Here is a 72,089-nt window from a genome sequence, read left to right on the forward strand (position 1 = left end):
AATCCATAAACACGCATACAAACTAGTAGTTATGCATCAATAAAATATCCAAGCCCAGTCTGGATCAAGTCCATACGTCAAGACTAGTACCTAAATCCCTCTACAGACTGACTCAGCCCCAACAATGATACAGAATGCAAGAAGATCACAGGGCGGAGGGTGCAGAAGTTGTGTTGATCCAATGGCAGTGGCCTCATCCCAGGGCTGTGCAGATCTCAGTGTGGTTCCTTAACCAGGAAGGTGAACGCAGAGAGAGAGGGCATGGACGGCCTCCATAGGCAATTTATTTTGGTTGCACCTCCAAAGGAAAGGTTATAAAGCTGTGACCTGATGATAGGCTAAATTTCACCGATATCTTCATAAGGGTGCCAAGCTGACTCAAAAAATCCAATTTCAGAGTCTAATCTGATAGATCCATTCTAACAGGATGATATCCCTAAACATTTGAATACCTTCTTCTACAGAATATCAATTCAAACCTGGTACTTCTGCTGTATTTCTTGTAGGCCATCACATAATCCATACTGCATTGAACCAACTGAAGATCCTTTCATGACCTCTCAAGCTGAAACTTTGAAAGAAGAATTTATGCTTAGTGGACCTATAATAATATATTCAAATTGATCTAACATTATGTTCCTTCCACCATTAGCCCACACCCTACTCAAACTGGAAGTCAACAGCACATCATCTGTTTCTGTCGTACTAAACCTACTGTTTTCCCAAAAGCTTTGATATTGCACCTACCAGTGGGTTTCTTTCCTGTTATTTCTTCCCAATTAATTACTGGTGAATTTTCAAATATGTAATAAAAAATGCATGCAAGTCACCATCTATGTATTATCAAGGATAATATCTTCAATATTCAGTCAAGCTCCAAACTACCATTTTAGAATCTACTTCCTAAGGACCACTTTTGGTTATAACTCTTATGGGTTTAGTTCCCAGGAAACAGACTGACATACGTGTACAAGGCATCATCAGAAGTAATTTCAGTAATGACATCATTGGGGGTACAAAGTTTAGGGCTTGCTTGAAGGATTCAGTGAACTGAAGTTCTATTGCAAAGGAGGCTCAGGTTTTCTCGAGCAGAACTTTGGAATTGACACTGTCCATCTATGTCTTCCAAATTGTGACAAGAAGGAGGCAAATTCACCACAGCATCTATCATGAAAAGGCCACTTCTATGGGTCTTGATTGAGAAGTTATAAAATCTAACCATCATTATCAAGTCCTTGCTGAACTCACACCTGTACACATGTCTTTAGTCATACATAATTTCTGAACAAAGACAACAATAAAATTATAATTGAGCCTAACAGGGTATAACTGACACACAGGCAAACAAAAATTCACCAGCCCCTTTAAATCTTATATTTTTAATATAAAACAAACATTTGATGCCTAACAGTTGCAGTTATGTGAACAATCACTTACACCTGAATCCTACAAACTTATCACATTCATCTTCATGATCTCTTACTTAGACCCATTAGGAGAAGAGAAAACGATTCCATTAGGATCCTACCTTATTCCACTTATTTGTGACTAAAGACAGTCATGAATGTTTATAAGCCAGCCATTTCATTCCTTTTATTTTGCATCCTCCCAAATTGTGTACACTTTTAAATTTCCCAGTTCTAGCAATTCAATGTCCTGAAACATGTATTTTCTTTGATGTGAAGAATCTTCATTCTTGTTGGAACTTTGTATGTCTGTATCCATAAGGAAAGTCAAATCTCAGACAGGCCATCTATCAAGACTATAAACAGTGTGCTCTGGATCACGGGGTCAAACATATTTCTCTTCATCTGGTTAGATTCTGATCAATTCAGTCCTAGCTATTCCAAGCTAAATAATAACTCCTTGTAGCAAGCTTGGAAGTTCACGTACACTTCAGGTTCTTTTCCTTATTGTCATCAATTCTAACCCCCCAGGCTAGGATGTGCCATAGGCTCAGGTTTGATAGAATTCTTTAAACTTTAGACCAGCTAGCCAGCCCTTCTTCATGTCTCCTCTTAGTTCTTATGAACCAGGTTCCTGGGTGTAAGTGGCCAGACTCAACCTGTCTCTTAATGCTGTAATGACCCCACACTCAACAAGTGAATCTTCATGATCACCTAGTGGGTTTACCAGGTTTACAGGTTTACTTTAACTTTCAATCTTAGGGGGTAGGAGAGGGTACGAAGAGGTTCCTGATGGATCAGATGTGTTCAGCTTTTGTGCACCCCAAAGTAAATTGCTTGCTCAAAATTCAGTCACTCCTTTCCCCTCTTCATTCTCTCAACTGTTCTAAATGAGTCTAAATGTCTATTCAAATGCAAATGTCCTGACACGTTAGGCCTGGATGGGTCACAGCTTTCCATCTAGGCCCCTTACTCTATATTATGGGTTTGCTTGTTTTTCAAAGCCTGTTTTTTCTGGGCAATTTCTAACTCCTCTTTTAGCAAATCTGTTTGTAAAGGCTGAGGGTAGGTGGGCTTTCAAGCACTCTTGAACCGGTTTCCAATATTCACTTCTACCACACATTATGTCTATAATGGTAGATAGGAAAAATCAATACAACCCTATTACAAGCAGATTCTAAACACAATTATTTAAAAAAACATTCAAGGCCAAAGTACTCTTTCAACGATCTCATTCATACATTTATGAATGATGGATCCAGTGGGCCTTTCTTTCTTTTTAAAAAAATACTTTTATTGGGGGCTTTTACATCTCTTATCACAATCCATACATTCATCCAGTGTGTTGAGCACATTTGCACATATGCTGCCATCATCCTTTTCAAAGCATTCTCTCCCTACTTTAACCCCTGATATCAGCTCCTCAGTTTGTCCCCCTCCTTCCCCTATGAACCCTTGATAAGTTATAGATTATTATTTCCATAGCTTACATTGTCCTCTGTCACCCCTCACCCTCACCCACTTTTCCGTTATTTGTCCCCCCTGAGAGGAGGTTCTAGTTTGATCCTTGGGATTGATTCCCCCTTATCCCCAACCATTACCTAATCATACTGGTATCTCTACTCTCCTTGTTGGTCCTGAGAGGTTTATCTATCCTGGATTCCCTGTGTTGCAGGCTCTTATCTGTAGCAGTGTGCATGTTCTGGTCTAATCCGATTTGTGAAGTAGAACTGAGGTCATGTGAGTGGGGTGAAGAAACCACCAAAATGCTAGAGGAAAGTCGTGTGTTTCAATGGTGCTATACTGTACCCTGGCTGGCTCATTTCTTCCCTCTGACCCATCTGTAAAGGGATGTCCAATTGTCTACAGATGGGCACTGGATCTTCACTCCATATCTCCCCCCAACCCCACCCACCATTCACATTGGTATGATTTTGCTCTGGATCTTAGATGCCTGATACCTGATCCCATGGACAACTCATGATCACACAGGCTGGTGTGCTTCTACCATGTGGGCTTTGTTGCTTCTGAGCTAGATGGCCACTTGTTTATCGTCAAGATTTTAAGACCCCAGATGCTATATCTTTTGCTAGCCAGGCACCATCAGCTTTCTTCACCACATTTGCTTATGCTCCTATTTTGTCTTCAGTGATCATGTTGGGAAGATGAGCATCACAGAATGCCAGATTGTTAGAACAAAGTGTTGTGTGTTAAGGGATATGAGTACATAGCTCTATTCCTCTCTTTATATATGTATTTACATATATACATGCCTGTATTTAGACCTCTATAAATGTCCTTTGCCTCCTGATTCTTTCCTCTATTTCCTTTTACTTTTCTGTTGTCCCACCAGTGTTCAGCTTCATTCGAGTTTAGTAATTCCTCGCTACTACATTGCCCTTGATTAAGCCCCACTAGGCATCCTACAACCTTCCTTCCATTGATTGTAGTTCACTGTTGTTCCATTGTCCCCTGGGTTGGTTACCCACTCCCCCGCTTCCTTTCTCCCACCTCCCCTTCTCCCATATCACCCCAGAAACATTGGTCCCATTCTTTTCCTCTCCAAATTATTTATCCAGCCTATCTTATCTAGATAGACATGTAGATACATTAATAAGTGCAAAAATCTGGCAAAGCCAAACAAAACAACAAAAGAAGCCAAACCAATAAAACAAAAGCAACCCAAAACAAAACAAAATAACAATAAAACCTGGCAAAAATGGAAAAAGCCTATAAATAGTTCAAGGTCTGTTTGTTGGCCTTTACAAGTATTTTCCAGTCCAGTCTGATGGAATGCCACACTCTATCTCCCAAGTCTGTTTTTGGTATTCCCTGGAGGTTTCATCAGTCTGCTCTCCCTGTTGCTCTGCTGCAGCCCTCAGTGCCTCGCCACAGCATGATGGGGCCAGACCATGCGCTATACCCACACTGTGTCTCCAATGCTGTCTCCTGCAGCACCGTGGTTCAGTGAGGGATGCGTGTCCAGTGGTGGGGGGATGTCCGTGTCCTGTGATCCTCCCCGTGCATTGGCTGCTCTAAACAGGAACATCATCCTCCAGGCTTGGTGGCCCAGGATGTCCTCTCCTCCCTCTCCATCCATTTTTGTTTCTCCCGTGTGCTCCAATCAGACACGTCCCTCTCCCCAAATTGTAATCCCAGTGCTGTCCTCTGAAGTGCATTCTTCGGAGGGGTGGGGGGTGTCCACATTGGTGGGGTTGGGGCCAGCCCAGTGGGCCTTGCTTTCCTCAGTCATTTTGCTTACACAGTGCAGCTTTTGTCAAGTGGCACTGCAAACACGGTTGCAGTTTAACCCATGCACAAGTCAAAGAATCACTTCCATACTCTTTCTTTCACACAGCTCCATGGTCCCATTCTGCTCCACATACCAACTGAGTAAACTGTGTGGACTCCTGAACTCCTTGGGCTACACAAAGGAGGAGGCTCCGACTCCACGTGATTGCCACTTCGTTTTTATAGATCTCACTCTTTGGTACCAAATTATGTTAATCTGATTTTCTAGAGAACCAAAAACCAGTCAAGCTCATATATGTATAAAAAATAACTATATATGTGTAAGAAACAACACAGTGCTCTGAGGACACAAGTATTTTCTTTGATGTGAAGATTCTTCATTTTCGTTGGAATTTTATGTCTGTGTCCCTAAACCAAAGTTAAATCTAGAAGAGACCATCCAGCAAGACTGAAAGCAATGTGCACCAGACCACAGAAAAAAAATGTATAAAGGAAGTGGCACAACCTGGTTCAAATTAAGTCCATGGGTTAGCCATCGCCAAAGCCATGCAGCTGCTGGCCGATGAAATAGGAAGGAAAAGCAGGAAACAGGGAGCTCACAGGCTGTGGGTTCAGAGTCATGTTATTCCAAGAAAGGCAGTGAAATGGCAGGGCAGCTGACCACTCTCAAAGCCAGCCAGACTCCAGACATGTGGGAAAGCAAAGAAAAAGTGATGTTTTCACAGCATCTTTTATAAAAAGACCATGCCCCCAAGGAGACACCATTAGACTGTATTTGTTTTTATGAGATTGACTAACTAAATGTCTTTTGAAGTTGGCCATGTCATGAGGTGACTCACAGGTTCTTCACTAATTTTTAGAGACGCATAATGCACCATTGTATATACATACCAGAGCTTATTTATGCATTTATCCACACATGTGAATTTTTGTTATTTCCATCGTTTTGCTATTGTGGATAGTCCTGATGTACACATGGATGCACACATATCTGCTCATGTTTTATCTTTTATTTCTTTGAGGTCTATCTATAATGAGTAGGGAGATCGCTGGGCCATACGCTATTTCTATCCACCATCATTAAGGAAATTCCATAATTTTTTCCCACAGTGGCTGTACAATTCTGCAATCCGTTCAGCAGTGTATGAGTGTCCCAATCTCTCCAATCCTCTCCAGCATTTATTATTTTAGAAGATTTTGTTCAGTACCAAGTGAGGTGATATTTTATCACTGACTTAATTTATATTTCTCTTATAGCTAATAGCCTCAAGCATTTTTCATATACTTGGTGATTGCCTGAATGGCATTGTCTATGTTGTCTATGCAATTTTTAATGGGGTTGTTTGTATTTTACTTATTGAGGTGTTGCAGGTTTCTGTAGATTTTTTTGAGATTGCACCTTTATCCTCTATGTACCATTGGCAACTTCTTTTGCCCAGTGAGTGACTTCTTCATGGAAACTTTTGATATTTGGTTGTCCATAAATGCTGTATTTTTAAGAGGCCCTTTCCTTTATTCTGCCTTATATAAAGTACATGGTTTTTCATAGTTTGGTAGAGTATTTATGCTTTGTATTAGGGCATTGCAGTTTGTTCCTAACTTCTCATAGATGATTTTTATAGTTCTACGGGACTGAGGCTCTGTTGTACATGGGGTTACTCTGAGTCAGCATCAACTCAGTGGTAGTGTGTTTATGTTTGGGGGGATTTTTGGTCCTTTATTTCTTGTAGTAGACCATTGTGGGCTTTTTATAGAAGTTTTTGTTTCTCCGCTTAAGGTTATTCTGAAGCATTTAATATTTTGAGTGGTTTTTTAAAATGGCATTTTTAAAAAGAACACGTTTTCAGAGTTTTCTTCCTTAATACACAAGAACTATACTGATTTCTACATATTGATCTTATAGCCTGCTATGTTATCAAATTTTCCAATTAGTTCCAGCAATTTTTAATGGACTCTTTGCGGTTTTCTATATATAAAATCATATTGTCTGAAAAGAGAAAGTCATTTTTTTTCTTTTTGATGTCTAATAGCTCTGGCTGAGGATTACAATAAATAAGGAAAGTGAGAAAGGGAAACCTTGTGTGTTTCCCATTCACAGGTTGAATCTCTTTAGTTTCTCTCAAATGCAGGAAATGCTGTCCATTGGTTTTGCATATAGTGTCTTTATTTTAAAGCATTTATCTTCTATTCCTATTTTACTGTTTTTATAGAAAATGGATGTTGAATTTTGTCAAAACGTTCTTTTCTGTATCACACAATTATATGATTTGATTTTTTGTTTATTTATTTATATGGCACACTACACTGGTTAGTTTTATAATGTTGAACAATCCTTGCACACCAGGTATAGATCCGACTGGATCATGATGTATTGCTTATTGAATGTTTTATTGAATTCTATAAGCTAGATTGTTGCTGAAGATTTTCACGTATATGTTCTCAAGGGGTATTGGTCTGCAGTTTTCTATTGTGGTAATGCCTGGTCTGGTTTTGATGTAAGGATTATACTGCTTCATAAAATGAACTTGATAGCATATTATTCTTTTATATATTTGGAATAATTCGTGTAGAATGAATTCTGATTCTTTTCTAAGAGTTGAGTAGAATCCCCCACTATTCTTTTCTAAGAGTTGAGTAGAATCCCCCACTAAAACCATGTGGTCCTGTGCTTTTGGTTGTGAGACTTTTAGTGGCCTGATCTATTTTATTTTGCTATAGATCTGATAATATTTTTATAACACTCTGATTTTTTGTTTGTTTTATGTATAATTCTTTTTTTCTTTAAATCATTTTATTGGGGGCTCATACAACTCTTATCACAATCCATACATCCATCTATTGTGTCAAGCGCAATTGTACATTTGTTGCCATCATCATTCTCAAAACATTTTCTTTCTACTTGAGCCCTGGTATCAGCTCCTCATTTTTTTCCCACTCCCTACCCTGACCCTCCCACCTTCACGAACCCATGATAATTTATAAATTATTTTTTTTATGCCTTACACTATCCAATATCTCCCTTTACCCACTTTTCTGCTGTCTGTCCCTCATGGAGGGGATTATATATTGATCATTGTAATTGATTCCCCCCTTTCCGTCTACCTTTCCCTTCCCCTCCTTATATCACTACCCTCATTACTGGTCCTGAGGGGTTTATATGGCCTAAATTCCCTGTTTTCAGTTCCGATCTGTACCAGTGTACAGCCTCTGGTCTAGCCGCATTTGTAAGGTAGAATTGGGATCATGATCGTGGGGGTGCGGGGGAAGAGTAACATTAAAGAACTAGAGGAAAGTTGTACGTTTCATCGTTGTTATACTGCACCCTGACTGGCTCGTCAACTCCCGAAACCCTTTTGTAAGAGGATGTCCAGTTGCCTACAGATGGGCTTTGAGTCCCCACTCTGCACTCCCCCTCATTCACAATATGTTTTTTGTTCTTTGATGCCTGATACCTGGTCCTATTGACACCTTGTAATCACACAGGCTGGTGTGCTTATTCCATGTGGGCTTTGTTGCTTCTGAGCTAGTTGGCCGTTTGTTTATCTTCAAGCCATTAAGACCCTAGAAGCTATATCTTTTGATAGCTGGGCACCATCAACTTTCTTCACCACTTTAGCTTACACACCAGCTTTGTCTTCAGCAATCGTGTTGGGAAGGTGAGCATCATGGAATGTTCAAGTTAATAAAACAAAGTGTTCTTCCATTTGGGTGAGTACTTAAGAAGAGGCCTAATGCTCACCTGCTACCTTAATACTAAACCTATAAATATATGACCATAGATTTATTTTCCCATCATCATATATAAATATATTTACATATGTGTATGCCTATATTTAGACTTCTATAAATGCCATTTGCCTCCTAGTTCTTTCTTCTATTTCCTTTTGTCCCACTATCATGTTCAGCTTTCACTTGGGTTTCAGTAATTCCTCTTGATTACATTGCCCTTGATAAAATCCTACCAGGCCTCCTACCCACTCCTCACCATCAATTTTGGATCGCTTGTTGTTCCCTTGTCCCTGGGTTTATTAACACCCACTACCTTTCCCCTGCCTCCCATTCTCCTATGTATCCCCCAGAACCATGGGTCCCACTGTTTTCGCCTCCAGATTGTTTATTACACCTATTTATCTAGACAGATCCGCGAGATAATAATAAGCACAAAAACAAGACAGCAAAACAAAACAACAAAAGAAAACAAAACAATAACAAAAACTAATGACAAAAGAGAAAGAAAAGTCTATATATAGTACAAGGTCTGTTTCTTGACGTTTAAGAGTGTTTCCTGGTCGAGTTTGATGGGGAGCTATGCCCTGGCCCCCAAGTCTATTTTTGGTACTTCCTGAGGACTTTGTTGTTTTCTTCCCCTTACTGTTCTGTTGCATACCCGTAGTGTTTCGCCTAAGTGTGGTGGGGTCAGATCAGGCACAATTCCCGCACTGTCTTCAGTGTTATCTCCCATAGCATTACGGGTCAGTGAGGGATGTTGTGTCTCATAGTGGGGCCAGCCCTATGGTCCTCTCTGTGCTTTGTCTGCTCTGAGCGGGAATATCCTCCTCAGGGCTTGGTGGGCCAAGATATGTTCAGGAGCTAGATGCAAATTTCCAGAGAAATAAAGAATGCTTCATCTAACTGCCTACAACTGATTACACTATGGAATTGGTCTACCGCTTTATCCTCCTGTGGCTTCACCCTCTCCCTAGTCAACCTGTATTCTGTTATTTGGACTGCAAGTTGGATGGTCCTCTCAGGAGACGGTGTTTGGGTGGTCGTGGACCTGAGAGGATGGTGCTATACTAGGTGGTCTCACAAGAAGCCGTGATGGTGTGGCCCATGGAAGCTTGGGGTGCTTCAGAGGGCATGTGGGGTTACCTGCTGCAACCGGAGTGCCACAGAAGGCAGGTGGGCATGCCCACTTTGTTGTGGAGCACCGTGAATGGTTGGCAGAATTGTCCTTGTCAGCTACATTGTCACGGAGTTTGGAGAGAGGTTCCCACAGCAGCATGGAACATTGGTGAATGTTGGCCAAGCTGCTGCAAGGCAAGCGAGGCACTACGGCATGCAGGAGGAAGTTCCCTCAGCCACGTGGGACCACAGGATATGTGTAGGAGCTCCCCCAGACATGAAGGCAGAATTGCCCCAAGAAGCAGGTGGGCAGGATTTCATCGTCCTTTTGTTAAGTGCTGCAGAAGGCAGGCAGGCAGGATTTCCCCCAATGGAACATGGATGGGATTTTCCCTGCAGAAAGGTGGTGGTCTTTCCCTCGCCTCAGGTTAAGCTGCAGAGGGTAGAGTTCTCCCAGCTGGGTGGGAAGGCAGGTGTGAGTGCCTTTGGCTAAGGGGAGAGGGACTGGGTGTTGGCAGTGTGAGAGAAAAGGGAAGAGAACAAGAAAAAGAGGAAAGGGAAAAATAACTGAGCCCACTGAGACTGTGGGGAAAGAGAGAAGAGAGGGAAACAAAAGTAACAATATAGATGACCCCAATCCCTGAAGGTGGGGTTAAAGTGGTTTAAACCCTGCCCTGAGGCAGCAGCAAGCTGTGGCTGTGTTGAGATAATGCCCATGCACCGACTTAAAAGGATCCCGGCTCCAGCTGAGACAGTGGTAGGGCTAAGCTTGAATCCACCCAGTCTTCACCAAAGCCCCCAGCTAATCAAAACCTAGTGGATCGATGCCTTCTTACATTTATGATGCTCCTCCTGTGACCCAGCAGTGTTGAATTTCCCTCTGAGTAACTGTCCTGTGCTAATTTCCACGGAGTCCCTCTGATATGTGTTAATCAGTCACCATCTTACTGGAAGTTCCCAAATTGAATATATTTCATCCATTCCCATTTATTTCAAGGAATTAAAAATTTTTATTCTGTATATATTCAATTACCTAATGGCTTTTTTAAAAGAAAAGTGTAATCAAATTTCCATGTACTTTTTTCTTGATTTTTCTATTGCTTATTTCTAAATTTATGGCAACATGATATAGAAAGGCGGTTTGGTGAATCTTGTTATTTTTATATTTATTTATGCTTTCTTGTGGCCTAACTTATAATTTATTTTGGAGTACATTCTTGTGCACTGGAGAAGAATGTATGCTGTACTGTTGTTGGGTGAAGTATTCTGTAGTTCTTCTGTGTTTTTGTTGATTTCTTTCCTATGATGTTTTTCCTCAAGACTGGTGTTTTAAAGTCTCCTATTTTATTATTTTCTATTTGTCTCTTTAGCTCTTTAAGAATTTAAATAATGCATTATGAAATTCTTTCAGTGGGTCCATAGATGTTTATTATGGTTATGTCTTCTTATTCATTGTGACTTCTCCTCAAGGATTATTTCTAACCTTTAATAGTCTAATTTTTCTTTGTTCCTGTAAGCAGTATATTAATAGGTTATTACTTCTTTCTTTTCTTCTTTTTTAACCATTTTAATGGGGCACTAATAGAGATAAAATATTATTCCATAGTTCAATCTATCCAGCACTATAGTGTATTTGTTACCACAATCAATTTCAAAACATTCTCTTCCTTCTTGGACTCCTCTATATCAGGTCCCCTTTACCCCCTCTCCCATTGTATGCCCCAGAAACCCTTATTCTACTTGTTATTTCAACAGTTTCATCCATCTTGGATTTCATATTTAAAAACTGTTTAACAAAAATTTAGAGGGCTGTCCACAATGACAAAATACATCAGATGTTGAGCCCCAATGGGGAAGGACAAAAAGAAAAAGCAGAAGCAGAAGCAGAAGAAGAAGAAGAAGAAGAAGAAGAAGAAGAAGTAAGGGAGAAAGAAAAGTAAATGTTGAAAACCAGTTCAGGCCCAGTGTGTATCAGAGGGGTGATCAAGTGACAAAGTTTTAATTGTTCAAATCAGGTTTATCATTTTGATCTCCAATAGTCATGTCTCCAATACTCTTACTGTTTGGTAACCAGGATCTTCCCATCCTTTCAGTATGGATAGAGGGGAATCAGGTGAGACTTTCCTTTGTAGATTAAAAAAAATGTATCTTGAGCTTCCACTTTCATCGGTAGCCTTCTCTAAACCAGAGTCTCACAATTTTGGCTCTGATACTACTCCCCCCTTTGGCTTTGATTATATATTTTGCATCCCTGGGTCACTGATATTGGTGTGCTTGTTCCATGTGGACTTAGTTGACCTCTCACTTAAACGCTGCTTGTTTGGAAACAAACTTTTAAGATCCCAGACATTATTCAGAAAGCCTAGCACCATCTAATTTCTTCACCCCAGTTTGCTCAAGCCACCCATATCTTCTGTGTTCCCTTCATGAGGATGATTATCAAGCAGGATCATGGTGTAAGAACCAATTGTTCTTTAATTAGAGGTAGAATTTAGTGTGAACCCCAAATCTATTCCTGGATCTATATTTTTATGTGCCTTTGCTTCCCTTAGATACCTCTGTATTTAATTGTAATAGAGTCTTGATCATTTCTCTGGCGTATAAGGATCTTCTTTAAATATTGTCATTGAATAGCCACTGATACTAATTCTTAAAACAAGTTTGAGAGAGGGATATTGGACCAGTGTAGACTAACTACATATTATAATACGTGAATTATTTACTTGTACAGAAGTTTTTCACAAACAATGGGATTCGGTTATCAGGCAGGGTTAGGTTTTCTTACCCATTCTGTTAACCTCTGTCTTTAAACGAGTGAGTTTAACCCATTTATGCTCAATGTTGCTAATGATCTGTATGATTTTATTGCTGTCATTTTGCTTTATTTTTAAAAACCATACTATCAGTTTCTTTGCTTGTGATAGTTTTCTGTGCCTATTTCATTTTATTTATGGGGTTTTGGGTTATTTTTCCTTTGTTTCTATTTAATTGATCTTTATAGTTCTACTCAGTTTATTTTGCTGAGGTTTTGCCATTTTCTTTGAATTAATTTATTTCCCAGTTTAAGGCAGTTCGTTCTCTCTTGTAAACTATTAAATTTCTTCTCCATACAACTTTTGTATCTTCTCTATTTCATCGATTACTTTATTGTTTTCTTCATTGTGCAACGATATCTCGAATCTCCCTATTTTGAATCTTGTAGTTTGTTTCACTTTGTGTATTTCTTGAGTGGATCAATTTGATAATGATGGTGGACTGCATGTGATTTTAGGCTGCTAACTACTTCTCTTATTGGTTCTTTGTCCAAAGATTTCACATTAGCATTTTTATAAAGTTGATCTTAGTTTAACAAGTTCACTTTGTTTTGTCTTTGTCTGAATTATCCTTATTTCTCCCTCATATTTAATGGACTATTTGTCTGGATATAAGATTTCAAAGTGTCATATATATATATATATATTATTACATTACTTTCTTGCCTGCATGTTTTCTAAAGAAAAACCTGAGCTTATTCTTATTGTTACATCATTATAGGTTGTTTTCTTTTTTTCATGAGATGATCTCGGGGTTCTTTTTGATGTTAGAAAGTTTGAATATGATGTGCACTAATGATTTTCTTTGGGGATCAATTTTCCTTGAGATTCTTTTAACTTCTTGAATGGTTATTTTCTGTTCTGTCTGAAGTTAGAAAAATGTTCTTCCAGTATTTCTGAGGCTATTTTCTCTGTGTTTATGGTTTCTTCCTTCTGTTCTGGTATGTTTATCAAATGTAAGTGGTTCCTTTTGATAGTGTCCTATAGAATTATTAGATTTTCATCAGTTTGTTTGTTTTTAAGTAGGTTGTTCTTGTCAGTTCAACTTTAGAGATTTATCTTTATGCTCACTGATCCATTTTCTATTACTACTTTGATTCTACTGCTTTATTTTCTGCATCTTATCCAAGTCTAATATCTTAGAGTTTGTTTTCTGGAATTCAATTTGAAGTTATTGAATTATCCCTAATGTTTCATTTGTTTTGTCAGATTTCGCTTTGTGCTAGGCTGGGCTGACTAGGGAAACAAATTCAGTGTCACTCATATATGTATAAGAAAGAGCTTTATATTAAGAATTAGTTATTTATCATGAAAATATCCCAACCCAGTCAAACTCAAATCCATAAGTCTGATACTAGTCCATAAGTCCCTCTTCTTAATCAGACAGCCACACATAATGATGGAATATTCAAGAAGATCACATGTCAGTGAGTGCAAAGTCTGTGCATCCAATGGTGGTAGAAGCATCTAGGGTTATGGCAGGTCTCAGAGTGGCCTGCCAGCAGGAGGTGAAGTCAGAGAGAGAGAAAGAAGCTCCCGAGCTTTCCTATAAGAAGGCCATGCCCACTAGGAGGCACCATCAGGCTGTGATCTGCTTGACAGGTTGAATATCACCTCTACATTTTAATACTTCTTCAATTTGACATGAAATGACACAACTACCACACTCTTGTAGTACTTTTCTACGTTATTGTATCTCTTCCTATCTTTAATATTCTTTTGTAGCTCTGTTCAGTTCTCTCGATTTTCATTAAGAAACTGAGATCATTCTTTTGAACTCTCATGAAAAGATCGAATATCTTGTTTTCATGATGAAAGCCTTCTGAGTCTATGCATAGGCCACTTATTTAAGCCACCTTTTCTTGTTTTTGCATGTGTACAGAAATTGCCTGGTTTTTTTTTCCTGAGACATATGTTGACTTTATAATTTCTTTATTGATCAGGTAGTATTATAATGAATAATAGTGAAGTGACACTCTAGTTGTCACTTCAAGGGTGGCTGGGTCATGTGGCAAGAGCTCATTTTAAGGAGGGATTGGTGACAGATAAAAATCGATGAATATTCCCTTTCAAGGTCCAGGTCTTGAAGTCAGACTTGCAGTTTCCAGGAGGCGTAAGCAGATGATCAACAGTTGTCACTGAGCAGGGGTAAAAAGCTACATCCAAGAAACTGTGTTCACCTGATGAACTCATCTTCACTGCAGTTGACAACCAGAACAGGGCCCAAAGTGGATTTAAATCATCCCTATTAAACAGGAATCTGGTTTGTAAGATGTATCTTTTTTCAACCCCTGGCCTTTCTCCATTGCACTTCAGTCACATTTTCCCTCGCTCTCCAACAAAGATCCTCTGCTGACACCCCCACTGCACCCTCACCCTATTTTGGGGAGAATTGCCACTGGCCTCTGTGGTTTTAGATTAAATCTTAGTGTGAGGGCAGATATGGGGAGTGATGATTCAGCTCTTTTTATTTTCTCTCCCTGCCAGAGGGACAGCATCCTATCAGGGTAGCCCAGAATCCACAGGCTTTTGAGTGCTTCTTGGACAAACTTCTTTCCTCTGAAATGCCAGGGTGAGTAGAATTCAAATTTCTCTTTTCCTGGAGAGGTTTAGAACACAGGTTTTAAAATATGCGTTGTTTGTTTTAAAGTTTTTCTTCGGAGAGCATGAGCTCTTAGCTTTAGAACCATGTTTGTCTTTTCTTTTTTTGAGTGTGTAATCACTAATTAAGACAACTTTCTCTCAAGGTAGGTCCTTCCTGGAAAAGGGCTCAGTCGTGAATCACCAGTGTACAATAGCCTGCAGAGTTGTATGAATGGGTATCTTTGTCTGGAACATTCCACTATATTCTTTAGTGGTAGTAGGAAGAAAATAAAGGACATTAAAAGCAGAAATTATTTAGACTTCTGAAAAATAGGGCTAAAATGATCAATTATGAAAAAAATCAGAAATAAAGGGTGTGTTCAATTTTCCTTCTCATGGTTTTAATCGTATGCACCTGTAAATGTAACCCTGGCATAGAGAAAAGTATGATATTGGAGATGGTTTTAAGGAATTCTGGAGGTTGGTTTATGGTAGGAGATAGAAAGGAGTGAAAAAAGTAAGACTGTATCATTTTTTCTTCTCGTTAAGAGAAGAGTAAATTTGTCTTAAGGAATGTGTTATGAGGTAAAACAGCATAAATGTATTTATGTACAGAGTTGATCAATGTTATGAATTAATTTGTTAAGAATTTCTTTTCATTTTTTTTTTTTTACAAAACAAGGTTTGTTACCCTTAGAATTTGGAAAAGTGAGACTCAAATAAACTGAGAGAAGTTAAGTCATTTAACCATTTTCACGAAACAGTAATGTGATGAGAAGAGTATTAGAAAGTTCGGTCGGATGAATTCATGTTTGTATTAAAAATGTACATATCCTACAAGCAAACATGGGTGTCTAGTGCATTTATAACAGCCAGTCCCTGAAAGACATGAGGCTGTCTACCTTTGTAATGATCCTCAGTCTTAGAAACCGCATATGGAGTTGCCGTGCATTGGGATTGACTTGGTGGCAGTTGGTTTTTGTGTATATAAATAAATATATATATATATATATATATATCTCCACTGCCATCTCTAAAATTATAAAACCCAATCCACTGTCTTTGAGTTGATTCAGATCAGATTCACAGTGACTCTATATGGGGTTAAGAAGGTTTTGTAAATATTTAGGTGAAACGACAGCCTCTTCTTTCTCCCACAGAATGATTGCTGATCAGTTTGAACCATTTACCTTTCAGTTAGAAACCCAATGCTTACCTGTTATTGCGTTTTGGACTCCATCTAGTTGTATCACATTCCTTAGTACACAATTAAATAGTATTCCAATTTGAGTCTTAGGTAATAGCTCTGAAAAACAAAGGTAAAGAAGGCAGGAATTGAAGGTTATACTGAGGACAAATGTCAAAAGGGAGTCCTGGAATAAGACAAGATTGAGTAGTTTGACTTTTATAGTTCAGTGGGCCCTGTGGCCCGGCTGAGGCTGCAAGTGGTGAGGGGCTGAGATAGAGTTGTTAATTGGACTTTCTTATAAAGAACATCTGGGAGGTCTCTAAAATTGGGGCTATTTTTTTCATTCTTAATCCTTTATCACAAGATCTTTGGCAAATATTTTTGCTTATGAGCTGAAGTAAACTTAAATAGTAAACTAACGATTTTCTTTGTGATTACACAGCAGCAATTTCAGGACGGTTTTCCCTGGGAATCCAGATAGTAATTACTAAAACTCCAAAGCTAATTATGCCGTTGTGCTAGTGAGACCATAGCTATGGATGAGAAGGCTATTCCATTAACAGACTCATTTGTAGCCACTCATAATTCTACTTTCACCCCAAACTCTTATTCTCATGATTGCCAGTCCCTGTGGTCGACGGAAGCAATAATTCAATTAATATGCTCTTTTCATGGAGTCAGAGTACTATTTTTGTTGTTGTTGGTGGTGGTGGTGGTCAGGACACTAAGGCCAATGGCCCTTCTAGGAAGCAGCAGCTGAATTTACTCCCCAAAGCTGTTTCTGGAGCAACCAGAATGAAGGAAGCCTTTGCCTATGGAACTAAATCCATCACAGCTTCTCTTATTTGAGGTTTGTTTGTGTGTTTATCTGCACGTTTTCTGAGACCTGCATAGAAGCAGCAGCATGGACACAATCACCTCTTCAGGGTTCTTCCTGTTCTGAGTCTCAGTGGTTCCCATGTCTCCCTCTCTCAATCCCAGCGGCCTTTGCTTCCATAGCAGTCTTTTTCATAGCGTCATTCATTAAGTTGTGAAAGTTTCTTTTATATTTTTGAGGTTTTCTGTACTCCACCCCATTTCTTCCCTGTCACTCTTCCCAGCATCCTGACAAGGCAAGAAATAATGTATTTGTGCTGACGGTAGCTAATGAGAAAGCAAGAGGCCCCAGGTATCCCTATCACCCAGCCCCTCCCCCTGTCCAGCTCCCCATATAGCAATATTTCCCTTCTAATATCACAGCTGTCTAAATGCAATATGGACAGATATATTTATTTGATAACATGCATACCTATTTTAATAAGCATGTTCTTGCCATGAAAAGAAAAATCTGGTCAGATCATATTTTCTTCATGGAAAGGTCCAGTCAAGTCAGATCCTTATCATTTGAGAGATTCTATAAATGTAAAGATGGCTTATTTTAAAATGGCAAACTGATTTCCATTAGATCTAAGACCTTTTTACAAATAAAACCCAAACTCACAGCCATCGAGTTGATGTCTATGACCCTACAGGACAGAGTCGAACTGTCGCCTCTCAGTTCCCAAGACTGTAACTCTTTACGGGAAAAGAAAACCACATTTTGCACCTCAGATTACAAATAAGCAATGTTAAATAAATAGTCATAGACTATATTGCTGTGTTGAGCTAATATCTGACACCCCACATGAGTAGGATGCTGTTTCTATAAGCTGTTAAATGTATAGTGAGGTGTGAGACTTCAAATACACAGCATCTAAATATTCTAGGCCAGGCAGTGAGGCTAAAGCATCCTACATTGAAGCAAAGGAAGCTGTGGACTTCAACAATTTAGGTAAGCAGTGAATTTGCTTCAACAGAATGCCACAAATTCAAAAATATACATTTATATGAAGGGGTTATTAAACTTTTCATTTCCTTAATATTTTATTTGCTTTCTTCTGAACCCTTGAAACATGAAAGGAAATTACGTACATCCAAGACAACTCTATAACAAAAATAATCAATGGCCTGGTGTCAATATAACTAAATAAATGCTGGCACAGCAAAAGCATTGTGACTATATATCTTGTATTTTCCTGAAAATAGGACACAGTTAAATCTTTAGGAAAAATGGGAATACATTTTAATATTTTCTGAAGATCACACATGCTTTGTGACTTTGAATCTAAAAATGCATGGTTTCTTAGTTTCACTATTAAAACTATAATACTTGTTATAGGGGAAAAAGCACAACAAACAAACAAACAAATAGCCCAAATGTGTGAGTCTGGGTACTTTAGAGAAACAAATCCACAGAAACTCATGCATAAGAGAGAGTTTTATATAAAGATTAAGTGCACATCAACAAAACATCCCAACCCAGTGCTGCCCAACCCCACAAATTCAACATTAACCCATATGTCCAACACCAATCCCCAGAGTCATCCTCCATCTCACAAAACAGATGCAATGATGCCGACTGCAGGAGGAAAGCCGAGTCAATGAATGCGTAAGCATCTCAGCACTAGCAGGGGTCTCCACACGGCTGCTCCAGCACCCAGGGCTGCATCCATGTAGCTTCTCCTCGGGTATGTCTTGCAGGAAGTGAGCCTTGCCATCTGAAGCAGGGACCTGGCTAAGGCAGTTGCACCCTGGTCCAAACATCAGAGAGCCAAAGACCTGAGGACTAGAAAGATGAGGCTCACGGAACCATTTATCTCTCTTCCCTTCAATTAACCCCTCATATGTTGATTGGCCAGGTTGACACAAGAAGCTTTAACTATGTCACCAAAACATTTCCATGGCATTGATTCTGAGTCATAGAAACCATATATAGGGTTTCTGAGACTATATCTCTTTCTGAGAGTGGACGGTCTTATTTTTACCAGAAGATTGGCTGGTGCATTTGAACTATGGACATTGTGATTACTGCCCATGTGTTGAGCACAGCTCTACTAGCGCACCTAGTTATAGGAAAAGGGTGACTTTTATGTTGTGGTAAGTGCATTATATACAAGAGGGCTTTAAAAAGTTTGTTGAAAAAATGGAACAAAGAGAACATGGCCTTATTTTTCCCCATAAATTATTGAAATGTATATAATGTGCATCAAATATATATGTATACATGTACATACCAAAAGCCAAGCCAAACTCCCTGCTTTCCAGTCAAAGCTGACTCATAGCTAAGCCCCTGTGGGTTTCTGAGACTGCGCTTGTTTACAGTAGTAAACAAAAGGGTGCTACAGTGCCCAAGCCTTGTAGAGGTTGAGAGTACTGGTATTCCTTTGCCAAGGGACCCAGTGTCCCTTCCAACATCTTCTTCCAGCACATTCCACTTCCTGGTACTCAGCCACCCTCCATTCTTAAGAAGTCCTCAGCCTTCTTAATTTGGGCAGTTTCTATACTTCCTCTTCTTGGACATGTTTTCCATGTTTCCTGTCTGGCAGAAAACTTCCTGGTGTACCTCTAGGCCCATCTCCTCCTAAAGTTGTTCAGATGTATGGTGGTAAAGTGGGCTTTTGTATAAATCCTCCCCCTTGGAGATGTAGATATGCTACATAGTCCTGAACTTACTCAATGAGGTCAAGACGATGTTTCCAGCACTAGTGAAGATGATGGGTATCCTGAGGCCATAGATCAAGGTAAGCACAAGGACAGCACTGATGACAACATCACTGGAAGGTCTGATGGAGAAAGTGAGGGGGATGAATTTGTGCAATGGGCTGATAATGAGACAGACGACAACAAAGGAAAATCCCAAATCAGGTCTGAGTGTATGTTGTACAAAGGAAGAAATCGAACATGAAGGAGCTGACTCCTTTCCAAACATGATGCTTTGAATGACAGGTCAGAAACTCCTTGAGGAAGAGAAGCAGGGAACTTTTCAAAAGATGATGATGCAGACGATTCTGAAGCGGATGAAGGATCACAAAAGCCACAGGAAGAGGAATCTCTCATGCCACTGCTTCTTCACAGCGGCAGGGCCTACACAACGTGTTCCTCCCTCTCAGATGCAAGCTCCTCCTGTACCAGAACCACCTCCTCTTGGACCAGTACCTGCTCTACCTTTAAGGCCACCTAAACAACCTCCAGGCTTCCTGTTGGACCACTTCCAGGAACTGCTCCATTCCTGAGACCACCTGGGACATCAGAACTTTGAGGGCCTTTACCTTGACCTTTACCTCATGAGACCCCCTATATCTGTCTCGTAGTGCTCCTCCTCAAGGACCTTCACCAAGGCTACCTCTCCCTGCACCTCCAGGTGCCCCTCCACTTTGTCCTGTTATGAGGAACCTACCTTTGCTGCCTCCACTTAGACCTGCCCACTTGGACTTTTCCCACCAGCTCCCTTGCCAAACCCTGGGGTTTTAACTTGACTTAACTTTAGGCGGATGATACAAACCAGCCACTATTGAGAAGAAAGCAACCACAACCGTCAATGTCAAGCCACAGATGACTAACGCCAAAGCGGAGATGACTCAATTTGTACCCACTGCGCTGAGAGGACTCAGTGCTACTGCTGCTCCCCAGAGGAACTCAGGATTGTGTGCTGAACCTCTTGCCAAAGCAGCCCCCAATCGTGTCCTTCTGCTTCTGTTTCAGCCCAAACTGAGGATGATGTGTATGAGGCTTTTATGAAAGATGGAAGGACTGCCGTGACAGCTTTAGATGGCAGAACTGGCTTCTGTTCACGACAGTGGCTCAGCGAGAAAGAAACTTTAGGTGAACAAGCTACTTCCATTAACAGGGTATTTTCTAATTTTCATGGGGAATATCTGAAAATTTAATGTTGGTCAGAATGTACTGCACATCAGAAAGGATGTTTCATTAACAACTGATTTGGTTATTGAAGTAGTTTGGGCAACATTCATTGCCTTTCTTACCCTTTCATTCTGTTTCTTTCCCTGCATTTCTTGTTAAATGTGTGATTATGGGAGGCTTACTTATTTATTTGAGTCTCTTCTGTGGGATATGGGCACTGGAGTAAAATTCATGAGAAATCTGTTTGTCTCACCCTATCTTGGCTTTTGTGTTTGCTATATTTAATTTTTTCTTGGAAAAATTTTATAATATTTTACCTGTAATGAAATGGGTCTAAAAGTCAGTTACTCTTACAAAGCAGGATTGTAGGAAGTAACATACAAATCTTTGATTAAAATTATTTCCCACTGACCTCAAAAATAAGACCTGAGTCCTTTCAAGAGGGAAAGTTGTGCCCTCCGCATAATATCACATGTTAATATGTCTCTTTTTAAAAGTCCGAATTCCACATTCTTCTTTCTATGGTTCATATGAGTTTGGTGAAAAGATGCAATCTTGAAGCAAGCTGTTCTTGATTTTAAACTATACCGTGTCATCTTGCTTTTATTTGAACAGATGCCCATGGTCTATGCAAAAGCACGCATGCACACAATTAAGGGATCTAGAATTTCTATTCTTCACAGTGGTATTCACACCTTCTTATGATCCGCACAGTTACAGAGGACATGAAATGTATGTAAATGACTTTCTGATATTCTCTGCCTACAGTCAAGGTACATCTGATAAGAGAAATGGTATGCCACATGCCATACCCTTTTCTGAATCTGGTTTGAATGTCTGGCAGTTCTCTGCTGATGTACTGCTGCAACTGTTTTTAGCCTATCTCCCAGAGAATTTTACTCATTTGTAATATTATCAAAATATTCAAGAATTCTCATATTATGTTAAGTCTCCTTTCTTAAGAATGGGCACAAACATGTGTCCTTCCGTTTGCCTGCAAGGCAGTGACCTCCAAATGTATTGGCGTGAGTGAGCGAGCCCCTCCAGCCCCGCATCAAGATTTGTTACAGTTCTGCACTTGGTATTTTCACAATCCTTGGAGCCTTGTTTATTTTTGTTAAATCATTTTATTGGGAACTCGTACAACTCTTATCACAATCCATCCATCCATCCATTGTATCAAGCACATTTGTACATTTGTTGCCATTATCATTCTCAAAACATTTGCTTTCTACTTGAACCCTTGTTATCATTTCCTCATTTTCCCCTCCCTCCCTTCTCCCCTTCCCTCATGAACCCTTGATAATTTATAAATTATTATTATTTTGTCATATCTTACACTGTCCAACATCTCCCTTCACCCACTTTTCGATTGTCCTTTGCCAAGAGGGGAAATTACATATAGATCTTTGCAATCGGTTCCCCGTTTTTCTCCCACCTCCCCTCCACCCCCGGTAGCACCACTCTCACCACTGCTCTGAAGGGGTCTTGATTTCAGGTAGTGCCTTCTCTGAAACTTGGAAGTCTTCCTTCAGGACCTTTGCTTCGTTACCATTCACTGCTTGTGAAAATGGCTGACCATCAGCTGATTATTTTTATTCGTTATGTAAAATTGTTCCTTGAAATCTTTAATTATATTTATAATATCTGATTTGAAGATTTTTCTAAATATTGCAACTGTGCTGTTTCTTTCTCTCTTTTTGGTTTATAACTTTCTATTTATTTGTCTAATATTTTTGTTGAAAAATCAGACGATATAGGCAATGTAGCACCTGTGCATTCTTTTTTACTCTTTTGACAGTTGTTATTTTATTTTTGTATAGTTGATAATTAACTTGACAGGCTTGAAACATTAAAACTATCCTATCTATTGTGTGAATTCAGTGGTGCTATGGTTGGGCTTACACGTTCATATAAGTAATACTGACTCTCTACTAAGGATCTGCTTGTATTGGTGTAATTTAGCATTCAGTCATGGCTCAGTAAAGTTAGTGTCAGAAGTCTCAAGCCAGTAAGGCCTCCATTCTATCCAGCTCTATGTAGATTCATAGTTTGTTAGATAATGCTACTATGACAGAACTATCACAAATAGGTGATATTAATAAAAATACATTTATAGTCTCACAGTTTAAAGAACCAGTTGCGTCTAGCTCTATGTAGATTCGTATATTTTTAGATAGTACTACTATGAAAGAAATATCACAAATAGGTGATATTAATAAAATTAAAGAACCAGTTTGAGTCCAGGGTGCTTGCTTTTAGGATAGGCATTCTCTATGTGTCCCCTAGGGAGGAAAATACTTGACTCTTTGAGTTCTGGTTCCTGGCAATCATCAGTTGGCATGACATTGCTCTTCCCCATCACCGTCTTTGGTTGCTGGTTTAATCTTTTAGATCTCAAATTAAATGAACTTAGACATAGCCTACAAATCCTTAACAAAACAGAAACAACCTATTCTCAAATTATAATGATAGGCATAGAGGTTATGATTTACAACACAATTTGAAGACTGGGCATAATTCAAGTCATAATAATTGAGCAATTCATGTAGAGACTCAGCACATCTCACACTCTCTCCAGTCACAAGTTGCCCCTTTCATGCAATCAGTGCTATATTCCAGCCCCTGTTGCAGCCCGGTAACGTGCAGGAGCAGCGAAAAGGAAGAAGGCCCTCAAGGAGGTGGGCTGCTGACTCCGTGCCTGCAGCAATCAGCTCAGCCTGGGCACAACTGTGAGGATGGCACAGGACCGGACAATGCTTTCTTCATTGTGCCAAAGGTCACTACAGATGGGACTGAGCTGATGGCACCTAACAACAGCAACATCGGTACTTTGGGGGCCTGGTTGTTATGTGATGGACTGCTAACCGAAAGGTCAGCGGTTCAAATTCATCAGCTGCTAAGCAGGTAAAAGATGAGGTTTGCTGTTCCTTAGAGTCATTTTAAGTAAAAATCAACTCAATAGCAGTAGGATGTTTTTGTTTTGTTTTTTTTCAATCATTACTTTATTGATTTAAGACACAGACTCAAGTAAGAAATTAGAATATTCAATCCAAAATATTAATGAAAGTTCTATTGATGCTAAATATACATTCGCAGCCTATTCGCAGCCAACTGTTTAAAATTGCATAATGGATACGTTGGGCGGTGTTTCCTGCTCTACTCCTTTCTAATATTAATCAGTAGTCACTCTCTGCAGGGTGAGATTGGCGTGGAATCAGCGTGAATCAGCACCACTCTAGGCTGGCTGTTCCTGGGGGAAGTCCCAACCTAACTTGCTGGTGACCCTTTGGTAGATTAAAATTGTTTTTCTTATTACACAGAATCTTCACTAAATCCCCCTTTGTAGTGGCAAACATACGGGTTTCCCCCCCCCCAATATGGTATTCAAACAAAAGTCCCTTTCAGCTTTGTTTCTGTGACATTCTGCCCTAACTAGATACTTGGTGTTGCTATTATTTGGGCGCAGAAACCTTCTAGCTTCAAACTGCATGAAGCTCTAGGGTAGATACCTCTCTTTCATGACTGATGGCTTGTAAATGGAAAACACTTGCATATTCCTTTTCTTTGACACAGTCATGGCACTCCTGAGACTCCAGGATAAACATTTCCACTCTGATACCACAAGTGGCCCTGTTGGTGATATGGGCGAGGTAATGGGATGCTGACCTCAGAGTTGGCAGTTCAAACCCATGGGAAAAAGACAAGGTTATCTACTCGATAAAAGTACACACACACACACACACACACACACACACGTGCGCGCACACACACACACACGTACAGTCTCAGAAACCCCATATAGGATCACAGCGTGTCAGAATCAAGTCAATGGGAGTGGGACCAGTAGTTAAAGCTATAGTTCCTCAAGTGTCAGTCAGGCATCAGTAATTTTTTTTTTCAAAATCTAGGAAAATTTAACCAAGTCTTTTACTGATCTATTTGAAGCTATTAGGTTTCTGTGTAGGAGGCAACAATGCATTTTTATCCAAAAGGGGAGGGGTCTGCATAGCAATATCTCTCAGGAGGTTTATCCCTTTTTATGTCCTGAATAGTGCTTTAGAGCATAAAAGTTGAGAAACTTGTTAGAAATAATTTCCTTTGTAAATTATAGATGTGGGAATCTCACATACATCATATTATGATGGAAATTTACACATATCTTATTAAGGTGTCTTGGTCAAAATATCAATTTTAGTATAATGTTTTACATTATTTGATATAATTTTCTAATTTCCCATAAGACAAGACTACTTGGAATACTTGACCATTCTACTTTTGTGTTAGGTGCTGAACTGAGTGAGACTCAGATTGATCTTAGACACAACAGAATGAAACCCTGACTCCCTGTGCTAATTTAACAATCATTGCCACATTTCAGCCTATTCTGCACCAGGTTAGAGGTTTATTTCATTGAGAACCTTCTTCTCTCCCTTAATTTCATCTGGAGACCTGGTGGCATAGTGGACTATGCTCTCAGCTACTAACCACAAGGTCATTGGTTTGAATTTATCAGAAACTTCATTATGTACACTTGCATAAAAATGCATAGCCTTGGAAATCCAAAGTGGCAGTTCTATCTTGTCCTGTAGGGTTGCTATGAGTCACAATCCAGTGTACGACATTGAGCTTGTTTTTTGTTTATTTTTCCTTTATCTAGCATCACATCCCTCTCCAGGGACGGTTCTCCATATGACATGTTCAAAGTAAGAAGTGCCTAATACCAACTCTCACTTCTTACCATCCTCATGTCTATTTATTTATTTTCTTGCAGTTCTACCTAGATATATCGATATTCTTAATACCATAATTCTAAGGCATAAATTTTTGGTCTTTTTGGAAATTGTTCAGTTTTCTTTTTAAAAATTTTTTCAGCTTTCATGTGAACATAAAACAACTGAAAATGAAATGGAGTGTGTGTGCCAGACACAACTTATTCTTCAAGTTACATCAGTGTTTTTTTTACTTTTTAACAGTTTCAAAATTTGTTTTGTAGCAATTGGACAAAATTAATAAACCATTGGATTTTCTGACTGTTGTTTCCATGGGGATTGATTATGGATTGAAGCTAAATGAAATACTTGATAAGTTCAGTCTTTTCTCCAATTAATCCCTGATGGTAGCATGGTTATAATCTGGGCTGCTAACTGCAAGGTCAGCATTTTGAAGCCACCATCTGCTCCCAGGGAGAAACTTGAGGCTCTTTGCTCCCATAAAGAGTTGCAGTGTCTGAAACTCAAAGAGAAGGTCTCCTCTGTCCTACAGGGTCACATTGTGATGTCGCTTACTGTTCCATTTGTGTGGACTCTTTTTTGAGACTGAGGTGAAATTCACATTGAAGGCTATAATCTTTGATGTTTATCAACAAGTGTTTGGGTCCTCTTCAATTTCAGTATGGAAGATTGTGTCATCTGCATATTGAAGGAAGATAATATGTCTGTCCAAACCTTTTGCTGTCCTCTTCTTCAAATAATCAATGTTTCAGAGTTATTTCTTCAGCAGATAGATAGACTAAGGATGGTGAAAAATAGAATTATGGCACCCACCTTTTTCTGATATTCAACAATATCCCTTTGTTCTGTTGGAATGACTGGCTCTTGTTCTATATGCAGGTTCTGCATAAGCACAATTAAGTGTCTGGAATCCCCACTCTTTACAATGTTAGCCAGAATTTGTTATGATCTTCACAGTTGAATGCTTTTTAGAGTCAATGAAATACAGGTACACATCTTTCTTATATTATTTTCTTTCAACTGTAATTCACCTTATATCAGATCTGTCTTTTTCAGAAACTTGCCTGAACTTCTTGTAACTCCATTGTTATGCACCACTACAACCATTTAAAAAATTATCTTCAGCAAATAGTTACTTATCAGTTACATTAATGATATTGTTTTACATTTTCCATATTCTGTTGGATCATCTTTCTTTGGAATGGACATTAGTATAGATTTCTTCCATTTGGTTAGCCAAAGAACTGTCTTCTAAATTTCTTGGCATAGGCAAGTGAGCACCTCACCTGCTGCATTGGCTTGTTATAACATTGAAGTTGATTTCCTGTCAATTCCTCAAGTCTTATTTTAGAAAAAAAGTGTTTTCAAGTTTTTTAATTATCTGTCATTGAGAAAATGTTAGACTGCATGCACAGTATGAGGTTGGAGGTTTAAGCCCATAAACTCCTCCCCAAAAGATTTACATCTGAGAAACCCGATGGGGTTGTTATAAGGGAGGATGGTCTTGATGGGAATATTGTTGTTTTCGTTTGTTTTTCAGGGCAGCAGGTTCTTATTCCTTTAACTCCTTATGTGGTTGATCAGATTCTACTTTTTGAAATGGTTTAATGTAAAACAAATTCCTTTGTGTTATTGTTTGGCATTATAACTCTATGTTTCTTCCTTTTCCTGTTGATGTTTTCTATATTGTTCAGTGTTTAGTCCATGTTGTTTTTGTTATGTGCCAAAGTCAGTTCTGGTTCACCGTGGCCCTTTGTACAGCAGAATACATCCCTCCTGGTCCTGTGGCATCCTTACAATTGTTGTTGTGCCCATTGTTGCAGCCACTGTGTTAATCCATTTTGTCCGGACCCTTCCTTTTTTCCACTCCCTCTCTATCTTACCAGGCATGGATTCCTTTTCCAGGGACTGGTCTCTCTGACAATGTGACTGAAGTACATGAGACCAAGACTCTTTGGCATTATGAATAATTCTGGTTGTATTTCTCTCGACATATTTGTTTGTTCTTTTAGAAGTCCATGGTACTTTCGATATTCCTCACCAGCACCATGCTTCAAATGCATTGATTCTTAGTCTTCCTCATTCAATGCCTGACTATGAAGCAATTGGAAATACCAAGGCTTGGTCAGGTGCACCTTAGTCCTCAAAGGAACATCTTTGCTTTTCAAACCTTAAAGAGCTCTTGTGGAGCAGATTGCCCGATTCAATGCCTTGTTTGATGTCTCCACTGCTGCTTCCATGAACATTGAGTGTGGATTCAACCAAGGCAAAATTCTTGACAAGTTAATTTTTTTAATTCATCTGTCATGATGTTACCTATTGGTCCAGTTGTGAAGAATTTAGTCTTCTTCATTCAAGTTGAAAAGCATAATTAAATATGCAATTTTGGTCTTCATCTTCAAGTCCTCTTCACTCTCAGCAAGTAAGGTTGTGTCATCTCTATATTGCAGGTTGTGAATAATCCTTCCTCCATCTCTGATGCCACATCTTTTCATCATGTAATACATCTTATCTGATGATTTTCTCAGCATGCAGATTGCATATTGATTGTGAGGGGTTACACCTTGATGCACACCTTTCCTGGTTTTAAACTATGCAGTAAGCAATTGTTCTGTTACAAAGCTGCTTCTTTATCCATGCACAAGTTCTGCATGAGTACAATGAAATGTTCTCAAATTTCCATTCTTCCCAGGACAACCCGGATCCATACAGTTGAATGCCTTGGCATAGTCAATAAAACACAAGCAATCATTTTCCTGGTTGTGGAAGTTACACAAACTGTTGTCACTTGACACTTAAGAGTGAGGGGGTGGAATTTAGCCTGTCAATCATGTCGCAACTTGATGACCTAATTTAGAGGCTCTGAAGAGATAAATAGCTCCCTGAAGGTGGGACAAAGACTGACTCCCAGGAGACATTCCTGGGACAAGACTCATGGAGCTTTGCTAGAGTCCTGGAACTGAAGGAACCACATGGAAACCCCTGCCAGAGCTGAGATGCTTACACTGCCACTGTATCCACAAGACTTTCCACCCACTGGCCTGTGATCTTCCTGCATTCAGCATCTTTGCATGTGGTTCATGAGTCTGAAGAGGACTTTATTGATTGTTATCGAGCATATGGGCTAATATCAGACTTATGGACTTGATCTGGACTGGGCTGGGATGTGTTCTCAATATTCAATTGCTCTTGTATATAAAACTCTTTCTTATACTTATATGGGTGTCTCTGAATTTGGTCCTCTAGTCAACCCAGACTGACACATTGGTATTCATGACCTTGAGCCAATACCCATCTGACATCAGCATTGATACTCCTTTCTCCATGGCCTCTTCTGAATCCAACCTGAATCTCTGGCAGCTACCTGTAAACATTCTGCTATAACCAATATTAGATGATCATTAGCAAAATTTTCTTACTTATGATATTATTCTACAATTTGAATGTTCTGTAGGGTTATCTTTCTTTGAAATGGATAAAAATATAGATACCTTCCAGTCGCCTGGACAACTGGTTGTCTTCCAAGTTTCCAGATATAGATGAGTGTTTCCAGTGCTTCCTTAGGTGACTGAAATATTTCAGTTGGTATTCTATGAATTCCTGGAGCTCCATTTTTGGTTAATACTTTCATTGCAGGTTGACTGTCTTCCTTCAGTATCATTGGTTCTTGCTCATATGTTACCTTCTGAAATGGTGAAATATCAACTCGTTCTTTTTGGTGGCCCTGGTGGTGTAGTGAGTTAAGCATTGGATTATTCACAGGACAACAGCAGTTAGAAATGACAAGCAGCTCTGAGAGAGAAAGAGAAGACTTTCTACTCCTGTAAAAATTACAGTCTCAGAAACCAACATGGGCAGTTCTTCTCCATCCTATATGGTCACTATGATTCAAAAGTGAGCTTGGCTTTGAGGTTGTATGATGTCATCTTTAGCATCCTATGGTCTTATTTTCATTGTCTCAACTTCAACCTGAACTTATATATGAACAACTGATGGTCTCTTTTACAATCAGTCCCTGGCCTGGTTTCTTCTTACTTGGCATCCCGAGCATCAGTAGAGGAAGATCACTGAGGATTTACTCCATCCACGCCAATATGGTCGACTCTACTTTGAAAAGGCAGCTCTTCCTCGGTCATATTTTGATTGCCTTCTGATCTGAAGGCTCATCTTCTGGCACGTTCTTCGACATTTTTCTGTTTCTGTTCGTTAGATTTTCAGTAACTGACAATGTTTGGATACTATCCACAAGTTTTTAAGTGGTTAAAACTCTGAAATGGACAGCCTATTTTTTCTTTGTAGTCTGTACTTAGTCTGAAACCTCTGCTGGAACCTGTTCACTTTGGGTGACCCCGTTGGTATTTGAAATACAAGTGACATTGCTGACAGCATTTCAGTATCACAGAAACCACTGCAGTATGATAAACAGACAGACAACTAGTAGGATAGAAACAGCACACATTAATCCATGTTTACGAATATTAACCTGTTCCAGCTTTTTATCCTATACTAGGAAATCATTTTTGCTCGCTGTCTTAATAACTAAATACTTCAAAATATTGCTGCATATTTTATGTGATTATAAATATCAGATTCAGCAGGGGCTAACCCTATGAAAAATTGCTTTCCTGCGGTTTTGGGTGGTTGTTGTGAAAGAAAGAAAATAAATAAATTCACACTAACTATTTATGAATTTTAAGTGTTGACACTTTCCAGGAGATGAGTTTTTGTTTTGAATTAGGAAGATGCTTAACTCTAAATAATGTAATTGTCTAAACAATTATAATTGTTATTTGGGGAGCTGTTTGAGGAAGGATAGTTGGAAACTAGAACACATCCTTTTTAAAAAGATTGTAAAACTCAAATTTTGTTCAGGTCTGGGTCACAACAAGTAAGATGCATTTTGGAAATGGGAATTGTTTAATTCAGACAAGTGTGGACAGGTATACTCCATTGCAAAGAATAAAACAAGACCCAATTAAAGGCAGAGCTTACTGAATAGGGATTCAACCTATCTGAAGAGTATTCCCAGAATCCTGCTAAGTAAATAACTGGGATTTTTATTTGGAAGCCCTCTTTTTCCCCTTGTGGGTAAAAAAAATTAATATTTTCCCTTTCATTGGAGGTTTAGAACCTGGAATGGTGGCCAATCACAAGATATCTTTCTATTAATGAATAAAGAGAGTAGGGAGAGATCATTCATTTTTAATTTCCTTAGGGATTAAGACAGTTCAGTTATCAGCAGGAGTGGTAGCTGGCTCTTGCTGGAAAGCTAAGAAAAACTACTTGTTCCTTTCTCACTTAATATGCATCAAGAAGTGGACACTGACCTTCTGTGCATACAATTTTCATTATTGGGTAATGAAGCAATTTGCTATCAAATTGTTTCATCGGGTCCTATTAGTCACCTGAGATACAGTGAGGAAGGGATTTAATTTTATTGTTTTCATTGGACCAAACCATTGGGACTGTGTTTAATTTAGGAAGAAATGGTAGAACATGCATTTTCCAAAATTTCAAAGAAGGAAATGATGAATTATAAATGATTTTGAGAATTGATTAATTTTTTTCAAGCTCATGGCTTTGTCTAAGAGGAAGACAAGACTCAGATAGCACTTGGGCCTTTACAAATGGAATGCCAGAGAGAACATTCAGGGGGTTACTCTTCACACACTACCACTAACAAATGCCTCAACTTCATAAGCCATTTCCTTATCCATTCAGAGTTCTGGTCAACTTAATTAAATGACAGCTCAGTAGGCTCTGATCAATTTATTTAAACAGCCCCCCAAATTGTCACTTCTTGAATAAAAAAATTGAATATATCTGAGAAAATTTCCTTGAGCCTGTATCCATTTAGATACTAGTTGGTCTTTTATTTAAAAAATGCTAACTATCCTATCTGCAAAATGGTTTACACATCCTTTGGATGTTGCTATAACCCCCAATATAGCAAAACAGATAAACTTCATGCAAGCTCTTCCCTGAGACTTCAACTTTGAATTTTCTAGCTCACTCCAAGGGTTAGTGGGAATGAATTAAGATAGAGTCTAGCGCTATCATTTTTTCCATCTACTAATTATTCTATATCTTTATCCATGCAAATTAGATCACCAAATTATCTCAGATTATTGTTTTTTCTGAAATGACTTGGTTGATATTTACTTTAATATTAATGTGATACTCTGGAACTTTGTCGTCATCAGCTACATCTATCCAGAAACTCCTGGTGACGCCCTATGTCCAGATAAAATCTATTCCAGAGGGCTTTCTTGGCTGTAGTCTTGAGAGAAGTGGATCACAAAGAGATGTCTTCTGGGTGGTGTTAAATTGCTAACGTTTTGACCACTATTAATACTAATGTGGTTCCTATTTTAATATCAAGTAATTTAGTTCCCAAAGTATTTCTCAAAGTAATCAACAGATTGGCATTTAAATATTAAAAATATAGTATTTTCTGAAATTAGAGTGAGGTTAGACTGCATGCATCAGAAGCAAACAGACTTAGGTTTAGTTTCTGGCTAAATCTATTTTGAAATCTTAGTTTATTTTTCTTATCTTCAATATGGGGTGATTAATAAAATTTCACATTTTTATTTTCTTACTCACTGAATTATCTACAGTACTTATAATCTTGCTTTGGCACATGATACTCTGTTATAGATATATGATAGCTACACAAGTGCTAGCTAGTAAATAGATAGAAAGCTAACTAACTAGTTAGCTAGGTAGACAGATGATAGAGATACTTTGCAGTCATAACACATGTTAGCTACCGAATAATAATTGTTCTTGTGATTAGCTGCTGTCCAGTTGGCTCTGACTCATAGCAACCCTCTCTACAACAGAGTGCATAAAGCACTGCCCAGACCTGTGCCATCCTCATAACTGTTGAAATGTTTGAGTATAATGTTGCAGCCATCTGTATCAATCCATCTCATTGACGGTCTTCCTTTTATTTGCTGACTCTCTAGCAAGCATGATGTCATTTTCCAGGGACCGGTTTCTCCTGATAAGATGTCCAAAATGTATGAAACCAAGTCCTGCCATCCTTGTTTCTAAGAAGCATTCTGGTTGTACTGCCTCCAAGAAGTGCTTTTTTTTTTTTTAGAATTCTGGTATTTCACTGCATTTTTAATCTTCTTCAGCAATACCATAATTCAAGTGCAGCAGTTCTTTTCCCATATTTCATATGTGTATGAAGTGACTGAAAACACCATAATTTATGCCAAGTGCACCTCAGTCCTCAAAGGGACATCTTTGCTTTTAAGCACTTTAAAGTGGTCTTGTGCAGCACGTGTGCTCAATGCATTGTAGACTTTTATTTCTTAGTTGCTGGTTTTCTTTACACTAAATTATAATCCACACTCAGTTTCCTAGACCAAGGTCCAAAATCATCATCAGGAAATGCTTCAAGTCCTTGCTTTCAGTAAGCAAAGCTGTGTCAGCTGTATATGACAGATTGTTGATGAGCTTTCAATTAATCCTAACACTGCATTCTTTCCATACAGTCTAGCTTCTCAGATTATTTTCTCAGCATATAGACTCAGTTTGACATAAGTATACAACCCTGATGCACACCTGTCCTAATGTTAAACACGCAGTACACCTTGTTTTGTTTCAATGGTAGCCTCTGAGCCTATGTACAGGTAACACCTGAGTATAATTCAGTGTTTGCAAATTCCACTTCTTCCCAAACTATGTTATCCATACATTTTAATAATACACATAGACGAATGCCTTTGAATAGTCAATAAAACATAGTAAACATCTTTCTTTTAGTCTGATTTTAGCCAAGGTCTATCTGACATCAACAATGATATCCATCAATTCACATCCTTATCTGTAGCTGACTTGTATATCTGGAGCTCCCTGTAGATGATGTAATGTTGAAACATCTTTTAATTATCATCAGCAAAATTTTACCTGCTTGAGATATAAATGAATAGTAGTAATTTTAATAATTTATGCATTCTGTAACATCCTCTTTATTTGGAATGGGCATAGACATGGATAATTAACACTTAGCTTGCCAGCTGGCTGACTTCCATGTTTCTAACGTAGACTAACAGTGTTTTCTATGTGGCATTAGTTTTTTGAAACATTTAAATTGGTATGTCATCGATTTTTAAAGACCTGTTTTTTTGCTAATCGCTCCAGTGTTGGCTGAACTTTTCCCTTAAATGCCATTGGTTCTTGATCATATGCTGCCTTTTGAAATAGTTAAATTTCAACCAATTCTTTTTGCTATACTGACTATATATTTCCCCATTTTCTTTTGATGCTTGCTTCATCATTCAATGAGTGCCTATAGAATTATTCCATATTTCAATTCAAAAATTTAATGTTTTATTCAGTTATTTCAGCTGGAGGTAAGACAAGCAATTTTTTTCTTTTGACTTTCTACCTTCATGCCTTTGCACATTTTATTATAGCACTCTATTTCATATTCTTGAGCTGCCCTTTGGGATTTTCTATTCAGCTCGTTTACTTCATCATTTATTTTATTTCCTTTAGCTAATCTACATTCACAAGCAAGTTTCAAAGTCTAATCTTTTATCCTGTTTGTTAATTTATTTCCTTCAGTCACCTTTTGCTTCATGGTTGATGTTCTTTACATCATCACGGAACTCACCTGATTGCAGTCCTTGAAGCTCAATGGATCAATCCTGTCCTTGAACTGGTCTCTAAATTTGGTCCAGATACACTCGTTTGTATTTTATCTCTAATGGACTTGCTTTAGTTTTTTCAGCTGCACCTTCAAATTGCATATGGGCGACTTATATGCTGTTCCTCAGTCAGCCATGGCCTTGTTTTGTTTAATGATATTGAGTTTCTCCATCATCTATTTCCATCACTCAAAGCTCACTGCCATTGAGACAATGGTGACTCACATGACCCAGAGGGATAGAGTAGAACTGCCCCCTGGGATTTCAAGATTGTAAATCTTTATGGGAGTAAAAAGTCTCACCTTGTCATAGATGTAATCAATTTGATTCCTATGTTTCCATGTAATGAGGTACAAATGTTTAGTCACTGTTTATGTTGTTGAGAAGAAGTATATGTGTGTTTCCTAACCTAGAAAAGAGCAAGTTTCAGTTAATCAGCAGCCATGGGATTACAATAAATAGAACTTGGCATGCATGTAAGGACTTAGTGCATTTAATGTTTTATGGGAAAGAATAATAGATATTTCTTTTGGTCTGAAAGTGGCTAAATTTTCACACCCCTTGTAGTCAGTGACTTTTGATGATCTTTGTACTTGTTCAATAGGAGGCGTGCAATGCCGCCACTGCCATGCAGATTCATGGAAGTCTACAGACACGAGCGTCTGCTGTGGAAGCTCCTCAGTCTTCATGAACCTGGCTCCCTGCTTCAATCAGTTAAACTAGCTCAGCATCAATGTGGTGAGCATTTTTTTTTGTTTTTGTTTTAAATCAATTTGTTCTCTACCATTTACAACTAAAATTAATTCAGCATTCAGTTGGGATTCATTTTCAATTCAATTTCTTGACCAAATTGCATTTTTACATTAAATTACATTCTTATCGATCTAAGTTGAATGTGATTATAATGATTAATAAGGCCATGTAACTTCATAAATTAACAATAATTGGTCACAGTGATTGGTAAGGCAAATTCCATTATAAAGCGTCTGATTTGAAAGACAAGATAAGGTGTGTGAGTGAGGGGCTTTTATCTTTTTAATTTTTTAAAACAGTGTGTTGTGGAAATATCAATTAACCTAAGGGAATTAATAGTCATTCACTTATAAGTTGATTTCATCTAATTCAACACTGCTATTTTTTTATTGTAAGAAGGGATATATGAATGACTGACAATAACAGTTTGTAGGTGCTACTTAACTTAGCAAAATAATAACTGTCTTTATTTTATTTTTCTTTTTTTAAATAATAATTGTCTTTAAACAGACCATAATTTTGTAGATGTTTTTCTTACTCAGTTTTGAGTACATTTTATGAAAGTAAGATAGATAATAAAATGGTCTATGTTTTAACATAAGGAACTCATGAATTCTAATTATATACACTCTAGAATTTAAAGTGTATATAAATATATACATTTTGAAGACATGGGAATACTTTCATTATAGTATGATTGAATTTAAAGTTGTTGTTGTTGTGGTTAGATGGCATCCAGTAGGCTTCAACCCATAGCAACCCTTCAACCCATAGCAACCCTTCAACCCATAGCAACCCTTCAACCCATAGCAACCCTATGCCCAACAAAAGAAGCACTGCATGGTCCCATGCCATCCACATAATTGTTCCTATGCCTTAGTCCATTGGTAGAGCCACTGTGTCAATCCATCTCATTGAAGGTCTTCCTCTTTTTTGCTGCTCTTCCATTTAAAAAAAATTACATTCTTCTCCAGGTACTGGTCTCTTCTCCAGGTACTGGTCCCTTTCAAAAGTAATTTGGTGAAAACTCCAGGGTAGTTGAGCTTGCCATCCTTGCCTCTAAGGAGCACTCTGGCTCTACCCATACCAACACAGATAAGCTTGTCCTTTTACCAGTTCATGGTACTTTCAATACTCTTCTCCAGCACCACAATCCAAATGCATCTGTTCTTCTATGGTCTTCCTTGTTCAGTGTACAACCTTCATATGAATATGAGGTGATGGGGAATACAAAGACTTTGATCAGGTGCCCTTTAGACGTCTAAGTAACATCTTTGTTCTTCAATAGTCTAAAGAAGTCTTGTGCAGCAGAGTTACCTAATGCAATACGTCTTTTGATTTCTTGACTGCTGCTTCCATGAGCATCGATTGTGGATCCAAGTAAGAGAGAATTCCTTGAAAACTTCAAACTTTTCTTTATTTATCATGCAGTTACCTATTGGTCCATATGTGTGGATTTTGATTTTCCTTTTATTGAATTGTAATTCTTACTTAAGGCTACAACCCTTGTTCTTCATCCGCAAGTGTTTCAATATAGCAAGCAAGACGGTGCCGCCTGCTTACTGCAGGTTGTTAATAAGTCTTCCTCCAGTACTGATGCCACACTTTTCTTGATATGATCCATCTTCTCTGATGATTTATGCAGCATGTAGATTGAGCAAGTATGGTGAGAAGATACAACCCTGATAACACATCTTTGTGGATTTTAAGCCATGTTGTATTCCTTTGTTCTGTTCAATGAAGTGTCCTAGAATTGCCATTCATCTCGCTTTTATCCACAGCATATTGTGGTCCACACAAATGAATGCTTTGGTATAATCGATAAAACACAAGTAAACATCGTTCTGGGATTCTCTGTTTCAATCCAAGATCTGACACCAGCAATGATATTCCTCTTCCACACCATCTTCTGAATCTGGCCTGAACTTCAGGCAGTTCCCTGTCAATGTGTGGTTTAATCCATTGTTGGATGATCTTATGTACAAGTGGTAGCTAGTTTGAAATAAAATGACTATATTCTTATATATGTGTATATATGTGTGTGTATGTTAATCAAAAAGTAAAGCCACTAGTTTATTCCAAACACAAGATTAAAACATACCTCTGTGATCAGTGAACAGCTGTAGAAAGTTTTAGCAATAATGGTTGTCTTAATCTTGTTCATTGACTTTATAACAGGGGCAAGTGACACTGCGGCGACACAGACGATCCACTCGCACTCATTTACCATTATTGTGTTAGTTCTGACTCAGAAGAACTACTGGTCCAGTTGAATTCAAAGCAGAGTGATCAGCTCAGAGGGTTATAGTCTCTTTGGTTTGGGATCTCGGAGAGGTAATATTTAATCAATTTTATCCAAAGACAAAAAAATATCAATTTTCTCACAGGTGGCTTCTTATGAATAATTTTCCAGAAATTTCAAAAGTAATTTAGTGGAAACTCCAGGGAAGTTGAGCTGCAATATTATTTTATTTCTCTCCTTTTATCAAGGCAATGCATTCATAAATAGTAGCATGGATTGTCCTATGAAAATCATTTTAGACAAATATAAATTGAAGATGGCAAAATTATTTGGGGAAAGGGCTAGAGACATTACTTTTATAAAGTATGGATTAAATGCATGACATGTTGAGAAACAATAGTTTCACATTTTGATATTTATCTTAATAAATATCCCATCCCAATATGTGGGATTAAAGTATGGCTACAGGATGATGGCAGGACAGGTTTTTAAGGGACTGTCCTATTAAAATTGCTTTCTCGATCTGTCTGCTCCTAAGGCATCCATTGTAAATGAGATTTCTAATAAGGCTGTGTCATGACCCTTTGGACATAGGTGATCACACTAAGCATCTGTTTGACAATGGAGGAATAATGCCCTGAGAATAGATTGTGCAGCCTTGCATCTGCCTGGCCAAAGTATAATATCTCCTTTAGGGTGTTTTGTTTAGTCAGCATGACTATTAGAGAAACTACTGTTAAAAAAGGCAGCTTTAAAATCCCACATGGATACTAGACTCCTGTCAATACTTTAAGACAAAGTAGAAGCTTTACTCTTAGGCTTGCCTCTTTGTGAAAACCAAATGCCTCAGATTTTAAAATCTTATACACATAATTTTCTTGTGTGAAAATTTGCATGTCTATCATGAAAAAAAATAGAGACTTGGTGGCACAGTGGGTTAAACAATTGACTGCTAATTGTGAGATGTGTGGTCTAAACCTTCCAGTAACACGATGAAAGAGAGTCGAACTGATCTGCTCCTGTAAAAAGTTGCATATTCAAAAATGCTGTTGAGTCATCCACCCATGCAATGGAAATACATTTAGTTTTAGTATTATTAAAATTAGCTGTGTAATTTTGCATGATTAACTGTCACATAGAACCTGCAGAAAGTCTTGTCTGTGCATGCATGCCTGTGTATACATTGTATGTGTATATTTTTTTATCATTTTATTTGGGGCTCATACAATACTTACCACAATCCATACATACATCAGTTGTGCCATCATTCTCAAAACACCTGCTTTCTACTTGAGCCCTTGGTATCAACTCCTCTTTTTCCCCTCCCTCCCCACTCCACACTCCCCCCTGAAACCTTGATAATTTATAAATTATTATTATTTTGTCACATTTTACACTATCCCACATCTCCCCTCACCCACTTCTCTGCTGTTATATGCAGACATTGTAATCTGTTCCCCCTTTCTCCCTCACCTTCCCTCCACCCTCCCGATATCGCCACACTCACCACTGGCCCTTAGGGGTTTGTCTGTCTTGTATTCCCTGTATTTTCAGTTCCTATCTGTGCCAGTGTATATCCTCTGGCCCAGCCAGATATGTAAGGTAGAAATGAGATCATGATAGTAGACGGGAGGAAGCATTCAAGAACTAGAGGAAAATTGTATATTTCCTCGTTGCTATATTGTACCCTCATTGGCTCATCTCCTCCCCGCAGCCCTTCTGCAAGAGGATATCCAATTTCCCCCAGATGGGCCCTGGGTCCCCACTCCGCAGTCCCCTCATTCACAATGCAAGGTTTTGGGGTTTTTGGGGGGCTTTGATGCCTGATACCTGATCCCTTCGTTGCTTGTGATCTCACAGGCTGGTTTGTTTCTTCCATGTGGGCTTTGTTGTTTCTCAGTTTGTGGGCCCTTGTTTATCTTCCAGCCTATGGGACCCCATATTCCATATCTTTTGACAGCCGGGCACCATCAGCTTTCTTCACCGCATTTGCTAATGCCCCTGCTTTGTCTTCAGTGTTTGTGTCAAGGTAAGCTGGTGTGCTTCTTCCATGTGGGCTTTCTTGTTTCTCAGCTAGATGGCTGCTTGTTTATCTTCAGGTCTTTAAGACTTCGGATGCTATATCTTTTGGTAGCTGGGAACCATCAGCTTTCTTCACATTTGCTTGTGCACCCATTGTCTTCAGCAATCCTGCCAGGAAAGTGAGCATTTCAAACTGCTAAATTGTTAGAACAAAGTGTTCTTGTGTTGAGGGATTACTTGAACAGGGGCCCACTGTCCATCTGTTTTCTTAATACTCAACCTATAAATGTATGTACATATATTTCCCCCTCATCATATAAAAATATATTTACATCTTTATATGCCTGTATTTAAATCTCTATGACTACCCTTTGCATCCTAGCTCTTTCCTCTATTTCTTTGTACTTTCCTCTTGTCCCCCTATCATGTTTAACCTTCATTTGGGTTTTAGGAATTCCTCTCGGTTACATTGCCCTTGATCCAGCCCTGCCAGATCTCTTACACCCTCCTTGCCACTGATGTGGGAACATGTGTTACTCCCTTGTCCCTGGGTTTGTTAACTCCTGCTTCCTTTCCCCCGACACCCCTACTTACTCCCATGCCCCCCCATAACTGTCATCCCATTGTTCTCTCTTCTGGCTTGTTTATTCCGCCTATCCCTTCCAGGTAGACATGCTATGTACCATCACAAGACTGTGTACAATGAAGCAACAACAGAAAGGAAAACAATAGCTACAACAACAACAACAACAACACAAAATAGTATAAATAGTTCAGGGTCTATTTGTTGTCCTTCACGGGTTATTTCCAGTAGAGTCTGATGGGGTGCCATGCCCTGACGTCACCTCTATCCCTGGGGACTTCATTGCTCTGCTCCCCCGCTGCTCTGCTGCATGCCCCCAGAGGCTGGCTTCAGCGTAGTGAGCTCATGGTAGGCACAATTCCCGCCGTGTCTCTAGGGTTGTCCCCAATGGCGCTATGGGTCAATCAGGAATGCTGTGAGGCATGGTGGGGCCGGCCCTGTGGTCATCTCTCTGCATTGCTGTTCTGAGCAGGAACATTGTCCTCAGGGCTTGGTGAGCCAGGATGTGCTTCACTCTTTTCTTTTTTCTTTTTATTTTCCCTATCCTCCCTCATTGGCTCCTGTGTGCTCTGACAAGACCAGTCCCTCTTCTTGAGCTGTATCTTCAGTGCTGTGCTCTGAAGTGAATTATTCTGGGGGGGATGAGGGGAGGGCGGGGAGGGTGGTGCTGTCCACTTAGTTGGTAATGGGGCCAGCCCTCAGGGCTCTCTATCGATTCCCTGCTTCATGTCAGTGTGCTGCATTCTTGTCTTGGAGCTCCGGGTTGAAGTATGGTTCCTCTTTCCCTTGGAGACACAATCAACACCATCCCGTGTGGGTTAGTGCCCTGTTCCCCCAGTTACCCATACCTTTCCCCCCCTCTTTTTTAATGAACTGCCATATGTATTCCATATGTATCCCTGAGTTTAGTCTGGCCTCTGCCATATTACCTGGGCCTCACCCTAGGGATGTATGTATACAGCATCTTCTTCCCTATTCCCCTTTTGAATTTTTTTATCTTACCTCAGCGACTCATGTAATACTTGTCCTTTGGTGTTTGGCTTATTTCACTTAGAATAATTTCCTCCAGGTCTTCTCATGCAGCGATGTGCTTCATGCGTTCATCACTGCTTTTGAGGGATGCATAATATTCCATTGTATGTATGTACCAGAGTTTTTTAATGCATTTGTCTGTTGATGGAAATTTGGGCTGTTTCCAACTGCTTGCAATTGTCAACTGTGCCACGATGAACATTGGGGCACAGATGTCTGGTCGTGGTTTGTTTTTTGTCTCTTATGGCTATATTTCCAGTAGAGAGATTGCTGGATCATATGGTAGCTCAATTCCATCTGTTTTATATATCGCCAAATTGATTTCCACAATGGCTGTATATATCAGGTCCACCAGCAGTGGACAAATTCCTATCTCTCTGCATCCCCTCCAACACTTGCTAATTTCTGATTTCTTGAATTGGGCTGTCTTTGAGGGTATTAGGTGGTATCTCATAGTTGTTTTAATTTGCATTTCTCTTATGGGTAGAGATCGAGAACCTCTTCTCATATATTTATTGGCCATTTGGATTTCTGCCCTTGAGAAATTCCTGCTCAGGTCCTTTGCCCACCTCCTGAATGGACAATTTTTTTTTTGTAGGTTAGCAGTGTATTGTAGATAGCATTGAACTTATATTGGTGAGTGTTGTTCTTCTGCCCATACAGGGTCAGCAAGGATCTTTTGTAGGGCTGGGTTCCTTTTAGCATATTCTATGAGGTTTTCCTTGTCTGGGAAGACTTGCTTCTCCATCAATTTTGATAGATAATTTTGCTGGATAGAGTATTCTTGGGTTTGCATTATTTTCCTGCAATTTTCAGAATATGCTGCGCCACTGTCTCCTCTTCTTCATAGTGTCTGCTGATAGGTCCGAGCATATTCTTATCCTCTTGCCTTTATATGTGGTTGCCAGTTTTTCCCTAGCTGCTCTCATAATTTTCTCCTTTTCCTCATAGTTGGATAGTTTAACAACTATATGTCTTGGTGAGTTCTTCTGGGGATTTAGTCTATCTGGCATTCTTTCAACCTACTTGATAGTTGCCTGGTTTTCATTCATTAAATTAGGAAAGCTTTCCTCCAAGCATTCCATCACTATTTTGGATGTTGGTTTCCTTGATGTGCCTTCCTCTGGCAGGCCGATAATTCTGATGTTATTCCTTCTTATAGCATCAGACATAATTCCGAGGTTTTCTTCAGCTTCTCTGATGGACTTGTTAGACCTTTTCTCACATTTATTAATTTCTGCTTGCGAATCTTCTAGGTTACTGGTCCGGTTCTCTGCCTCCTTTATTCTCTAGGAGAAGTCTGTGAGTTTGCTATTAGTATTTCCCCTTGGTGCATGACCTTTATTTCCTCTATCATTTCATCCTTTTTCTGTAATGTTTCACTCATGTCCTGTATGGCTCCAGGCAGCATTCTGAAGATTTCTTTCTGTGGGAGGTCAACCTCTGCTTTTTCTATGACTGCTGTTAGGTACAGGTATTCCTCTGGCATTGGATTTTGTTTCTCTTTTCTTGTTGAAACTGGGGAAGCAGCTTGCTGTCTTTTTGGTCGTTTTTTTGGAACTAGATGCCATTTTCCTGGGTGTCTCAGAGACTTGGGATCTCTCTTTGGAGGGTTGGTGTTGGTGTTTCAGCTGGTTGCCTTTAGCCAACTGCCTTGAGGGGTTCTGTTTCACCTTTGTTCTTCTGGGGATTCCCTCTTACTTTGCCCTATGGTTTGTGCTCCAGTCACCTTCAGGTCTCCTTAGAGGCTGTTTGCAGGTTTGCACAATGATCTGATAGAAAGTGTTGGCCCCAATGCAGGGGAGTATATTTAAGGGATGGGTTGGGGATTAGGTGATCTGTTTCTGGCTAGGAGCATTTCCCTCAGGTAGGCAGGTGGGAGGGGGTCATGACTGGTGTGCAAATCCACCCCTTGGAGCACAAAGTGTGGGACAGAGTGAGCAGGGAGAAGGGAGAATGCAGTGAGCAAGCCCCAAAGGCTTGGGTCCCTATTCCATAGCTGCAGAAACTTCCATCAGACTTGTGTCTGCTGCCTGCCAGGTCTCAAGTGGTATGTGTGTGTATATGGGGCTGGAGCGGGTGAGGAGGCCCAGGGAGGAGGATGGCTGGGAGATCTGCAAGGAGCACAGAGAAGGGATGGGCACCTCTGTGTTGAACCCTCTGAGTATGTGGGCACGTCTTATTGGAAGTTTGCACGGAGCACAGAGGCAGGGCTGCAGCCTGGTTGCACTTTGGCGCCAGGCATGTGCCTCCCAGGAGAAGGGGGGAGGGTCTGGCAAGCTGGACCACGAGGAGGAGGATGCCGGTTGGAGCACCCACATGGACTCCGGGCACCCTGCGGTAAGGTGGGGGTTACTGATTGGCGATTCTGCACAGAGTGCCGATGCTGGGCCCAGCCTCTGCCATGCACCTAGCTGCCCTGTAGTTCCAGTCCAGGCAGAGCGGGCGCCCAGAGCACCTCACAAGAGACCACGGCCATCTTCATGGAGTGCTGGCAATCGGGTGGGAGTCCACTTCTGGGTCTGAGAAATGCTCTGAGTGGTCTTGGGAATTGACAGACATACTTGATATCCCTTCAGCGACCCCAACTCTCCCCACTCACCGATCTCCTTGGACCTTCAGGTGTGAGCTCCCTATCTGGTGGCCATCTTACCCCGGACTCGATGTGTGTATTTAAGTAAGTACATAAATGTTTCAAAGGACATTTCTTGATTTCAGCTAAGGTGGATGTCTTTAGTCTATGTAAATTTAATAATGTATCACTTCTGTTTTAATCTCTTAAAATGAACTCTCTCCTCAGATTATTTTAACATTTGTTGAGGTTATATAAGTCTTATACTCTACCCTCCAGGAATGTTCAGATGTTGATGTATTCATCTGAGGTGCAGAAATGAATAACCATGAAGTTTTACATGTATAAAGGCCAGCATTTTAAAATTTCCTATGGTCTCTATTTACAAATACACTTAATTGTACAAAGTAAGAAAATTAATGATAGTAAAATCACATTAAGGATAAAATATTGAATGATATAAATGTAATTTTGTACATGTATGTATGAGATGCAGCAAACCAAATCTGGTGTTTGATTTAAATTTTTAATTTTGATATTTTAAATGATATTACTACTCAAAAAACTAAAACAACTCAATAAAAATGCTAGCAAATATGTAAAGGAGCTAAACATGTGAATGCTTTAGGGAAAATGTTTATGACAATTGCAACATAAATTCATATATTCTTAGATTATCTTATGGTTTATAAGTTGATGCTACCTGATATGCTCTTGTCATTGACAATAAACCACCCTCTTCACACTGAAGCCACACATTTTACTAGCTAATCCTTGATGGGTTCACATATTTCCATTCCCATCAATTGAGTGTACTACTTACTTAACATGTGTTGCTTGATTTCAAAACTGTCTATACCAGTGTGAGACTTTGCTGTAATTTAATGATGTATGAAACAATCATGAAAATACCTGAAATATGAATATGAAAACATATTTTGTTTCAAATGAAATGAAATAGTTTATTCTGAAAAGTTCAATAATCATGAGTTCCTAAAATCAATTGCTATTGGGTTAAATACATGTGATACTAAAATATTGAAGAAATTTGTATTAATGTTAACAGATTCTATGTTTCAATAATTAAGATTTCTTTACATTGTCACTCCACCCAAAATTTGTTGAAACCATAAATACTAAAATAGAATATAAATGTAAATATACAAGAAACGAACAATCAAATGGCAGTTTGACACTAGCATTCAATGAAATCATCCAGATTAAGTACTTAAATTATTGATGTTTTTCTCCTTTTTTACATGTTTTATTAAAAATATTTTGTACTATATAAATATTTTTCATTAAGCAACATACAGTCTTAAGTATATGCCATAAAAATTTCTATTAAAGTTAAATGCACCAACTCAAAGTTTACTTATTCTTAAATTGCTTGGAAAATTTATTTTCTCCCAGAGAGGCAGCTCTCCATTAAATGCTTCTATATGCAGGAAATAGGATTCCTCTACCTAATTACATTTGAATTTAAATTTCAAGGCAAAGTATACTTAGACCAGAATATGCAATTTCTTGTGTATAAAAAGGAAGCAAAGCTAGGCAATGAGGGTGAGAACAGATGTACAGAGAAGTTAGAAGAGCGCAAACAAAGTGGACATACATAAGTCTAAGTCAAGAATGTCTTTGAGGGGGTGTGCCAAGAGAGCGACCTAGAAGCACACAGTGAGGGACTCTGCAGAGACCAGTGCAAAAGTGCTACGGAGAGTGATATCCCACACTTCTGTACTGCAAAATTTTCAGCATAAACATAAATAGACACAAATCTATTAAGAGCAACAACATCTGTCAGTAGACTCCCGTTTGTCATCAGCCCTCAGCACTAACTGTGGAGTGCAGATTCCTACTGATTTTTCTTGGTCCATTTGCTACCAGTCCAGCTGCAGGGACATAGCTCTTTAGGAACAACCTGGAGTGGTTACAAGCACAAAGAGTCTTGGGTCTTGGTCCAAGCCAAGTCCAATATCTTGTCAGCCCTTCCTATGCAATAGCAGGGAAAGCACAGCAGTGTGGGGCTAAGACAACAGGGCCGCTTGAAGTGGGCATCCATAGTGAATATACTCGCTCTCCATACATGCGGGGGGGGGCGGGGGCGGGAAGAACTCCAGACCCACTCATCAAGATTACACTTTCCTTCTCTGAAGTACAGCTCCACACAGCTCTCCAGTTTAAGACACACAAACAGCACCAAAAGAATGACCATTTTCAGGCATTTAATAAAAGCACTTTGGGGAGCAGATAGTATGCCCATACCTGGCCCATTATCAAGGTATTAGCATAACAATACAAGTAGAAATGGCAACAGTGGGGTTTTACAAAGCACAGGGAGGTAGTCAGAGCAGAAGACAAAGACTCAAAGCCCCAGGGCCAAGAAGTCACTCTCAGCTGCCATACTAGATAGCTCTAACTATTCACCAGCTGTCCCATGACACAAACCTCTGGTCAGCACCCCAAGCTACTCAGATAAACAACTTGCCCTCTGAGTAGGTTACTGCTTTATTACGACCTCTTAGACCTCCTAGATAGGTGACAGGAATTAGACCCCACTCCCTCAACCTCACTTTATCATCTCCATCATCCCAAAAGAGGGAACCTTGTCCCCTATAACCCCATCCACCAGAGGTCTATTCCTTTAGGATAATTAATCTACATCATAAGAATACAGGATTCTTGGCCATACCAGACACCAAAATCATTCCCCTAGCGTGAATCTCAACCCTACTCTGGCATACTAAAAGATTCAAAAGGTAGTACCATGCACCGGCCCTAATTTCTCAAAAGACCTCTACTCCACACAGTCCTGATTTCCCCCCAAGACTAAATCTAGAGTCTGGCTGTTCTTGTGTTGGTATTATTGTTGTTGCTTAGTGATCTATCAATCCTATCCTCTCCCCTTCTTTAAAACAAAGTCGTGCACTATTCTTATGATTCATGCTTATTCTTAATCAGCACTTCCCCATCTGTTGGTTTTCATAAGGAATACGTATTTACTTTTTGGAATCCATTTAATTGTTTTCTAGTCCCCCAACAAATCATCAGCCACAAAGTCAGCACCTACATCAGAGATAAAGCTCGTTGGCAAAATTTAGAGCCCAAACAAATATACATTAACAGCTCTCCCACTTCTGACTCTACTATTATTTTTTTCTATATTTATTTTTAGTACCTTTGTATCTTGTCCTTTCCTTCTTTAATTGAATTTCTAAGGTTTTACTTCACAACACTTTGACCTATCTTTTCGCTTATCCTTCTCTTCGCATTAATCCTTCCCTTTCTTTCTCATTCTCATCAAACCAAAAGCTGACACAACTCTCACAATTTTTTTTTCTATCAAATAAAATTATACATTCCTCTGTCATTGCCAATCAGGCAGATTTTGGGTCTGATTTCCTTTCCTGTAACCTACCAACGAACACTGCTTTACCCTCCCCCCTTCGTTCTTATTTATCCTTCACTTTTTTCCTTACTTTTTCCTTTCTTTTTTCCTCCTCTAACTTCTACATTTTGATCTCCCCTTTAACACTTAATCTAACACTCCCCCCCAAATACTTAATATAAGGTATCAACCACTCCTCTTGGGTGGGAGATACCTCAGTTCTTGGCTTTGCATGAGAAAGAGTTCTTGCCAAAGCGTGGTTTGTGATCCAAATGGGTTTTTCTAAAGGACAGAAGTAGTTTCAGGCTATACAGTCAGGCACCCTTTGGGCACTGCACACCCACATGTGGTGGCGTAAGGCCAGAGAGAGATCACAGCAGGGCTAAGCAGAAGGCAGAGAAGCAGCTGGGACAAAAGGTTTGGTGGTTTTGAAGTTCAGCCTTCAGGCTCTTCAGCTGGGATGCATGGTCAACAGTACTGGTTGACCCTTTGTCTGAATTAAGACCACCTGGCTCAGGGCCTGAATTGGCACATGCCCAGTAGGCACCCCTGACCCCTGTTCAGCTACCTAACACTACCTAACACTCCCACGTAAGCCCACCTTCTAAAACCCCTAATAGCTACACCAACATGTCAAGGAAACAAAAGAAAATGTTGGTCTACCCAAAAAAGAACAACAGAAGCAGACACAAAAAACCCTTATACCAAGCAGACCTAAATGAACGCTTAAAATTGAACAGGCGATGGTATCACCAGAAAAAGAATTTAAAACAATTATGTTGGCACTCATACAACAGATGAAGGAGGGTTTGAGAGGAAAAGTGGGAAAAAAAAATAGAAAAGCTAGAAACCTAACTACATGCCTTGCAGACAGGCACACCAAAGTCAAACACTATAATACCAGAATTATGCATTACTATAAAGAACAGAGAAACAGGATTGAAGGCATGGAAACCCAGTGGGTCTGGAGACAAATCTAAAGACTCCAATCTAAAAGAAGAACAAATAACGAAAAACTTTAAGAGACCAAGAAAAGCTTGTGAGCAATGTGCTACACAATCAAGGAGAATCACTTCAATCTCATGGGAATTCCAGAAGAGGAAGAAACCAAACAATCCTCATAGAAAATATTGTCCCAAAACTCCTGCAAGACAATATCCCTCAATGCCTAAAGGAAGAAAAGGTAATTCTTCAGGAAGCTGATGATACACAAACCATGAGGGATACCCAAAGCAAAACTCCCCAGCATAAGGTGGTCAAGATGTCTAAATCAATGACAAGGAAAAAATTCTGAGAGCAGAGAAATGAAGAACAATTGCATACAAAGGATCTGCAATTAGAATAACCTCAGTTTTCTCAACAGGCACCATGTAGGCCAGACAACAATGGAGTGAGGTATACAGAGTCCTGAAGAAAAATAAAACCTGTCAACCTAGAATCTTGTACCCAACAAAAATATCATTAAAATATAATGGAGATATAAAAGTATTCTAAGACAAGTAGAAATTCACAAAAACTAGAACACCAATACAACAAATACTCTATAAGGCCAAAAAATGAATATACACAAACATGAAATGAACATACAAGTGAATTGCTCACAACAAGCAACGCACCCAAAGCAAAGAAATAATACAGGAAGAAGAAATAAATTAAACAAAACACATTCACACAGCATGCACAAACATAAAGCAAAATGACAGTAATAAGTGCATATATATCAATAATTTCACTTAAACTTAATTGACTAAATGCACCAGTGAAAAGACAGAGTACAGAATGGATGAGAAAACAAAATCCATTAATATACTGCTTACAAGAAACACACCTTACAAACATGGACATAAGCGGACTAAAAATCAAAGACTAGACAAATGCATACCAGGCAACTAGCAACCAAAAAAAAAAAAAACAGAGAGAGCAATTTTAATCTCTAAGAAAATAGGCTTCAAAGCAAACAATGTAATAAGACACACGCATGGACATTACATATTGATCAATAGCCCCTAGAAGACATAACTATTATAAACATATATGCACCCAATGAAAGCCAATCAAAATACATCAATCACATTCTTACAGAATTGAAAAAAGATATAGGTAACTCAACAATTATAAGAGAGTTCAATACACCATGTTCAGGAAAATACATCAAAAATAAAACTCAATAAAGACAAAAAATGCAACAACAATGAACAAAATCAACCTCATAGACATAAACAGAATGTTCCATCCAAAAAAAGTACCATATATATCTTCTCCAACTCACATGGAAACTTCTCAAAAATTGACCACATACTAGACTACAAAACATACCTCAACAAATTTTTAAAAACTGAGATCCTGCAAACTCTCAGACCACGGGCTATAAAATTAGAAATCAACAATAAAGTGAACAGAAACAGAGACGAACATGTGGAGAATGAGCAACATAATCCCCCAAACAATTGGGTAATAAAGCGAATAAAGGAGGATGTAACAAATTCCTAAGACAAATGCTGAAAATAGCACAGTATATCAAGACCTTTTGGGATACAGCAAAAGCAATAATTAGGACCAAATTGTAAAAATCAACCCAAACATTCCCACAGCCCCACCCCCACCGCCTTCCAAGTGGGGAGCCTGCAGACTCTAGGGGTCAGATTAAACACTATATCTTGAGTCCAGTTGCAAGGTCCATCCCCTCCACTCCTTAGAGCCTGAAGAGCAGAAGTCTCGTCTCCAACACAGAAGCCAGGGTTGAGGGTTTTGAACAGGCTCTGCTGTTCTGGAAATTTCCCTCGGGGTAGGGGCCTGAGATACTGGAGAATACACTGGATTTGAGGGTTTCCTTGAGGCCTTTCTGAAGCTGAACTTCTTGAGGCTCTACTGTAGCCCCTCAGATGCTTGTCTTTTTTGATGGGGTGGGACTGCCGGCCGAGAAGAACGACCAATGTCAGAGCCTGAAACTATGGAAATGCTGATAAAATTTTTATATTGAAACATTTTATCGGCATTTCATTGTGATTTTTCAATAATCAATCATACTAAATTTATAATTAAAAAATTGCCACATAAAAAAATCAACCTAAACATTAAAAAAGAGGAGAAATTCAAAACCAATACCCTAAGTCAACACCTTCAAGAATTGGAACAGGCCAATAAAATAACCCTCGAATAAAAGAAAAGAAATCATAAGGATCAAAGAAGAAATTATTGATATGGGGGGATAAAAGAAAACAAACAATAAAAAACGATGCTGGTTCTTAGAAAGAATTAACAAAATAGATCTCTGGCAAACTTTAAAAAGGAAAAAAGAGAAAAGATTCAAATGCCCAGAATAAGAGACAAAAAGTATGACATTGCAACAGACCCAAATGAAATAAAAAGAATTAAAGCACTGTGTTCATGATCTCGGGGATCTACACGTAACCTCCTCTATGGGGGATGTTCAACAGGAAAGTGGGTGAGGGGGGACGCTGAGCAGTGTAAAACAGGATAGAGTAATAATTTATAAGTTATTAAGAGTTCGTGAGGAATGGGGGAGCCGGGAGGGTAGGGGAGGGAACAAAGGAAAATGAGCTTTAGGGACTGATGAGGGCAACGAATGTATAAGGGTGCTTTACTCAATTGATGTATGTATGGATTGTGATAAGAGTTGAATGAGCCCCAAGAAAATGATTCATTTAAAAAAACTGTGTTCAAACAAATTTGCCAATCTAGAAGAAATGGGCAGAGATGTAGAAATATATCACCAGTCAAATTAATGCAGACAGATACTGAAAAGTTCAACAGACCCATAAGAAAAGAAGAAGTCGAGCAAATCGGTAAGAAATTTCCAATCAGGAAAAGCCCAGAAATAGATGGTTTCACAGGAGGAATGCTACCAAGTATTCAAAGAAGGTCTGACACCAATACTAGACAAAGTCTTCCAGGACATAGAAAAAGACACAAAACTCCTCAGCTCATTCCATGAAGCTAGCATAACACTGATAGCTAAATAAGAAAGATTCCCCACAAAGATAGAAAACTATAGATGAATATCTCTCAAGGACATTGAAACAAAATTACAAAAGTCTGGCCAAAAGAACCCAATTTCATATCAAAAAATAATTCACATGACCAAATGGATTTCATTCCAGGTATGTAGAAATGGTTCAATATTCAAAAAACAATCCAAGTAATCCACCACATAAAAAAGTAAAGAATAAAAAAATGCATGTTCACATCAACAGATTCAGAAAAATCATTTGACAGTATTACAAAAAATATTTTTTGGTCAAAATACTCCACAAAATAGAAATAAAAGATAAATTCCTCAACATAATGAAAGCCATATATGAAAAACCAACAACCAACCATCACACTTAATAGGGAAAAGCTACATACTTTTCCACTGAAAAGAAACTATTGTAAACTTGATTATGGTGGCTCAAACTATGGTATAATATGATACTTGGTCTGCTGACTACCCTCCTGACTCATCTTGAATTTGCTCTGGGCTCAAATATTCTTGCTTGTTCCATGACAGAATTTCTTCTCTGGTTTTTAAAATAATGATGGTGTTCATTTCTCCCTTATCTTTATTTTTATATTATTATTATTTCTTCTTGCAGTTTCATTTTGTTGTGTTTGTTTCTGTTGGGTTTCCCAGTTTATGAAGCACTGAAGGAGTGGGTGCATAGAGACAACAACATATGCTATGGTTTATTGGAGACACAGAGGGGGAGGGGGAGGATAGTGGGGCGATATGGGGAGCAAGCAATGAATGTGGGAGAAGGGAGGGAGCATTAGAATTGACTGTGATGATGTATATACAACTCTTTTAAAAAGTGATTTAACGATTGAAGTATATTACATGTGAATATTTTATCAAGAAAACTAAAAAAGGAAAAGGATATCAGTAATGGTTGCACAAGACAAGGAGTATATTCAATGGCATTGAATTATATATGCATAATTATATATGCATAAGTTGTTGAATTAGAGAATATTTTGTTGTATATATTTTTGCCACAATTAAAAAACATAATTGCAGGAAAACCAATGAACACAAGAAGAAAGTGTGTTAAAATTTAATGTGGTAATGATTGTAAAATTCTTCATGACATGATTGAATTATTGAATAGTATGACATGTGGGTGATGTGCCAATAAAACTACTAGAAACGAATATCTTTGAGGAAGGAAAAATTACATTAAAATGAAAGAAGATAGGTCAAGACAAGAGAGCACTGTCTTCACTGGTCATTCGTATGGCTTCAGTACTGCTGAAGTAAAGTAAATCTCCTAGCTCAAGATTAACCATGGTGTTACTAGTGAACTATAAAGAAGTTAGAATTGAGAGTAATTTTCACAGTAGCCTAGTGGCATAAACAAATTCTTTTTTTAACTTCCCTATTACTTATGTATTGCTTTGTCTTGGATATAACAGTTAAAATATTGAAATTATGGGACAGAGTTTAAGGAATTCTGATGTTTTAGCAGGTTACTAGTTTAACTAACCATGGTATCAGCTGCTCAAATAGGCCAGTTGTATCACAAGAGATCAATGAGCAATCTGCGGCTGTGAAGATTTACTGTCTCAGCAAACAGCGACAGTCCTATTTGTCCTAGAGGGTGATCATGAATTGGAATCAACTCAGTGGCAGTGAGTTTGGGATGGAACAAGATTAGATAATCTAGGAATTTAAGATGACAACAGGGCCATGACACAATATTTTTTTATCATTTTTATTTTTTTAAAGCATTTTCTTAGGGGCTCATACACCTCATCACAATGCATGCATATACATACATCAATTCTATAAAGCACATCTGTACATTCTTTGCCCTAATCATTTTCTTTTTTTACATTTTATTAGGGGCTCATACAACTCTTATCACAACCCACACATATACATACATCAATTGTATAAAGCACATCCTTACAGTCTTTGCCCTAATCGCTCTCAAAGCATTTGCTCTCCACTTAAGCCCTCTGCATCAGGTCCTCTTTTTTTCCCCCTCCCTCCCCGCTACCCCTTCCCTCATGAGCCCTTGATTATCCACAGATTGTTATTTTGTCATATCTTGCCCTATCCGGAGTCTCCCTTCCCCCCTTCTCTGCCGTCCATCTCCCATGGAGGAGGTCACATAAGCTGTTTACCAATTAATATAACAAAAAGAGAAGAGACTGTACTAAAAATAAAGGAAGGGGTTGAAGATGTAAACAGAAAATGGTTCTGAAATTGAGATGCATTGTAGGCTCCTAAATATTTATTGAAATAAGTTAGATAGTTGTTTCAATACAGGAGGGGCTAACTTTAGAAACAAATGGTAGGAGTCAATATCAATCTGTTACAATATTGACCAATTTTCATCTAGTGCAGTGGTTCTCAACGTTCCTAATACCATGACCCTTTAATTCAGTTCCTCATGTTGTGGTGACCCCGAAACATAAAATTATTTTTGTTGCTACTTCATAACTGTAATTTTGCTACTGTTAGGAATCTAATGTGAATATCTGATACTCAGGATGTATTTTCATTGCCTCAAATTGAACATATTTAAAGCATAGTGATTAATCACAAAACAATATGCAATTATATATTGTGAAATATTTATTTCAAATGACAAATAAATGAAATTTTGTCCTAAAGCATGGGGTAGCATGGGTAACAGTCTTCACACTGGGTACTCCTATGTGGGCATATCTGCATATGGGCGTACCCACCTGCAGACGGATAGAGGAGCCCTGTCTCAATTTCTAAGACCATCAGAAATATATGTTTTTCAGTGGTCTTAGGGAACTCCTGTGAAAGGATCGTTCAACCCCCCAAAGGGGTCACGACCCACAGGTTAAGAACCACTGAACTAGTGGAATTCTACTCTGCAGTTTTCAATGCCTGGGTTTTAGAAGTAGACTGCACTGCACGGTCTTTGCTCCGGAGTGCATGCAGGTGGACTAGACTTTTCAACATTCTGATTAGCAGTCATCTGTTAACTTTATTGACTACCCAGGAAGAATTAAAAATAAAAGTGGCTGCTGAGTGGAGGTTGTAGGGCACTTGTAAGAAAGTTGTTGTCGTTTTAGCAACCCTATGTACAACAGAACAAAATACTGACCAGTCCTGTGCTATCCATAAAGGCGGTTGTGCTTGAAGCAGAGAAGAAATTCAATTCAAACCCATAGCTCAGGCATATGAGGCATTAACAGATGTTTAAAAGTGGTGTATCTATGCCACATATAGCTTCCTCCTTATTCTCAGGATTCAACTTCTGTGCCAATTTACAACAAAATTTTTAAACATCCCTCAGTGAGATATGCCTCTGAACGTCTCGAACATCATAAGTAATACAGTACGGTTTAACAGGTTGTTGGAATCAGTTCTGAGACTGTTAGCAGCCAGTGCAGGGAGGAGGAGGAGAGTGCAGTGAGGTCCCTGGTCTCCTCCTAGGTCTTCTGTGGCTGGTGGAAAGGTTGGCAGGGATTTCTCACACTTTCATTTCTCTCCCTTTCTCCAACCACATCATGGGCTTAATGAGCCTTTAGAAGAGCAACAATTAACTATTATTTCTCCAGGTCTCACATGTTGGCATTTATTCATGCTTTACTGTACATGATTTTGCAAACAATCTTTAAGTTTATTATATAGGCAATTCTAATTTCTTTATAGAAGAAAACAACAACACAAGCAGGAAGCGTGAATTATTGAATGTGGCTCTTCTTAGCAAAAGGCTCACCAAAGCACCTTTTCCTGCATGTGTCAGATAAGAGGATGCGGGAAGATACTGATTGGATTCACCTGTGAGTAATTGTGAATTGGCTACTCCGGAATGGGAGAATCCTGCTGTATATAAAACGAGTCCCCTGAGAAGCAGGAAGAGTCAGCAAGAGCCCGAAATGGTGTGTCTTCGGGACATGAGTTCCCTGTGCAGTGGACATCCGGCATACAGAGGACAGCTGTAACCTCAGAGGACCCAGGCACCAGAGCATGGAACAGTGATGGGCTTCCCAATGCAGGAAGTGAAGCATAGTGCTATTGTTAGGCTGGCTTATGGAGTGGGATGTTTCTGTGCATTTAATAGACGAAGCTGGGTTTGCTGACCCCTGGAGTTTGAGACGAACACGTTTGGATTGAGGCTTACAGGAGAGTAGTATGTCCTTTGGGCATTTAATAGCAGACTTGAAATAATTTTATAAGTCCTGATAAATATTTCAATCCTGAGCATTTTTCACTGGCATTAAAAGGTGTTGGCTTCCTTAATAAATCCTTTACTCTTGATTGTTGTCTGTAAGTTCTACATAGTCATTGTAATGGATATTAGAAACTACAGATCAAGTAAGAAATATTAGTTAAAACAATACAACACATATAAACAATCTCTTTTCAATGGCTGTTAAGAAGCTATACATATATCCATAGTATTTTCCTATTAATTTCATAGATCTTTTTTCCTCTCAAAATATTAGACTGAAATCAAATTTTTTACTTTCCCATTACAGTAACTGAATTATGAGAAACAGATACAAGCTGATATGTTGGAATGTTAGTCCACAATGACAGACTAATGTTACTTTCCAAATTAATTCAATTGGCTGTGTTTTGAGGACTACCACATGGGTGATTAGCACAGGTGGAAGTACTATAAAGAAAAGATAATGGTAAATGGCAGTGTCGTGAAGCGGGAGGTGGAGAGATGTCCAATGCCATGTGACTGAAATCATTGCTAACCAGGCTGACCTAACTTCACCACCTGGTACACGAGCGCAACAGGTACAATGGATGGAATTAACAAGCAGCTACGAGTCTCTTTCCTCTGACGTAGGATGGCTAAAGACCTATCACAGGGACAAGAGGATTCAGCCTTAGAAAGACTTAATTTCTTCTCCAATAAAAGTGAAAGTGAATATTCCAAAACAATAAAAATTATGCAGCAGCAAGCTTATTGTCATGGTGGGACCAAAAGTGCATATCTTTTTTTTTGGCGTATCATTTTTTAACTAAAAGAGCAGCATGTGTTCTTTATGTTTTCCTCTGCGTAGATTCAGCAAGTTCACCGAGGCGCCTGTCTTTGGCCGAGTTCTCCAGAGAAACAAAACCAGTGACACCTGTGTGCGTGTTTGTGTGTATGTTGTCGAAGGGGTTGCCTCCAAGTTCAGGCAGGTTTTAAGTCTGTGGGTCACAAGCAAAACAGGGATCTTCTCCTAACTCGGAAAAGTGTGGGGACCGAAAAATACAAGATTGATTAGAAGACCACAAGCTGACGGCTGCAGAGTGGACTGAATCAAAGGTCAGCAATCACACGACAGGCCTGGGACAACTCTCCGGATTGACAAGTAGTAAGTTTTTCCAGAATCCACATCACCTGGGAAATGTCCTTTTAATTGTATCAAGCCTCTAACCCGAAGATGGGTGCTTTATCCCAGCATAATCTGACTAGAGGTAGGATTCAAGAAACTGAACAACTAGATTGTTCAATGATAATTTTAAATAATAATAACAAAAGATATACCTTAACGTAGCTTATTATTTCATACAGTTAATACTTAAGTAAGAATAATTAAAAACTAGATTATATTGTAAGAAAGAACTTTAAAAAATTAATGAAAAAATGAAATACCTGACCAAAAAACAAAATAAGATTGTTAGTTAAGATATTTCCATAAACAGTAATCATTGGTTGCTAGATTAATTTGACTCACACATGCCCTAAATATGAATACACATATACATGTGAATATGTATGGAATTACAGATATTAATATCAATACAAATATGAACATGAATATTACTGTAAATATAATTGAAAATATAAACATGAATAATAATTTGAGTGTGAATATGAATATGCATGTCAATGTAAATATGACTCTAAATACACATATGAATCTAAACATATATGTGAACACAAATATGAATATAAATATGAAAATTACTGTGAATATCAATATATGTAAATATATGTTGAAGTGAATAAACAAATACAAATATCATTATAAAAAAGATATTTCCATATTGCTTCTTGATTGGTGTCTTCACTTGGCAATATTCCTCATTTTTTCAGTGCATCATCAGCTGTGTGATTTCATACCTATTAACTGAAAGAACATTCCTACATGTGCTTGGACTACATGGTTGCACAGAAGAATGTTAAAAAGAGTAAGGAGTGTACATTTGTGATTTCCACAATGAGCAGCTGCCCATTTTAGAGAGAACTGTAATTTGAAGGCTATTTTAACAAGTGGTTTGCTGAACTCAATAAAATTAGGCATCAGTTCAGTCAAATGGGTGAGAACCAGGTGAATGCCACCACTGATCTGATCTCATTATGGAGGGTGACATCTGATTGGCTCTTATTTTTGAGATCCAGTAGGTAGGAGTCCAATCTCCTTGATGGGTCACAAGCACCACCCTACCCAGTCATTTGGTGGGGATTCCAGAAGAGCCGTACTTTGTAATTCGGTGCACATCCAATGTCAACATCACTTCTTTGTAGATGACTTCCAGGAAATAAATCCCCCTGAAAAAAAGGTTTGTAGAAAATATTCTTGCTCTAAATGCATACTGTTTGCATGATATTTTGTTTTTACTTTTCAGTTCTTCTTAAAGCAGTATAATGCTAATATTATAAATTGGTTATGTGTATGAAGAAGGTAAAGTTACAAACTACAATGTGGTTGCTAGATAATTTAGAGAATGTTCGAAAAGGTCATAAGTTTAAAATATGGAATAAGGAAAAAAAGGGATACATCACATATATTTATCACCCAACTGCTCTGAAATAGTTCATATTGCCAACACACTGATGCATCATTTACTTATAATAAGGCATTAATCATAATAATGAGCAATCAATTTTTAGATATTAAATGAACCCTCTGAATAAGAAATATTGTCATTTAGAAGACCAGTTAATGAGAGCAAGGTGGGAAAATTGCTTGATTGGGTAGCTGACTTTTTTAATGCAAATATTGTGTCACCGGGAGTTTAGAGTCAGCGAAACAATTGTGCCTCTTTGTGCTGATTTTCAAACAAATTAAAGAAAGTAGATTGCTTTCAAAGGGAACTTCCAGTACAGCTGCGTCAATAAGAACTTTGACTTATATTTGATGTTTGATATACACTGACTGGAATTGAATTGCCGTGGTCCATGGGAAGTGGACATTAGCAAATTCTGAGCTACACTTGTATGGAAGAACTAATGAATGGTAACACAAATTCCACCAAGTTGATGCTCAAAGATAAGCTCTCCAGTAGGCCAGTTGCAGTTGAGTCTTTTCTCAACACTGAGCTCCTCTGGGCTCCATCAAGTTTTCAATGGCTGCATTCTTTTTTTTTAGAAGTCAACCACTAGTCTTTTTTTTTTTTTTTTCATCTTCCTGAGGCATCTCTGGTGGATTTAAAGAGCCAACCTTTTTTTTTGTTTGTTTGTTTGTTTGTACACAGCTAGCGTTTACCAGTTTGTGACACTTAGTGACTCCAACCTTAATTATATTGTTGTTGTGTGTTATTCAGTTGATTGCAAGTCATCAATTTAAGGTGGTACTAATTACAGGATAAAATCACCAGATCTTTCCACCATGGAGCTGCTAGATGAGTTAGAATCACTCACTTTTCATTGTCAACCACATCCTCAGCCACTGTGCCAGTTGGGCTCCTGACCTTAAATATATGAACCACATATAAGAGCAATTCTGCCATGAATTACCAATTATATTTGGAGGGGGGTATAATGCAGTGTTGTTTTATTTTGCAACATCTCGGTCACATACTAAGGATGAGACAATTTTATTTTTCTAGCTTCTTCATAATAGACTTGCTTGCTTATAAATTGTATTATATTATTTTCATATGAACAGTGCATGGTCTACAACAGTAGTTGAAAACCTGTAGACCACTAGTCAAATCCAAATAAATGCCCCTTATATTTACGGGGCTTATGAGCTAAGATTTTTTTTTAACCATTCCAAAACCCAAAGTTACTGCCAATGCTGACTCATAGCGACCTCCTGTGGATTTCTGATACCGTAACTGTTTATGGGAGAAGAAAATCTCCCTCAGAACTGCTCATGGTTTCAGACTGCCTGCCATGCACATCAACTCATAACCATTACAGACGCTACCAGGTCTACTGCGTGGTTCGATGTATATGGTTATATCGGGTGCCGGAGAAGAATACTGAAAGTGCCATGGACTGCTAGAAGGACAAACTGATCCGCCTTGGAGTAATTATGACCGGAGCACCCCTTAGAGGCTAAGGTGGTGAGACTTCGTCTAACATACTTCTTCGGCAGAACTGGCTCGATGGCATCTAACAGTGACAGCATATGGTGAAAAATTCAAAAGAAGAATATTATTTTGTTACATGTGAAATTATGTAAAATTTAAATTCCAATGTCTATAAATGAAGTTTACTCATTTTAGTCACTTTTATTTGTTTGCATGTTCAGTATGACTGCTTTGTGGGAATCCTGGTGAAGTGATAGTTAAATGTGCAGCTACTAAGCCAATGGTCAGTGGTTCAAAATCACAAGTCACTCTGCGGGAGAAAGATGTGGCAGTGTGGCTCTGGAATCTTGGAAACCCTCCAGGGCAGTTCTGCTCTTTCTTCTAGAACAGCTCTGAGTCAGATTCAACTTGATGATATCAGCGTGGCTATTTTTGTGGACTAGATAAAAACAGACTGGTTTGCAAACCCAACAATATTTACTATTTGGCTCTAGTTTAGCAGCTACATAGAATATAATAAGCACAGCAACAGAAGGAAAAAGAATACAGTGAGAAACCAAAAATCAGTGCTTATTCTGCAAGTAGGTTAAATAGAACAAAACAGTTTCTCAATTTCTATTTGTTTATCTTACAATATTAAGGTAATATTCAATTTTGTATTGTATAATTAATCTGAGTTTTCTCTAAAAGAATAGGCTCACTTTTCTGTTGGATAATGTTCAATATTTATTCATATAGGAACCAAAATCCTCAATTCAACTAAAAACAGAGAAAGACACCAAAGCCCAAAATGCTTAATTAACTTTGTTTAGATAGATCAAGTTGTGTTAGAATAAATTTTTGTCTCAGTTCTGTTTAAATAGTTTACATATATTAACACAAAAAAACCTCACAATAATTCTTACATTGATGCTCCCTCTGTCTTTTAATGAGAAAACAGAAACAAAATATTCTGTAACGTAGAAATAACTCTATTCAGATCTCTGTATCTTGAGCCTTCAGGAAATCCAACACCTCTGAAATCAATCTAGAAATAATTTTGTCTCATGTCATAAGCATGGGGCAAGGACACCTCTGTTTCTCCCCTTCTGTTATATGTGTGTCACAGTGGAATGTCATGACTAAACTAGAAATCGAGTCCATGTGTTCAAAAAGGATATGCTGTTGCTCTGTGAACAAAACCTTTCCAATTATATAGCAACTAAATGCCTTAGGTCCCCTTGACATTGAAAAGGAAGGAGGTATCAAATGCATTCCTGTCCACAGAGTTCTGAATGACTTAGTAATGAGTCTTTGTTAGTGATTCAATAGTATCACACTGCTGATGTGAATAATTGGACACCCTTCCTATATCAGAACAAAGTGAGGCAATCCTGTGGAATACAGCTAATTTGCATAATGTTCCTTCAAAGATAAACTCTACATGGTTATGCAAACAGTACATATGTTTAGAAGTCAGATGCATTATTCATGCATATTTAGAAGATTCAATTATTGAATTTTTTTCCCTCTGTAATGTTTCCTTCATCCTCCCTGCTCACCATTAATTCAGCACAGGTGGCCAGACATGTGGATTCTTAGCCACAGGGGAAGGCTGTGATTCAGGGGTCAAAAATAGAAGAAGCTTGGAAACATCCCGCCTTTCTGTAAGCAATGGGAGACAGGTGATTCTTCCGAGGTTAGAAGATAAAAGAGCTTCCTGAGACTGAGAAGGAGCCTATGCCACCAGGAACGTTCCTTGTGGGCGACTCACGTTTCCCTGGGGGAGCTCCAGAGAGGTGGGAGGAAAATGGCTGAAGTCCAGGCAGTGAGATTCACAATTTCGCAATCCTGTTTATTCCTAAATCATGGATGCGTGGCTCAGACACTGAGGTCAGGAGTGGCAAAAGTACAGACGGACAACTAGAGACGCGGCTTTCTCTGATCTAACACGGCCTAGGTCGCTTTGGAGTTGGCACATTTTAAAAGCAGGGACTAATGCTTTCATCCATTACTGAGCATCGCTTCGCAACTATCTGACCAGGAAAGAAGCTCAGACTTGGAGTTTATTTGATTTAAATAAAATAAATGGGACATTTGTTGTACACTGGAGATTGTGTCCTAAAATTAATAACTACTACATATATACATTGATGTGAAATAAATGTTTCTTAAAATTATCTCTAGCCAAGTATCTTTATGTCTTTCTCCTCTGGTGCAATATGATACCATACTGAAGGGAAAATAAATAGGATCGTCCAATCAGCATATACATAAACACTTCTTTAATTTCTCAGCATGCTACATGAAAAACGGTATAATTGAGCTCTGCACCACCTATGAAGAGCAATAGCACATTCCTCATTTTTCATTTTTCACTTGTATTTCCATTAGTTTTAGACATTTTCCCCGAGGCTCTACTTATGCCCTATTGTTTTTACTTAGCAGGGGTGAAGATCCGGGACTCTGGCTTTCTTTATCTTACCAACTGAGCCAGAGTATAGCCTCTGGCCATTATTTCATTTAGACCCCTGAAATGCAGAATTCAGAAATAACCGCCAATAAGAACATCTCAGAGTGCACTTGTTACTTCTCCTTAATTAATGTTGATGAAGGATTTAAGATTCTCTAATGAAATCTCTGTAGCCGGGCAATATGTGAGAATTTAATTCAGTACTATTTTGCTTCCATGTTCTGCCTTTAGAAAGGCATATAGATATGAAGGCTTGTATTAAATAATTTTTTCCTGTGGTAAGTAAGTAAGAACTGCATTCAAAAAGGGAACATTATAGCTGCCATTCAGTGGAGGTCAAATGAGGAATTGTGGAAGAGGTAATAGGACTTAACTCACCATAAGCCAAGTCAATTGCTTGCAGAAAGAGAAAATGCTGTTTTTGTCTACAGCTTGAGGCACTTTTTTACCAATGTCCTATATTTTAGGCTGAACTTAAATACAGTATTTTCCTTCCTCACATATTATTGAATTTTATTTTATTTCACTTGAGGCCTTGGCATGCCGTACAACAATTGATATGCAGAGATTAAAGATTGCCATTTTTCCTTTATGAGCATTCACTGGCAATACAATAAAGAATTCTAATTTTATATAATCAGACATGGCCTGTGCTTGTATTTAGAAAGAGCACTGGTTGGCCGTTCTGAAAATACCCAATTTAAATTTATAGAAACCAGGTTTGGTATAGGACACGGTGTTTGAGGAACCGTAATGAATGTTAGTATTTCCTGTAGGAGAAAGTTAGGCTGAAGTTGGTTTAGCATCATAAATATGTCATTCATGTAGGGAATTAAATATATATATATAATCATTGATTTCTTGAGAACTATCAAGTAAAGCCTTCTTTGAAAATAAGGACAATAAGTATTTTAGGCTGGGTTGTCCAGAGAAATGAAACCAGTGAGACTCATAGATGTAAAAGGAGGGATTGGTATCAGAGCCTAAGTTGTGAGAATCTGGTGTGCAGAAGGCAATGAATAACACTGGGAGCCAAGGTTCATTTAGGGAATGACATAGGCAGGAAAGAAGCCTCCAGAGAACGCCCCCTAGCAGCCAAAATTGAGGGATGGGAGGACAGTGGCCATTAAACAGAGTGCTTGGGAGAGATTAGCATAGAAAGTCAAAGACATGTCTGACTTGAACAGTTAAAACCTTGTGAATAGATTCACCCTTGAAGGCTGGACTTGATCTGGTTTCCAACATTTTCTGTATTTTTGATTTGTATTATTTTTTTACTCATAATAGGGCATATCTCAGAGGCGCTATGTCATTGGAGGTCGCCCTCTTGAAGTTGTGCTATATGTTTTTCCCTTTTGCAGTATATGAAACCAGGATTGATGAACCTATAGGGACAGCAAGTAGAATAAGGGTTTTGGGGGGAGAGGGTACAGAGGTGGTGGTGGGGTACAAGGGAGACGATAACAAGGAGTCCATGTATAGAAAGAATGAATGGAAACGGAGTTTGATGGCCGTTGCACAATTCTATTTGACGCGATGGAACTATGGAATGATTTGATATATGTATTAAATCCCAATTAATAATAAATTGGGAGGAAAATAAGTAATTTCTTATCAGGCAAGTATCCCAGTTCAGTCCAACTCAAGTTCATAGGACAAATGCTAACAGGGCCCTCTTCCAACTCTTAAAGCTGCAGGTCAACAGTGAATCTTAAAGCAGATGATGACAGGGAGGTGTGTGCAGAGTGACTTTGATCTAAGGTCAATGGGTCCAAGGCTAGTGGGCAGTGTGGCAGGGTGCCCACAGCTTTCAGGGTTGAGTGGTCCACATGTGGCTGCCCCTGGAAGCAGTCAGAGTCCCAGCACGCAGGAAGGAGAAGCAGCGAGCAAAGAGAAGTTCTCGTTTTCTCTCGTGCAGGAAAGGTCGCCGTCACGGGAGGGAGGCATCCTCAGTCTGTGACTTGATTGATAAGTTGGACTCCACCCCTACATTTTCAAATTCAAATAGACATAAAACGGAACGACTGCCATGCCAGAAAGATATGATGTGAAACATATTTGAAAGAATCTTTTGTCTAAATTTTATTCTGGAAATTTTCTAAATGGCTCAGAAAATTTTCTGTAAGTAATACCTTCCTTAGGTTTTGAATGCTACTGCCTTTTCTTATTGCTTAAATTAAAATATTCTTGGATAGAGATACAATAATTCGTCAGTATATTTTGCTATGCTTGATAGTGGATTTTATGGTCTGAAAAATGCCATGTTTTTATTGTTCTTAAGTGCCATTGAGTCTGTTTCAACTCATAACTACCCTATGTACTGTCTGGTTCTACACGAGCTTCACATTAGTATCTATGTCTGACCTCATTGCTGCAGTCACTCTGTCGATCCATCTTGATTAAGTTTGTTTCATTTTTTCATTGACCCTCGGCTTTACCAAGTACCGTGTCCTCCAGGGACTAGGCCCTCTTTATAAGCTGTCCAAAGTCTATGAGATAAAAATCTCCCATCTGTACTCCAAAGGGGCATTCTGGCTGTATTTCTTCTAAGATAGATTTGGTGGCTCTTCTGGCAGTCCATGGTCAAGTTAATGTTCTTGGTCCAGGCCATAATTCAAAAGGGCTAGTCCTCCTATATTTTTTTCTATTCACTTTCCCTCTTTCACGTGCTTACGTAGTAACTAAATATCCATTGACTTGATTCAGGTACACTTTAGCTCAAAGTGACATCTTTGGATTTTATCACTTTAAAGATGTCTTTTAAGTGGCAGATTGGATCATTGCAATACATCATATGATTTGTTGATTGTTGCTTCCATGAACATTAATTGCAGATCCAAGTAAAATTAGATCCTTGCCCTGTTCAATAACTTCTATTTATCCCAATGCTGTCCACTGATTCAGTTGTGAAGACCCCTGTTTTCATTCTATGTTCACGTATCCCTTCAATCTATACCAATGGTAGTAGTCTTTGATGGTCATTGCTAAGTATGCCAAATCTTCTTCACTTCTGGCAAGCAAATCTGAGTCATATACCAAACCAAAACCACACTCACTGCCATTCAGTCCATCCGGACTCATAGCGACACTATCGGACAGGGGAGAAGTGCTCCTGTGAGCTTCTGAGACTGTGACTCTCCGTGGAAGAAGAAAACCTCCTCTTGCTCCCATCTCCTGCATTCATAGCACGTTCCATATTTTAATGGTCCATGTATGAAGCATGCTTCTTGTGTGTTGTTTTCTCATTTGAATGGCACCCCAGAAGAAAAGGAGGTCCTGAAAGCTTTGCTTTGTCCACCTCATTGAAGTCAAGTCTCCTTTGAGAAAGCAGCTCTTTCCAATTGCATTTTGAGTGTTTTGAAACCCAAGAGATTCATTCGCTCATTAGTTCATAGCTTTTTCACTGGACGATGGTTTTAGAAAGAAATGTCTGGGCCCTCTCCCTGGCTGTCTTAACCAGGAAGTTCTGCTAAAATCTGTCTACCATGGTTGATCCTGCAATACCAGTGGTATTGCTTCCAATATCATGGTAACAAGCAAGTCACCACAGTATGACAAACACACAGACAAATGGTGAGAGTGCCAACTAGAAAGAAATAACAGATGCCTGAGTTCAAGTGAAGAAATAATCTTGAAAGAAGAGGTAAGTAATAAAGCTTGCCGACAAAAGAGAGGGGAAAGGCAAACTCATGCTCTTCAAGTTTCCCCTTAGGAGTTTCCTGCTCCTAGACTGCATATACTCCACTGACACGAGTTTTTCAGGGGCAAATGCTTTGCAGATATTGAGTTCTTTGCATATTGATAAGCTTATGATCTGATGGTCAGTATGTTTTCCCACTACATAGCTCAATCTTTATTTATTTTATATTGCATATTCTCCCCTCATCATTCAAAACACCAAAACAATTCCTAAGATGTTTGATCACAACAAGAATTTGTGTTACATTTGGAAACTTAAGATATCATAGAGTTATGCCACTAAAAATAGGCAGATTTGTATAAATAATTGTTTCTTCTACATTCGAGTTCTTTATGATGTTGTCTATTGGTCTAGTTGTGAGGATTTTATTTGTTTTTAACATTGAGTTGCAATCCATACTGGTCCTTAAAACTAGATTAAAATAACATCATGAAATAAGAAAATATTGAAATTGCCAGGGTTTTCTTTTGTTTGGATCCATGACCAATGCTCATGGAAACAGCAGCCAAGAAATCAAGCAATAGGCTTCATTGGGCACATCTGCTGCATGAGACCGCTTCAGTGTTGAAGAGCAAGGAACGCTCTGACTCAAGCCAGGTTGTTTCCAATTGCTCATGTTTGTGTGAAAGTCGGACAATGAATATGAAAAGAAAGAAGAGTCCATGCTTTTGAATTATGGCATCAGCGGAACATATTGAAAGAACCGGCGTCTACCAGAAGAACAAACAAAGCTGTCTCAGAGAAAGTACAGCTACAATACTTAGAGCTGATAATGGTGAGACTTCATCTCTCATGCTATGGATATTATCAGGACAGACCAGTCCCTGAAGAAGAATGTCATTTTAGGTGCAGTAGAAGGGGATTGAGAAAGGGGGGACTCCATAGTAGATGACTTGGCATAGTGGCTGCATCAGTCAGCTCAAATATGAGAATTGTGAAATGGCACAGGATTACACAGTGTGTCATTCCTTTGTGCAAACAGTCACCATCAATTAGGAGAACATCATTCTACTTATGTGATCTGGAAAGATATTTATTTTTTCTGTTACTTTATCCTTAAAAGAATATATAAATGTGTTTTAAACAATGGGGTAGGAAAACTAACTACATAATAGAGTTGTGGGTTGTGTGCATATCATTTAGGTCAAAGCTTCACACACTAAGGACAAAATGAATCCACTTCAATATAGTTGATTCTGTTTCATGGTGATTCTGTAGGACAGTGAACAACTATTTTTTGGGTTTCCAAGTCTGTAAGCAATTTTTTAATAGCTTTATTTGCATATAATTCATATATCATAATATTTTGTATTCCAATCATATTAAGAAGAGTCTTACAATCACCAACAAAATTTCCCTGAGATATTTCCTGTCGTTTTTCTAATAATTAATTATTATTCTAATTATTAATTGATAATTATTTATCAAGTTACTGTTTCTGTAGATTTACCAACTTGGATTTCATATACAGAAAATTTAAAAAAATGAAAACAAGAAACAAATAAAATACTCAACAATAAAGACAAAACAAAACAGAGGAAAAACTCAATCAAAAAGAAATCAGAAAATATTAGCGAATGATAACTAGTACACCACCAGGACTCTATGCAGAGCCGAAAGAAATAAAAGAAAGCAAACACATATCAACACAAATATTATATCCATATGTTATAAGTCTACATTCTAAGACTTAGCTATTATCATATCCATTATTCTTTACAGTATAGAACGAAGACACTTCTTGAAATCTATGGTAATTGTCTAGATAAGGGAATGGGTAGAAGAGCTCACAAATAGTACATTTGAGGTTGGAAGATTAACTTCCATCACTTTAATCCAAATATGGACATTATTTTATATTAAATTAGCCATATAATTAAGACCACGGGAGCCCTGATGGAGCTGTCAGTGCCTTTGGCTGGTGGTTACAAGGACAGTGTGTGAATTTGCCAACTGCTCCGGTAAGGATTTGCAAAGCCTGAGAAGCCCTGCATAGATTTAGTGTGAGTCAGATTTGACTTGATAGCAAGGGGCTAATTAAGGCCAAGCATTTGCCATGATCGGCTTAAAATAAAAGTGCGCTGCTGTTTAAACGTTTCAAGCCATTGTTTGGTAGTTTTCACATCATTGAAACCACATGCTTACTTTTTTTTTTTAATCCCTAAACAACAGGACAGTGCATATCTTCATTTGACTTTGTTCCCTAGTCTTACTAATGGAAGCTTAAACATCCTATTGAATTATACCGGCTGCTTTCCGGTCAGTTTCCCATATTGTGGTGACTTACAAGTTGCTAAGATGCTGGAACCAGGAGCTCAGGTGGCATAATGATTACGAGTTGCACCGCTAACCCTAAGGTCAGGGGTTTGAAACCGCCATCAGCTCAGCAGGAGAAAAGAGGGATTATCGATGCCGGTAATAAGATCCAATCTTGGACCCTCACAGGAGCAGTTTTCCCCTGCTCTCTAGGTCTCTGTGACTCAACATCAATGGTGGAAGCAAGGTATTTCAAAATGTGCCAACAGAATCACTCATGCTGGCAGGTTTCAGTGGAACATCCATTCTCTGACCAATAGGAAGAGGCCGTCCAAAGATAAATGATTAGCTATTGCAAACTTTATGAATAATTGTGTAACTTTGTCTGATACAGTTTAGATTTTTTTTTCAGAAAACCCTTAAAATTGTGGCAAGAGCTGATTCTTCAAAAGAGAGTTGTATTTCATGAAGTGGACATAGTGAAGCTTTCAGGACATTTACTAACGTGGTACACTCAAAGTTAGACAAAACAGTTGCAAACATCCATTAATAATTAGAAAATGAAATGTACCAAGTATGAATCTAGGAAAATAGGAAGTTATAAAAATAAAATAAAATAGAGGGTTTGTCGACAAAATCTTAGGTATCAGTGAGTTAAAATGGATTTGAATCGCATCATTGGCTAGACTGGGGATGGCAAATTCCAGAATGGTGTCACATTCATTGTCAGAGGACTATTTCAAGATCTATCTTGAAGTGCAATGCTATTTGTGAAAGGATACTATCTATATGCCTTTTCCCCACTATTAAGAATAAAGAAATTAATTTTTTTCTGAAAGAAAGGAATTAAATGACTAAATTTGTGTTATGCAAAGTTTATCTCTGATTCTCCCAGAAAAACAAATGTGAAGTTTCATGAAAAGTTATTAATAAGAAGACAGGTTAATACGACTATCATTCAAATTTGGACAGCAACAACTATATATAATGATGAAAAAATTGAATTCTACCAATTTCTTCAGTCTAATATTGATCAAACATGCAATCAAGATGCACTTATAATTACTATGGAAGTTACATGGGAAGTAAAGCAGAATTTTGCAAGACCAATGATTTTTTTTTAATGTGAGAACCTTTTGTGAAAATTATAAACAGTGATCATACTTGCCAGATGGAATGCACAGGAATCAAAATGATTACATCTGTGCAAAGAGAGGATAGAGAAGCTTAATAGTATCAGCTAAAACAAAGCTGCCTGTGGAAAAGAACAGCAATTGTTCATATGAAGGAGTGTGTATGATGGAAGAAAATTAAAACAAGTCTAGTGTAGCCAAAATGTAAAATGAGTATGTCCCATTTGACTTTAGAGAACATATCAAGAACAAATTTTACCAATGATACTAATGATGAGATGTGCAAAGAAGTCAAGAACATTATGTATAAAGAAAGCAAAAGGTCAATAAAAAGACAGGACAGAAAGGAAAGACCAAAAAAGGATGTAGGTAAAGATTCTGAAACTTTCTCTTGGATATAAGTCAGCTAAATAAAATGGAAGAAATGGTTATGTAAAAGTGCTGAACAAAAACTGTTAAAGACATTCAGAAAACAAAGTAATGTACTACAATACAAAGTGAAAAACTTTGGAGTAAGAAACCAACATTAAAAAAACATTTTTAAAGAAGTAAAGAATATATTCAAGCCTCAATTAAAATATTAAAGGATTCATTAAAAGAAGATGAAAGAATACAGAGTTACTGTACCAAAATAATTGGTTGACATATTCCATTTCCACATGATAGTGCATGATAAGCAACTGGAAGGATGATGGAGAAAGCATTCTGCATGCACTGAAGGCATTGGCTACAAACAAAATCAAAACAAAAAATCCCCAAACTCCAAGAATGGACAGAAAATGAATTGAAATGTTCCAGCAAATTAATGTAGCTCTGGAAGGGCTCACTTGTCTACACCTAAATAAACAAACAAATAAACAAATATTAGGGCAGGTATATGGGGAAAGACAGGTAGAAATCTGTATTTGTGCCTTTTCCAAAGAAAGACGTTTCAAAAAAATGCAGAATTTATCCAACAGTATCAATACTATCACACTCAAATAAAATTTTCCTGAGGATCATTCGACAATTGTAGCACTACACTGCCAGGGCATCACCAGAAATTCAAGCTGGATTCAGAAGAGGATGTGAAACAAAGGCTCTCATTGCTGAGGTCAGATGAATGTTGACCCAAAGCAGGGAATACCAGAAAGAGGTTTACTTGTGTTTTATTGATTATGCCAAGGCATTCAATTGCATCCATTCTAGTGAACTATAGATTACCTTGGAAAGAATGGAAACTCCGGAACACTTAATTGTGTTCGTGCAGAATTTGTACTGAGACCCAAGCAACAGCCATTTGAACACAGCCAAGAGATAGTGAATGGTTTAAACTTAGGAAATGTGTACATTTGGGTTGTAAATTTTCACCATGCCCATTCAGTGTGTATGCTGAGCAAACAATCCTTGAAGCTGAACTTTCTGAAGAAAAATATGGCATCATACCTGGAGGAAGCCTGTGATATAGAGAAGTCACATCCTGGGTAGATGAAAGACAAGGGACTTGAAGTACTTACTGATGAAGACCAAATGAATCCAACATTTAATAGCTACTACACTCCAATGTACATAAAACAAAAAAGTTCTCACAACAGGGCCCATAGAATCATGATAAACCTAGAAAAGTTTGAATTTATTCCTAATTTTCTATTATTTGGAACCAAAATCGATGCTCATGGTGTTCCAATCCTCCCCCGGTATTCTGGCCTACCCCCAGAGAAGTGTAGGTAATGCCATCTTCCCTCAGGCCATGTCCCCTATAGCCCATTGTCATGTTGGTAGTTTGCTATGTCAAGCTATCCTGGCAGTTGTCCAAATCTAAGGTTTAGCCTTCAGATAACTCTATGTCCTGGTGTTCTAGCATGTTATTGTAAATTTCATTCACTGATATTATGAATGTACCCCCAAGCTGTTTCAGATTGTTATACAGACTAATGCTTCTGTTAGCTTCTGTAATCAGCTTGGCTAATGAGAGTGGAATGCCTCACAGCTCAGATGCAGCTGGAGTCCTGTACCTTGCAGCTTAAAAAACAGGATACGTTTTTTGTCTCTATATACCCTGCCTAACTTCTGTTCACGGCGTAGGGATTTTAAGTGACACTAGCCTTCTTGTGACCACTAGATTTAAAAAGATACCTAATTTGGATTTGCAGCATTATAGTGGTCTTTAATCTCGCACAGCATATAAATATGGAAACGGCAGACAAGAAATCAAATGACATATTGCACTGGTCTGCTGCAAACAGAGCTCTTTAAAGTTTTAAAGAACAGATGTATTATTTAGGATGAAGGCATGCCTGGCCCAAGCCATGATACTTCCTTTTTGTTTTTTAACATAAATCATTTTATTGGAGGCTCGTACAACTCTTATCACAATCCGTATATACATCCATTGTGTCAAGCATATTTGTACATTTGTTGCCACCATCATTTCAAAACATTTCTTTTACTTGAGCCCTTGGTATCAGCTCTTCATTTTCCCCTTCCCTCTCCTACCTACCCTCCCTCCCTCATGAACCCTTTATAATTTATAAATTATTATTATATTTTCATCTCTTTCACTGACTGATATCTCCCTTTACCCACTTTTCTGCTGTCCATACCCCTGGGAGAGGGTTATAGGCAGATCATGGTGATCGATTCCCCTTTTCTCTCCCCACCTTCCCCTTCCTCTCCTGGTACCAGTACTCTCAATATTGGTCTTGAGGAGTTTATCTGTCCTGATTCCCTATGTTTCCAGCTCTTATCTGTACCCGTGTACATGCTCTCGTTTAGCCCAATTTGTAAGGTAGAATTAGGGTCATGCTAGTGGTGGGGAAGAAGCATTTAAAAACTATAGAAAAACGGTATGTTTTATCAGTGCTTTACTGCACCCTCACTGACCTGTCTTCTCCCTGCTACTCTTCTGTAAGGGTATGTCCAATTGCCTACAGACAGTCTTGGGGTCTCTACTCCACACTCCATGCCTCATTCACATTGATATGATTTTTAGTTCTGGGTCTTTGATGCCTGATACTTGATCCCATAAACACCTCATGATCACACCGGCTGGTGTGCTTCTTCCATATGGGTTTTGTTGCTTCTCAGCTGGATAGTGGCTTGTCTATCTTTAAGCCTTTAAGATCCCAGATGCTATATCTTTTGATAGCCGGGCACCATCAGTTTTCTTTAACACATTTGCTTATGTACCCATTTTGTCTTCAGCGATTGTGTCAAGAAGGTGAGCATCTCCGAAAACCGGATTATTAGAAAGACCTAAGAAGAAATGGTGCCTTTGATTATGGTGTTGACTAAGAATATTGACTTCTCCATGGACTGCCAGAAGAATAAACAAGTTTATCTTGGAAAAAGTATAGCTAGAATGCTCCTTAGAAGTAAGATTGAGAGACTTCATCTAAGGTACATGAGAAATGTCAAGGAAACCAATTCTTGGAAAAGGACAGTATGCTTGTAAAGTAGAGAATCCATGAAAAAAAATTGGACGACCCTAAATCTGATGGGTTTGCATCAATGGATTTAAACATCATAACTGTGAGGATGATGTGGGATCAGGTAGTATTTCTTGCTAGTGTTCAGAC

The 72,089-nt window shown here is 38.6% G+C and overlaps 1 pseudogene; it reads left to right on the plus strand.

The window, feature by feature from the left end:
- The first annotated feature begins 9,594 nt into the window (after positions 1–9,594).
- Positions 9,595–34,897, plus strand: LOC142430424 (WW domain-binding protein 11 pseudogene; annotated as a pseudogene).
- The last annotated feature ends 37,192 nt before the right edge of the window (positions 34,898–72,089 follow it).

Source organism: Tenrec ecaudatus, chromosome 17 (assembly GCF_050624435.1).
Source record: "Tenrec ecaudatus isolate mTenEca1 chromosome 17, mTenEca1.hap1, whole genome shotgun sequence".
Lineage (NCBI taxonomy): Eukaryota > Metazoa > Chordata > Mammalia > Afrosoricida > Tenrecidae > Tenrec > Tenrec ecaudatus.